The sequence below is a fragment of the Hippocampus bargibanti genome, linkage group LG05, assembly GCF_051943395.1.
Source record: "Hippocampus bargibanti isolate YZ-2025 linkage group LG05, ASM5194339v1, whole genome shotgun sequence".
NCBI classification, from domain to species: Eukaryota; Metazoa; Chordata; class Actinopteri; order Syngnathiformes; family Syngnathidae; genus Hippocampus; species Hippocampus bargibanti.
The window spans coordinates 29,429,639-29,501,093 of record NC_142738.1 but is presented as its reverse complement, the minus strand read 5'-3'; the positions used below and the strand labels follow the sequence as shown (position 1 = coordinate 29,501,093).

Genomic DNA, 71,455 nt, shown 5'->3' with positions numbered 1-71,455 from the left:
GCACGCACACAAACATATTATTACACACACACACAATCTCTCTCTCTCACACACACAGACACACAAACACATTCTTACACACACACACAATCACACACAATGACACACAAACACATTCTTACACATACACACAATCATATTCTTACACATACACACGCAGACAATCACACACACACACACACAAAACACATTCTTACTCATACACACACCATCACAAACACACAGACAAACACATTCTTACACATACACACACACACACACAGACACGCACACAATCACACACAGACACACACTCAATTACACATAGACAGACACACGCATTCTTACACATACACAATCTCTCTCTCACACACACGGGCACACACACACAAACACACACACAAACACATTCTTACACTTACACCACAAAATGACACACACAGACACACAAACACATTCTTCACACACCCACAATCTCTCACACACACACACGCACGCACACAAACACATTATTACACATACACACAATCTCTCTCTCTCACACACACAGACACACAAACACATTCTTACACACACACACACACACACACACCCACACACACACACAATCACACACAATGACACACAAACACATTCTTACACATACACACACAATCATATTCTTACACGTAAACACGCAAACAATCACAAACAGACGTGCACACACAAAGATGGTAGGAGGAGGGGAAGGAAGATGGCGGCGACGACGCAATGGGGGGAAGGCAGGGAAAGTGGGCGTTTATTGCTGCCCAGCGGCGAAGTCAGCAATTGACGCCGCGACTCTGGATGGTGGCGGGCAGGCAGGGTCGCAAACCCACCATGACCATGTTTGGAATCTTCCACTCAATCTTGATATGGACTCATACCTGTCATTTTACATGTTTTCCCTGTATTTCATACTTTTTTTTCATCATTTGGAATTGTGTATATCAACTTTTATACGATAAAAAAAAACCATTTTAATAAGACTGATCTGGGGTCTTACCAGTGTTTGCAATAGCGTCTGCCCGTTGGCCCAGGGGGTACAACTTCTACATCGGGCGTACAACTTTCAAAACATCTCGGCCCAACCGCCGACAACTTCTTCAAGAAAAAAAAAAAATCAAATTTTTCCAATCAAACGTTTGTTTTATTCAATAAAGCAAAGGCTACAACAACCACCGTGACTCCTCTTTCTAAGCACCTTTCAAAACTCTCAAGTACACTTTTCAGTCATGGTGTGGTCCGAAGTACGAAACAGGCTTCTGATTGGCTGCCGGTGTCGAGTATGCAAATTGCCAAATGAACGTTCGTTTGGCAATTTGCATACTCGGCACCGGCAGCCAATCAGAAGCCTGTTTCGTGCTTCGAACTACACCGTGACTGAAAAGTGTACTTGAGACTTTTGAAAGCCGCTTAGAAAGAGGTTTCCATGTAGCTTTGAGCAGACGATGCAACGCAAACATTTGCATTGCGCACCATGACGACAAACAAGCAAAATCTTCAGCAAGGGATATTTACCATTAATTAAGCAAGGGATCATTTGTGGTTGATACTTCCTTAATTTAAAACAATCCCTTATACAGTAAAGTCTCGTTATATCGATATTCAAGGGAGTCCGAAAAAATATCGATATAACCGGGACTATCGATATATCCGACCCTGTTTGCATGTAATTTTCTCCGTGCGTGCATAGAAATAGTATCGATATAACCGGGACTATCGATATATCCGATATCGATATAACGAGACTTTACTGTACTTCACAACAATGTTTCTTTTGTTGTCTGCCCGGATGTCCGCAAACTTTTTGTCATTAGTTTCAGACACTGGTCTTACCCATTTCGGCTTCCATCCGGATCGTCTCGGTCACTGGTAGCAAACGACAACGCATTCGTCAATTATTAATATTGTCACGGTGTCCGCGGTATACCAGCAAAACGTATTTTTTTGCGGTTATCGAGTCTTTGTCGATGAAGCATGATATGCGCATCACATTGTTTTTGTTTGATTTTGTATTTCCGTATTTGAAGTCCGGCATTTGTGTTGCAATCGAGGAATCAACTAGTTACAACGTAGAAGTAAGCATGGGAGAACCGCAAGTAAGAAGAGGAAAAACTCTCGGATCGGGTCGCCACTGTCACAGTTTGCAACGTGGTGATGGCGGGAGCAGCAGGTTGTGTTTGACAAATTGTATTAAAATAAAGTCAGCAGGAACAAAATCTAAAACATTAAAATCATCGAAACAGAAACAATACAAAGTATCAAAAGAAAACCAAGAGTAAAAGTCTGCCAAGGTGAACACATGCACACTACACACAATGCAATGACCCGACACCGAATGGTCGTGCCGGGAGTCCTTTTTTTTTGACTGCCACTGATTGCAACGACCAACACATGCGCGGCTGCAGGCAGGGCCGACAGCGCTACCCGTTAGTCCCCAATCAGAACGTGGCAGTCTGCCACTGATCGGGACAACCAGCACCTGTCCAGGCGCAGGCGGGGCCGACAGCGCCACCCGTTGGTCACCAACCAGATCATGACAGCCACCAAAAAGAATGGGAGAGTCTCCAAGGTGAATACGCTGGATGGATAAGATCGTCCACAAAAGGTCCTCAGTTTCCGTTCTGTTTTTATTCTATCTCTGTTTTTATTATTGCTATAGGTAAATAATTATGTGTCGGGTTGTGTTTGTAAAGTTTATTATCGCTTAATAAGGGGAATTGCAATCATTAATAAGGGGAGCAAAACTAATACTCGATCATATTTATATATTTTTTATCGCTGCGTCCGGTTGATTACGAAAGCATACTATGCGCATGCGCGGTAAACTGTCACGATCTGGTTGGCGACCAACGGGTGGCGCTGTCGGCCCCGCCGGCACCTGCACAGGTGTTGGTCGTTCCGATCCGTGGCAGACTGTCACGTTCTGGTTGCCGACCAAAGGATAGCGCTGATGGCCCCGCCCTCAGTTGCACAGGCGTTAGTCGTCCTCATCAGTGGCAGTTAAAAGGACTCCCAGCACGACCATTCGGGGTCGGGTCATTGCATTGTACTGCAGTGTATTGTATTGCACTGAATGTGTTTGCTTCACCCTGTCAGGTTTGTTTCATCTTAGCAGATTTTTACTCACGTTTTCTTTGATACTTTGTAATTTTCTGTTTGGATGACTTTGATGTTTTAGATTTTATTCCTGCTGACTTTATTTTAATACAATTTGTCAAATACAACCTGCTGCTCCTTCTTGCCTGCTTATTTGGGATCCACAACCATCACCACCATGCAAACCGTGACAAACTGCATTTCCTTTTGTGTTAGGTTTTTTTTTTTTTATCATTTCAAATAATGTACAACTTTTATGTGGGAATTGTAATCATTTCTAAGAGCAGCTATTAGCCAAGGTTGACAGGTATGCGTTTGTGTGTGCGTTGAGTTGAACATGTGTTTTTCGTTCCAGTTGCTGTCGCAGCAGAGGAAGAAGAAAACGGAACAAAAACGGTAAGTCCCAACCTAGGCGCTTGAAAAAAAATGTATTATTATTATTATTGTTGATTTTGTTTTGTTTTTTAAGTTAGATGGAAGTGGCCATTTTCATTGATATCGCTGCTCCCTAGACCATTTGTGTCATGATCTGGTTGGCGACCAGCGGGGGGCGCTGTCGGCCCCGCCTGCACCTGCGCAGGTGCTGGTCGTCCCGATCAGATTGACGACCAACGGGTAGCGACGTCAGCCCTGCCTGCAGCCTCGCAGGTGCTGGTCGTTTTAATCACCAACACTTGAAAGGACACCCGGCACGACCATCCGGTGTCGGTTCATTGTTTGCTGCATGCATTGTGTATGTGTTTGTGTAACCTTGGCGGACTTTTGGTCTTCTTTTGCTACTTTGTATTTTTTCCATTCAGATGATTTTGATGTTTTACATTTTGTTCCTGCTGACTTTATTTTAATACAATTTGTCAAACAACCTCCTGCTCACTCCTGCCTGCTTTTTGGGATCCACACCCGCCATCACCACCTTGCAAACCGTGACAATTTGACATACAAATGCGAATGAAAGCATTAGCATGAACTCCAAAGAGATCCGCACGGACCATTTTGGCTACTTTGCTAAATTGACCAAACATACCAGTCAACCTTGGCTAATAGCTGCCCTTATAAATGATTACAATTCCCGTATTATAGTTGTACATTATTTGAAATGATTAAAAAAAAACCCTAACACAAGCTGAAATGCAGTTTACCGCGCATGCGCACATTATTTCATAATCGATCGTATGAAGCGATAAAAAATATTTACATATGATCGCGTATTACTTTTGCTCCCCTGATTGATGATTGCAATTCCCCTTATTAAACGATAATACACCTTACAAACACAACCCGACACATAATTATTTACTTATAGCAAGAATAAAAACAGAGGTAGAATAAAAACAAAGGTAATTTGTTTCAATTATTTTATTTACTTAATACACAAATGGAAATACACGATCAAACGAAAACAATGTGATGCGCATGCGCATATCATGCTTCATCGACAAAGACTCGATAACTGCAGAAAATAAATGCCTGATCGAGGATAACTTTTGCTGGTATACCGCTGACACCGTGACAATATTAATAATAGACGAACGCGTTGTCGTTTGCTACCAGTGACCGAGACGATCCGGATTAGAGCCGAAATGGGTAAGACAAGATCGTTCTTATTAAAATCGTTTTTTTAATCGTATAAAAGTTGTTAAACAGCATACACAATTCGGAATGATGGTAAAAACGTATAAAATTGACAGGTATCCATGAGGCCTGATGAACGCCAGCATTCGCCATGGGCAATTTATATCATTTTACATTTTATTCTGTCGCCTAATGTTGATTTTATTTAAATGAATTACAATTGAAGTTGGAGACTCCAACGGAAGGAACGCTTGCTTGGCGTCACGATTAGACGCTGGAAGTGCTCTCCCGCCATCTTGTGGTCAAATACGACAATTGCAATTACACAAAAGCAGACGCGTCGTGATGACATCACATCGCCTTGACAATGGCGACGCACAAACATCATTGGTGATCGTCGCAATATTCGATACACTTCGTCAAAACTAAATCCAATACACGGAGGGAGGGGGATCATAATAACTTTTCATCAACAACATCAAACAACAACAACACAAATTGAAAAATATATATTTAAAATATTTTTAAAAATGGCTACATTTGTGTATTGACGGTGTACCTTATGAAATGGTTTTACGTTTCCCCTTCTTTTTCTTTGACTGTGATATAAAGAATAAAAATAAAAACATAACTCATACAAATGGAAAACAACGTATCCTACTGGCTTTTTGAGTTGCAAAATTGAGTTGAAGGTTATATGGGATGCACTTTTGACATGTTGCATAACAATCACATGCATCTCGGTAAAAAAAAAACCCCAAATATAATTTCCCCCCAAAAAATAAGTATATTTTTCTAAAAAAAAATCTAGTTTACATTCAATTAAAATAAAATCTGCTATAAATTCTTTAAAACATCAAGTATGAATTCTAAAAAAAAATCTGTTATAAATTCTAAAAATAAATCTTCTTAAGTCTTCTTTTATTTCTCTCTTTTCCTCCGGGCACCCCTCCTCCTCCCCTTCTTCTTTTGTAAAAATAATCAAGTCTAAATTAAAAAAAGAAATCAACCCAAAAATCTGCTGTAAATTCTAATAAAAAAATCTGCTATAAATTCTAATACAAAAATCAAGTATAAATTGCCCCAAAAAATCAGATACAAATTCTTAAATAATCAAGTCTAAATCTGTGTAAGCTCTCAGTCGTACAGGAAAAAAATCAAGTACAAAAATGAAGGTTCCCCCTCCTAAAAGGCTTCGTCTACGAAGCCTCTTGGATAATCCGAAACCTTCATTTTTGTAAGATGACAAAAACCTCTCATCAATCAAGCTAAAAAAAAAAAATCAAGTATGAATTCCCCCCCAAAACTGCTATAAAATCTAAACAAATCTGCTAAAAATACTAAAAAAAACAATCAAGTATAAATTCTAAAAAAATCTGCTATAAATTCTAAAATAAAAATCAAGTATAAATTGCCCCAAAAAATCAGCTATAAATTCTAAAATAATCAAGTCTTGTCTAATCAAGTCTAAATTATAAAAAATATACGTTTACATTGCCCCCAAAAAATCAGATAAAAATTCTCAAATAATTAGTTGAAATTTAAAAAAAAATCAAGTATGAATTCCCCACAAAAATCTGCTACAAATCTGAAATAAATCTGTTATAAATTATTTAAAAAATATAAGTATAAATTGCCCCCGAATATCTGATATAAATTCACAAATAATCAAGTCTAAATTCTAAAGAAAATCAAGTATGGTTTCCCCCCAAAAATCTGCTATCAATTCTAAACAAATCTACTAAAAATACTTAAAAAAAAACAATCTAGTATAAATTCTAAAAAAAAATATGTTATACATTCTAAAACAAATATGAAGTTTAATTGCCCCCAAAAATCAAAAAAATCAACTATGAATTACCTTTCAAAAATCTAATATAAATTTGAAACAAATGTGCTATAAATTAAAAAAAATCAATTCTAAATTCTAAATAAATCTGTTATAAATTATTTACAAAATCTAGTATAAATCACCACAAAAATCTGATATAAATTCTCCAATAATCAAATCCAAATTCTAAAAATAATCAAGTATGAATTTCCGCCAAAAATCTGCTAAAATTCTAAACAAATCTGCTAAAAATTCTAAAAAAAAAAGAAATCAAGTATAAATTCTAAAACAAATCTGTGATAAATTCTAAAACAAAAATCAAGTTTAAATTGCCCCAAAAAAATCTAATATAAATTCTAAAATAATCAAATCAAAGGTATAAAAAAAAAACAGTATGAATTCCCCCCAAAAATCTGCTGTAAATTCTAAATACATCTGCTATAAATTATTTTGAAAAAAATCAAGTAATCTGTTAATTCGAAATCAAGTATGAATTGCACCCAGAATCTATGAATTCCATAAATTCTAAAAATAAAGTCAAGTATAAATTCTAAAACAGTCTGCTATAAATTCTAAATAAAAATCAAGTACTGTATAAATTGCCCCCCAAAAATCTGATATAAATTCTAAAATAATCTGGTCTAAATTATTAAAAAAATCAAGTATAAATTGCCCTAAAAAAATCAGATAAAAATTCTAAAATAATTAGTCTAAATTTAAAAAAAACCAAGTTTGAATTCCCCACAAAAACTGTTACAAATCTTAAATAAATCTGCTCTAAATTGTTTAAAAAAAATCAAGTATAAATTCTAATTAAATCTGTTATAAATTATTTAAAAAATCAAGTATAAATTGCCCCCGAATATCTGATATAAATTATAATAATCATATATCAATAATCAATCAAATCAATAATCAATTATGAATTTCCCCCCCAAAAATCTGATACAAATTCGACAATAATCAAGTACAAATTCTAAAAAAGTAGTATGAATTCTAAAAAAACAAGTATGAATTCTAAAAACAAATCAAGTATTATTTTCCCTCCAAAAACTCTGCTATAAATTCTAAATAAATCCCCTATAAATTCTAAAAAAAACCAAGTACAGTATAAATTTGCTCACTTCACTTTGCTGCTGTGAAATGTTAATTTCTCCAGTGCAAGACTCATAAAGGCAAATCCAATTTAATCCAAATTTTAAAAAATCTTTTATAAATTCTAAAAAGAAAATTAAATCTAAATTTCCCCCAAAATCTGATAAAAAAAATCTAAAAAAAATCTAGTTCAAATTCTAAAAAAAAAAAACAAGTATAAATTGCCCCAAAAATCTGATAAAAATTAAAAAATTATTAGTTTATTAGTTATAATTATTAGTCTAAATTCTAAAAAAAAAAAACAAGTATGAATTCTAAGAAAATCTGATTGTAATTCTAAAATAATCATGTATAAATTAAAAAAATTACATCTAAATTTTTAAGAAAAGAAGTCGAAATTCTGAAAGCAAATTGTCTAAATTCTAAAAACAAATCTGATGTGTTCTAAAAAAATCAAGAATAAATTCTAAAAAAACTGTTATAAATTCTAAAAAATAAAATCAAGTATATATTGCCCCAAATTTGATAAAAACTCTAAAATAATCAAGTCTAAATTCTAAAAAAATCAAGTATGAATTCTGAGAAAATCTGATATAAATTCACAAATAATCAAGTCTAAATTATAAAAAAAATGTGTAATCTAAATTCTCAAAAAAACAAGTATAAATTCTTTAAAAAAATCAAATGTAAATTCTAAAAAAAGTATACATTCGAAAAACAAATCTGATATAAATTTTAAAAAAAACAAGTATAAATTCTACAAAAAATCTATTATAAATTCTAAAAAAGAATCAAGTACAAATTGCCCCAAAAATCTGATAACAATTAGAAAACAAGTATAAATAAAAAAATCTAGTATAAAGAGCCCCAAAAATAAGATAAAAATTCTAAAATAATCAAGCCTAATTCTAAAAAAAAATCAAATATGAATTCTAAGAAAATCTGATTTAAATTCTAAAATAATCATTTATAAATTGAAAAAAAAATCGTCAAAATTCTTAAAAAAAGAAGTCTAAATTCTAAAAAAAAATTGTCTAAATTCGAAAAGTTCTAAAAAATAAAGAATAAATGATAAAAAACTGTTATAAATTCTAAAAAACAAAATCAAGTATAAATTGCCCCAAATCTGATAAAAACTCGAAAATAATCAAGTCTAAATTAAAACAAATAAGTATGAATTTTAAGAAAATCTTATGTGAATTCTAAAATAATCAAGTATAAATTATAAAAGCGTGTAGTCTAAATTCCCCCTCCAAAAAAAAGCAAGTATAAATTCTTTAAAAAAATAATCAAGTCTAAATTCTAAAAAAAAAACAAATATAAATTCTAAAAAAATCTGATTTAAATTCTAAAATAATCATGTATAAATTAAAAAAAATGTCATCTCAATTCTTAAAAAAACTATAAATTCTAAAAACAAATTGTCTAAATTTGAAGAACAAATCTGATATAAATTAAAAAAAAAATCTAGAATAAATTATGAAAAAAAACTGTTATAAATTCTAAAAAAAAACAAATAGAAATTGCCCCAAAAATCTGATACAAATTGTAACATAATCAAGCCTAATTTCTAAAAAAAATCAAATATCAATTCTAAGAAAATCTGATTTAAATTCTAAAATAATCATGTGTAAATTCTTAGAACAGAATTGTCTACATTCTAAAAAAATTGTCTAAATTCGAAAAGTTCTAAAAAAATAAAGAATTCTATAAAAAAACTGTTATAAATTCTAAAAAACAAAATCAAGTATAAATTGCCCCAAATCTGATAAAAATTCTAAAATAATCAAGTCTAAATTAAAAATAAAATAAGTATGAATTTTAAGAAAATCTGATATAAATTCTAAGATAATCAAGTATAAATTATAAAGGCGTGTAGTCTAAATTCCCCCTCCAAAAAAACAAGTATAAATTCTTCAAAAAAAAATCAAATTTAAATTCTAAAAAAATCAAGTATGAATTCTGAGAAAATCTGATGTAAATTCTAAAATAATCAAGTATAAATTATAAAAACGTGTAGTCTAAATACTCCAAAAAACAAGTATGAATTCTTTAAAAAAAATCAAATGTAAATTCTAAAAAAAGTATAAATTCGAAAAACAAATCTGATATAAATTCTAAAAAAACAAGTATAAATTCTACAAAAAAATTGATTATAAATTCTAAAAAAGAATCAGGTACAAATTGCCCCAAAAATCTGATAACAATTACAAAATAATCAAGTATAAATTTAAAAAAAAAAACAATATAAATCGCCCCAAATATCTGATAAAAATTCTAAACTAATCAAGCCTAATTTCTAAAAAAAATCAAATATGAATACTCAGAAAATCTGATTTAAATTCTAAAATAATCATGTATAAATTCCAAAAAATGTCGTCTAAATTCTTAAAAAAAACTATACATTCTTAAAACAAATTGTCTAAATTTGAAAAACAAATCTGATATAAGTTCTAAAAAAATCAAGAATACATTATAAAAAAACTGTTATAAATTCTAAAAAAAACAAACATAAATTGCCCCAAAAATCTGATACAAATTGTAAAATAATCAAGCCTAATTTCTAAAAAAAAATCAAATATGAATTCTAAGTAAATCTGATTTAAATTCTAAAATAATCATGTGTAAATTAAAAAAAAATAAATTCTTTAAAAAAGAGGTCTAAATTCTTAGAAAAAAATTGTCTAAATTCGAAAAGTTCTAAAAAAAAAAGAATAAATTATAAAAAAAACTTAGAAGTTCTTAAAAACAAAATCAAGTATAAATTGCCCCAAATCTGATAAAAATTCTAAAATAATCAAGTCTAAATTAAAAATAAAATAAGTATGAATTTTAAGAAAATCTGATATAAATTCTAAGATAATCAAGTATAAATTATAAAGGCGTGTAGTCTAAATTCCCCCTCCAAAAAAACAAGTATAAATTCTTCAAAAAAAAAATCCAATTTAAATTCTAAAAAAATCAAGTATGAATTCTGAGAAAATCTGATGTAAATTCTAAAATAATCAAGTATAAATTATAAAAACGTGTAGTCTAAATACTCCAAAAAAATACTCCAAGTATGAATTCTTTAAAAAAAAATCAAATGTAAATTCTAAAAAAAGTATAAATTCGAAAAACAAATCTGATATAAATTCTAAAAAAACAAGTATAAATTCTACAAAAAAAATGATTATAAATTCTAAAAAAGAATCAGGTACAAATTTCCCCAAAAATCTGATAACAATTACAAAATAATCAAGTATAAATAAAAAAAACACATATAAATTGCCCCAAATATCTGATAAAAATTCTAAAATAATCAAGCCTAATTTCTAAAAAAAATCAAATATGAATCCTAAGAAAATCTGATTTAAATTCTAAAATAATCATGTATAAATTCAAAAAAAAGTTGTCTAAATTCTTAAAAAAAGAAGTCTAAATTCTAAAAAAAAATGTCTAAATTCGAAAAGTTCTAAAAAAAATCAAGAATAAATTATAAAAAAAACTTAGAAATTCTTAAAAACAAAATCAAGTAAAAATTTCCCCAAATCTGATAAAAATTCTAAAATAATCAAGTCTAAATTAAAAATAAAATAAGTATGAATTTTAAGAAAATCTGATATAAATTCTAAGATAATCAAGTATAAATTATAACATGTAGTCTAAATTCTCAAAAAACAAGTATAAATTCTAAAAAAATCATATAAATTCTAAAAACAAATTCGTATAAATTCGAAAAACAAATCTGATATAAGTTCTTAAAAAAATCAAGAATAAATTAAATAAATTAAATTATAAAAATAATTTATAAAACAACTGTTATAAATTCTAATATATATACAGTAAAGTCTCGTTATATCGATATTCAAAGGAGTCCGAAAAAATATCGATATAACCGGGACTATCGATATATCCGACCCTGTTTGCATGTAATTTTCTCCGTGCGTGCATCGAAGTAGTATTGATATAACCGGGACTATCGATACATCCGATATCGATATAACGAGACTTTACTGTATATATACATATATAAATTGCCCCAAAAATCTGATAAAAATTGTAAAATAATCAAGCCTAATTTCTAATAAAAATCAAATATGAATTCTAAGAAAATCTGATTTAAATTCTAAAATACTCATGTATAAATTCAAAAAAAAGGTTGTCTAAGTTCTAAAAAAAATTGTCTAAATTCGAAAAGTTCTAAAAAAATAAAGAATAAATTATAAAAAAAACTGTTATGAATTCTAAAAAACAAAATCAAGTATAAATTGCCCCAAATCTGATAAAAATTCTAAAATAATCAAGTCTAAATTAAAAATAAAATAAGTATGAATTTTAAGAAAATCTGATATAAATAATCAAGTATAAATTATAACAACGTGTAGTCTAAATTCTCAAAAAACAAGTATAAATTCTAAAAAAAAATCAAATATAAATTCTAAAAAAAATCGTATAAATTCGAAAAACAAATCTGATATAAGTTCTAAAAAAATCAAGAATAAATTATAAAAAAATATATAAATTCTATATATATAAATTCTAAAAAATATAGATCTATATAAATTGCCCCAAAAATCTGATAAATATTGTAAAATAATCAAGCCTAATTTCTAATAAAAATCAAATATGAATTCTAAGAATCTAAGAATCTGATTTTAATTCTAAAAAAAAGGTTGTCTAAATTCTTAAAAAAAGAAGTCTAAATTCTAAAAAAATTGTCTAAATTCGAAAAGTTCTAAAAAAATAAAGAATAAATTATAAAAAAAACTTTTAAATTCTTAAAAACAAAATCAAGTATAAATTGCCCCAAATCTGATAAAAATTCTAAAATAATCAAGTCTAAATTAAAAATAAAATAAGTATGAATTTTAAGAAAATCTGATATAAATAATCAAGTATAAATTATAACAACGTGTAGTCTAAATTCTCAAAAAACAAGTATAAATTCTAAAAAAAATCAAATATAAATTCTAAAAAAAAATTCGTATAAATTCGAAAAACAAATCTGATATAAGTTCTAAAAAAAAATCAAGAATAAATTATAAAAAAATATATAAATTCTATATATATAAATTCTAAAAAATATATATATCTATATAAATTGCCCCATAAATCTGATAAATATTGTAAAATAATCAAGCCTAATTTCTAATAAAAATCAAATATGAATTCTAAGAAAATCTGATTTAAATTCTAAAATAATCATGTATAAATTCAAAAAAAAAGGTTGTCTAAATTCTTAAAAAAAGAAGTCTAAATTCTAAAAAAATTGTCTAAATTCGAAAAGTTCTAAAAAAAATAAAGAATGAATTATAAAAAAACTTGTAAATTCTAAAAAACAAAATCAAGTATAAATTGCCCCAAATCTGATAAAAATTTTAAAATAATCAAGTCTAAATTAAAAATAAAATAAGTATGAATTTTAAGAAAATCTGATATAAATTCTAAGATAATCAAGTATAAATTATAACGTGTAGTCTAAATTCTCAAAAAACAAGTATAAATTCTAAAAAAAATCAAATATAAATTCTAAAAAAAAATTCGTATAAATTCGAAAAACAAATCTAAGTTCTAAAAAAAAGTATAAATAAAAATAAAAAAAAACCAAGAGGTATGACCAGGATAAGAAACGCTTGTACAAAATCACACAGCAGCATGTACGAGTTTTTGACTGTGTCAAACATTTTAATGAAACAACAAACATTTCTTGATGACAGCGGATGCGAATGAAAAAAAATGCTACTTTTAGGACGACTCAAACATCTTCTTCCTGTCTGCTTTGTCCTCAATGTTCTTACGCCAGTCGCCCACTGCCTCCGCCGGCTGTGCGCACACACACACACACACACACACACACACACACACACACACATAAATGTCTGACCACCTTGATATTGTCGGTCAAAAAAAATCCATTCTATATTTGGATTGTAAAGTGTATTTCATCATTTTTCTGTTCAAAAAAAAGCAAGTTGAAAATGTTCACCTCCTCTTTGACCTCCTTTTTGACCTGCTTGAGGTTAGCCCTGAGCTCCATGTTGACGGTGTGCTTGGAGCCCAGCAGGGCCTTCAACATGGCGTCGGCCGACATGCGCACCTTCCTCAGCGTGGGCTTCTTCACGCCCGCCAGGTCGATCACTTTGATATTCAGGTCCTCGATCTACGCAAAGGGGAGCACACACGCGCACACGTTAGCTAAGCGTTGGTCGCCACGTGTTCACCACAAACAGACTTCCACCTCCGCGCAGATACTTCAAACCGTTATGCTAGTTGCTATTGCTAATCATCATCATTTTCTTTTGCGCTTGCATTATCATCGTGTTCACCTGTAATTATACGTTTCTAACCAATGGATGGTCGCGCTGCCTAGCATGCTAAAGTGGAAACCAAAAATTGGACTCTATTTGCTATCCATTTGCTATCTATTATCTATCTGGCTGGCTAGCTAGTTATGTAGCTGGCTATTTATTAGCTATATGGCTGTGTAGCTGGTTCGCTAGCTGTCTAGTTGGCTATCTGGCTGACTATCCATTTGCTACCTATTTGCTATCTATTAGCTGTCTGTTGGCTAGCTGGCTAGCTTTCTATCTATTTGAGTTACTTCCGGGTTAAGAGCGAACGCTGGAGCATGTGGCTGCCGCTGCTCACCCGCAGAAAAAAACTGATCCTGTGACTGTAAAGTGGCCTAGAGAGTTTTGAAAGGCCCTTAGAAATGAAATGTATTATTATTATTATTATTATTATTATTATTATTATTATTATTATTATTATTATTATTATTATTATTTAGAGCTGTTATGCTAGTTGCTATTGCTAATCCTCATAATTTTCTTTAGCGCTCGTGCTATTGTCGTATGTGGAATTATAAAGTTCTAACAACTGGATGAGCTGCGCCACCTCGCTTGCTGCTAAAGTGGAGTCCAAAAAGAGGACTTTTAGTTATGCTAGTTGCTATTGCTAATCCCCATCATTGTCTTTAGCGCTCGTCCTATCGTCACGTTTACCTGGAATTGTAAGGTTCTAACCAGCAGATCGCGCGCTGCCTAGCATGCTAAAGTGGAGTCCAAAAATTGGACTTTAGACCTGTTATGCTAGTTGCTATTGCTAATCCCCATCATTGTCTTTAGCGCTCGTCCTATCGTCACGTTTACCTGGAATTGTAAGGTTCTAACCAGCAGATCGCCGCGCTGCCTAGCATGCTAAAGTGGAGTCCAAAAATTGGACTTTAGACCTGTTATGCTAGTTGCTATTGCTAATCCCCATCATTGTCCTTAGCGCTCGTCCTATCGTCACGTTTACCTGGAATTGTAAGGTTCTAACCAGCAGATCGCCGCGCTGCCTAGCATGCTAAAGTGGAGTCCAAAAATTGGACTTTAGACCTGTTATGCTAGTTGCTATTGCTAATCACCATCATTTTCTTTACAGTTCGTGTTATTGTCGCGTTTACCTGAAATTATAAGGTTCGAACCACTGGTTGGCTGCGCCACCTAGCATGCTAAAGAGGACTTTAGATGGTGCACTCACCTCTTTGTCAGCTTTTGCAACTTTGACGGACAGGTCGTACCTCTCCTCATCCACTTTCTCGATGAGGGCGTTCAACTTTCTGCAAGTGTCCTGTATGCATCATCGGTAGAGCGCGCCGTCGCGTCGTCACGTGAAAAAAAACCAGCAAAAGGACATCCTGACATCAACATGCGAGCAATCGAGAAGGTGCTGTGTTGTATTACGGGCGTGGCGATTAGCGATTAGCGATTAGCAAACTGACCATGAGCGCCGACTGGCCTCCACTGAAGCTGGGCCTGGTGCAGACGTCGTCCAAGTAGTTCTGCTTGGCCGCCGCCAATTCTCTCTTCTCCTGCTGGATCCACGTGGCAGCGATGGACAGGATGACGCTCTGCAAGCGCGCAAGCGACAAAGTTCACGCCGGCCTTTTTGTCTGCGGTCCCCCCCCTCGTGCGCTACGTTAGCGCGCGATGCTAATTTTGCAGCGACATTAGCTGATTTATGCTACAAGTTACTTTCAGAGGCATCATGGGACAAGTGTTCTCAATAACTATGGTAATATTTAAAAATATACAGTGAGACCTCAACTTACAAACACCTCAACTTACAAACTTTTCGTCTTACAAACGTCAAATTTATGAAAATTAAACCTTATAATAAGCACTATTTTCATAATACACACCCACCACGGCTGGCGGAGTGATCTTCGGCGGAAGCACACGACCGAACAGCACCAGAGGTTAAGTTACCAACAGTCCTTATGGAAGGTGACTCTCCTTCCATAAGCCATCAACGACCATCAAAAAGGTCAATAAAACTTTATTTTACAGCACAGTTTATTTCGTTTACATTCAGTCGTCATGTAATGCGCCTCTCTTTCCAAACAGCAATTCCCTTTGACCTTCGACCTCCAACGCCATTCCATCAAACCATAAATGACCATCACAAATGTAAATAAAGTGACTTTATGATACAATGCAGTGTATTTCTTTCAATACAATACAACAGCACATTTATTAGACATAGAATAAGGTATGTTGTGTGTAGTTTTAAGGCTTATTTAGTTGAAAAGTATATTTTATGGAAACCCGGGAACGGATTATTCCCATTTTAATGGTTTCCTATGGGATTTTTTTTTTGAGATACACACTTTTCACCTTACACACTCTGTCTGGGAACCAATTAAGTTCGTAAATTGAGGTCTCACTGTACAGTCAAAGCTGGGTTTTCGACCATAATCCGTTCCAGAAACCTTATGATCAATGTAATTAATCAGAATCAGAATCATCTTTATTGCCAAGTATGTAGAACACACAAGGAATTTGTTTCCGGTAGAACACGCTGCACTAGTACCGTCGTCAATGTTTGCATTGTTATTGTTGTTGTTACTGTGAGACTAATAAAGGCATATCCAATCCAATCCAATCCAATTGTTATGAATTTGACACCTGTGATGTAAGGGATTAGCCAACTATCTGAATAGAAAGAGAGCTAACTAGCTAGCTGAATTGATGAGCATGGAATTTTCAATTTTCAAGTTTGATTTGCTTTGGCGAGCTGAATAAAATGATCTGACGGGCCAGATTTGGCCCCCGGGCCTTGACTTGGCCACGTGAGGTTTAACGGATTAGCCATCTAGCTGAATAGAAACCCAGCCAGCTAGCTAGCTAGAGAGATATTTAGCTCAATTGCTAGCTAATGCGCTAATTAGTTTAATTGCTAGCTAGCTAATTAGCTCAATCGCTAGCTATCTAGTGAGCTATTTAGCTCGATCACTAGCTAGAGAGCTAATTAGCTCGATCTCTAGCTAGCTAGCTAGCTTGATCCATGAGCATGGAATTTTTTGATTTGCTTTCATGGGCCGAATAAAATGAAGTGGCGGGCCAGATTTTGCCCCCGGGCCTTGATTTGGACACATGGATGAGCCATTTAGCTGAATAGAAATCCAGACAGCTAGTTAGCAGGCTAATTAGCTCGATCGCTAGGTAGCTAGCAAGCTAATTAGGTCGATTGCTAGCTAGCGAGGTAATTAGCTTGATTTCAAGCTAGCAAGATAATTAGCTCAATCGCTAGCTAGATGCAAGATAATTAGCTTGATCGATAGCTAGCTCACTGATTAGTTCGATCGATAGCTAGCTAAATAATTAGCTCGATAGCTACCTAGCTCAACCGATGAGCGTGGAATTTCACAAGTTTGATTTGCTGTCATGGGCCGAATAAGATGATGTGATGGGCCGGATTTGGCTTTCACTCTGACACATGTGATTTAACAGATTAGCCATCTAGCTGAATAGAAAGCCAGTTCAATCGCTAGCTAGCTAGCTCGATGGATGAACATGGAATTTGACAAGTTCGATTTGCTTTGGCGGATCGAATAAAATGAGGTGACGGGCCAGATTTAGCCCCCGGGCATTGAGTTGGACACCTGTGATTTGACGGATTTGCCATCTAGCTGAATAGAAATCCAGCTAGCTAGTGAGATAATTAGCTCGACTGCTAGCTAGCTAGCTCGATCAATAAGCAATGGAATTTGACAAGTTTGATTTGCTTTGGCGGGCCGAATAAAATGAGGTGACGGGCCAGATTTAGCCCCCGGGCATTGAGTTGGACACCTGTGATTTGACGGATTTGCCATCTAGCTGAATAGAAATCCAGCTAGCTAGTGAGATAATTAGCTCGACTGCTAGCTAGCTAGCTCGATCAATAAGCAATGGAATTTGACAAGTTTGATTTGCTTTGGCGAGCCGAATAAAATGAGGTGACGGGCCAGATTTAGCCCCCGGGCATTGAGTTGGACACCTGTGATTTGACGGATTTGCCATCTAACTGAATAGAAATCCAGCTAGCTAGTGAGATAATTAGCTCGACTGCTAGCTAGCTAGCTCGATCAATAAGCAATGGAATTTGACAAGTTCGATTTGCTTTGGCGGGCCGAATAAAATGAGGTGACGGGCCAGATTTAGCCCCCGGGCATTGAGTTGGACACCTGTGATTTGACGGATTTGCCATCTAACTGAATAGAAATCCAGCTAGCTAGTGAGATAATTAGCTCGACTGCTAGCTAGCTAGCTCGATCAATAAGCAATGGAATTTGACAAGTTCGATTTGCTTTGGCGGGCCGAATAAAATGATGTGACGGGTCAGATTTAGCCCCCGGGCATTGAGTTGGACATCTGTGATTTGACGGATTTGCCATCTAGCTGAATAGAAATCCAGCTAGCTAGTGAGATAATTAGCTCGACTGCTAGCTAGCTAGCTCGATCAATAAGCAATGGAATTTGACAAGTTTGATTTGCTTTGGCTGGCCGAATAAAATGAGGTGACGGGCCAGATTTAGCCCCCGGGCATTGAGTTGGACACCTGTGATTTGACGGATTTGCCATCTAGCTGAATAGAAATCCAGCTAGCTAGTGAGATAATTAGCTCGACTGCTAGCTAGCTAGCTCGATCAATAAGCAATGGAATTTGACAAGTTCGATTTGCTTTGGCGGGCCGAATACAATGATGTGACGGGTCAGATTTAGCCCCCGGGCATTGAGTTGGACACCTGTGATTTGACGGATTTGCCATCTAGCTGAATAGAAATCCAGCTAGCTAGTGAGATAATTAGCTCGACTGCTAGCTAGCTAGCTCGATCAATAAGCAATGGAATTTGACAAGTTTGATTTGCTTTGGCTGGCCGAATAAAATGAGGTGACGGGCCAGATTTAGCCCCCGGGCATTGAGTTGGACACCTGTGATTTGCCGGATTTGCCATCTAGCTGAATAGAAATCCAGCTAGCTAGTGAGATAATTAGCTCAACTGCTAGCTAGCTAGTTCGATCAATAAGCAATGGAATTTGACAAGTTTGATTTGCTTTGGCGGGCCGAATAAAATGATGTGACGGGCCAGATTTGGCCCCCGGGCATTGAGTTGGGCACCTGTGATTTGACGGATTTGCCATCTAGCTGAATAGAAATCCAGCTAGCTAGTGAGATAATTAGCTCGACTGCTAGCTAGCTAGCTCGATCAATAAGCAATGGAATTTGACAAGTTTGATTTGCTTTGGCGGGCCGAATAAAATGAGGTGACGGGCCAGATTTAGCCCCCGGGCATTGAGTTGGACACCTGTGATTTGACGGATTTGCCATCTAGCTGAATAGAAATCCAGCTAGCTAGTGAGATAATTAGCTCGACTGCTAGCTAGCTAGCTCGATCAATAAGCAATGGAATTTGACAAGTTCGATTTGCTTTGGCGGGCCGAATAAAATGATATGACAGGTCAGATTAGGCCCCTGGACCTCGACTTGGACACCGGTGCGCAAGGTCACTCCAGTGCTTAGTTGTACCTTCAAGTGATGCCGGCGGCTGGAAGACATCCTTTTCCTGAAAAATTGGAGATATTTTAAGATAAAAAAAGTCACTTGACAAAATGTTTGTGAGTGTTTACAAAATTTTGAAACTTACTCAGACATGTTTGCTGGCGTTCGGGGCGACGACAAGATTAAAAAAAAAAGGGGGAAAAAACAGAAAAAGGAGAAGAAGAGCAATTAGACTGGAATGCGCTTGCCTCCAAAGCGATCTATTTGCGAACTTTGGAGCAGCTGGGAGGTCAAATGTCGCCCGCGCTAATCTCCTTTAGCGCATGGCGGGAAATCGAATCTGTGGCTGCAATCCGCACCTTTCACGGAAAAGGAATTTGCCCAAGACGCTAACGCCGCATCGCACGCCCCAACGCCCAAAATACCGCCTAGCTTCATCGCCCGCCAAAAAAAACCACAGGAGACGTCTTCTTGATCATCGGCGCCGCGCTGGCAAATTTAGCGCAAGTTGCATCCGCTTTTTGAAAACAAAAATGGCGCAAATTCCAAACGTCAAGAAAATCAAATCGTAGAAATACAAAATATGCCACAAGTCAATCATATTCCTCGTAGATGCCAATCGCAAAGAAAAGTTTGACAACATCAAAATATCCCAATATAATTAAAATATGGAAATGGCAAAAAAAAAGAATGAAAAATATCAAATGCAATGAAAATGTATTCATGAAAAATTGATGATGCAAAAAAAAAAAAAATTAAAAATTGTATGATAATCGAAAGGATTTAATAAGTATTGGAAATGTAAATATATTCCTTAAAATTCCTTGAATTAAAAAAAGAAGAGACAATAAAAGAGAAAAAATATTGTTAAAAAAATTGATGATTCAAAGAATTTTTTAAAAAATTGTCTGACAATTGGAAGGCGTTAATAAATTATGCAAATGTAAATATATTCTTTCAAAATAAAAAATTGATGATTCAAAGAATTTTTTAAAAAATTGTCTGACAATTGGAAGGCGTTAATAAATTATGCAAATGTAAATATATTCTTTCAAAATAAAAAATTGATGATTCAAAGAATTTTTAAAAAAATTGTCTGACAATTGGAAGGCGTTAATAAATTATGCAAATGTAAATATATTCTTTCAAAATTAAAAAATTGATGATTCAAATAATTTTTTAAAAAATTGTCTGACAATTGGAAGGCGTTAATAAATTATGCAAATGTAAATATATTCTTTCAAAATAAAAAATTGATGATTCAAAGAATTTTTAAAAAAATTGTCTGACAATTGGAAGGCGTTAATAAATTATGCAAATGTAAATATATTCTTTCAAAATAAAAAATTGATGATTCAAAGAATTTTTTAAAAAATTGTCTGACAATTGTAAGGCGTTAATAAATTATGCAAATGTAAATATATTCTTTCAAAATAAAACAGGGAAGGATAAAATAAATGATCACTCATCTCGTCTTCCCGTTTTATTTTGAAGTAATAAAAATATTTTAAAAAATATATATTTATTGATTTATTATTTATAATATCTTCTTTTCCTTTGGGCATTTCTCTTCAAGGGGTCGCCACAGCGAATCAGTGTCCTCCATCTTCAGAGGTTTGATCCACATATTTATTTTGGCCAAGCTGTTACGTCGGATGCCCTTCCTGACACAGCCCTCTGTATTTATCCGGGCTTGGGACCGGCACAAGAAGACTTATGTCCCTTTATGGCTACAAAACAAGCAACTCGCTCAGTAAAAGGCTCCCAAACACAAAATGGTCATCGGCACAGCAACATTCAAACAAGCAAAAACTATACTCACCGTATTTATTATTTATAATATATTTAATATATTATGATATATTTACATTTGCAAATTACTTATTTAATCCTTCCGATTGTCAAAAATATTTGTATGATTTTGTTTACATCATCAATTTTTATATTTTGATATTTTGATATTTTTGTATTTTTATATTTTTATATTTTTATATTTTTATATTTTTATATTTTTTATATTTTTACATGTTTATATATTTTTATATTTTTATATATTTTTATATTTTTATATGTTTATATATTTTTATATTTTTATATTTTTATATTTTTATATTTTTATATTTTTATATTTTTATATTTTTATATTTTTATATTTTTATATTTATTTTTAAATTTATTTTTAGATTTTTTTTTATATTCATTTTATATATATTTATTTCATATTAATTGTAATTTCTTTTTAATTTAATATTTTAATATTTTTTTTTGTTTATATAAAAACGTCTTATTTTTTTTGTCTCATTTCTCATTTTTTTAATTGAATTTTAATTCAATATTTATTTTTCACATTTTCACTCATAGCCCCTATTTTATTTTTTTAAAATATATTTACATCTGCATTATTTATGAAATACTTCCGATTGTGTCATACAATTTTTTCAATGATTTCTTTGCATCATGAAAAAAACAAAAGGATAGAAAAGAGACAAAAAATATATTTTTTTAAATGATGATTATTTATGAAATAAAGAAATTTCATAAATAATGCAAATGTAAATATATTGTTAAAAAATAAAATAGGGGGGTATGAGTGAAAAAGTGAACAATAAACATTGAATAAAAAAAAATACATAAAAAAACATAAAAAATTAGAAGAGACAAAAAAATACACTTCAAAAAATGTGATGATGCAAAAAAAATTAAAACTATATGACAATAGGAAGGATTAAATAAGAAATTCAAATATAAATATATTATTTAAAAATAGGAACAGGGGAGGACGAGATGAGTGAAAATGTGAAAGATAAACATTGCATTAAAAAGAAAAGAATTTTTTTTAAATGATGACGCAAAAACATTATTAAAAATTGTATCACAATCAAAAGTATTTCATAAATAATATGAATGTAAATATATTTTTAAAAAATAAAATAGGGGGTAGCAGTGAAAATGTGAAAAATAAACATTAAATTAGAAAAAAATTCATGATGCAAAAAAAAAAATCATTTAAATTGTACCTGGCAATCGGAATGATTAAATAAGTAATTCAAATGTAAATATATTATTTAAAAATAAAACAGGGGAGGATTGAGTGAAAATGTGTAAAAAAACATTAAATAAAAAATAAATAAAATAAGAGACAATAAAAGAGAAAAATATTTTTTTAAATGATGATAACAAGAAATCATTTAAAATTTGTATTACAATCAGAAGGATTGAATAACGAATGCAAATGTAAATATACTTAAAAAAATAAATTGAGGGATGTGTGAGTGAAAAGGTGAAAAATAAACCCTGAATACAAAATAAACGGCAAAAAATATGTATCAAAATGAAAAACATACTGATTTTGAGCACGGCTATTAGATGGTCATGATAATCATGCATTGAAAGCTTGGTCAAGAAGGCCCGCCGAGGGTCAAGAGGTTGCGGCGCTCTGCCGACCAGGCGGTGGCTCACCTGTGCCGAGGAAACAAGAAGAAGAAGAAGAAGAAGGAGCAGCGGAGGCTAAGACTGCGCGGCGCTCCGACGTGCCAATTTATGTGCGAAAGGATTTACATAGCGGAAGCTAAAGCCAGCCGCTGCTCTTTATGGAAAAAGCCCACCCACTCATCCCTCGCCGATCGGATATCACATCCTCCTCGCAATCCAAGCGACTTCCTCACTCCACACCTCCTTGTCCCCAAATAGAAACGGAGCACAAGGAGCAAGAAGAGGAAGTCGAGGAGGAAGTAGCAAATGACATTTTTTTTACGCTAAAAACGCAATTATCCTTGGATTTACGTATTTCTATTCTAGGCTATGAGTGAAAATGTGAAAAATAAATATTGAATTAAAATTCAATTAAAAAATGAGAAATGAGATAAAAAAATAAGACATTTTTATATAAACAAATAAAATATAAAAATATTAAATTAAAAAGAAATTACAATTAATATATAAAAATGAATATAAAAAATAAATGTAAAAATAAATTTAAAACTAAATATAAAAATATAAAAATATAAAAATATAAAAACATATAAAAATATAAAAAATAGCATGGTGTATCTAGCGCGCAGGTGTCCAAGTCGAGGCCCAGGGGCCAAATTTGGCCCATCACATCATTTTATTCGGCCCGTGAAAGCAATTCAAATTGATAAAATTCCATGCTCATCTATTGAGCTAACTAGCTCGGTCGCTAGTGTAGGGGTTCAGAAATGACCTCCGTTACCAAGTCAGTAGAGGGCGCTATGCGCCTGTGAATGGAACAGAGGAAGACAATGTTGGCTCAGTTCACGCATGCGCAGTCAGTAATAAACCGCTGTCGCTGCGTAAAGCTGAGTAACACACGTTTGTCTCGTGTCGTCTCTTCCCCGTCGTTCACAGTGCTACCTGCCTGTGACGCTTTTGGACCGACCAAGGTATCCCCTAGGCCTGAGGCCGGTTACACTGGCTAGCGACGAAGCTAGCTCTCTTTCTATTCACCTCGTTGACTAATCCCTAACGTCACAGGTGTTCAAGTCGAGGCTAGGGGGCCAAATGTGGCCCGCCACATCATTTGATTCGGCCGGTGAAAGCAAATCAAACTCGTGAAATTCCATGTTTATCTATTGAGCTAACTAGTGACCGAACTAGCTAGCTAGTTCTCTTTCTATTCACCTCACTCACTAATCACTTACATCAGAGGTCCCCAATACCCGGGCCGCGGACCGGTACCGGTCCGTGGGTCATTTGGTACCGGACCGCGCAGAAAGAAATAATTTACATAAAATGAAAAATGAAATATTACCAGATTACATCCGTCTATGACTTACTCTTGACGCATGTCTAAACTCGTGTCTTGGTCACGTGATACATACCGCTAAAATTAGCCCACCGCAAACAAGCAAAATCAGTAAAAAACAAGTGTCTTATTATTTTGTATTTATCCGCCGGTCCGTGGCGCAAAAAAGGTTGGGGACCACTGCCTTACATAACAGGTGTCCAAGTTGAGGCCCGGGGGCCAAATCTGGCCCGCCACATCATTTGATTCGGCCCGCGAAAGCAAATCAAACACGTGAAATTCCATGATTATCTATCACGCTAACTAGTGATCAAGATAGCTAGTGACCAAGCTAGCTAGCAACCAAGCTATCTAGCAACCAAGCTACCTAGCGAACAAGCTAGCTAAAGACCAAGCTAGCTAGCGACTGAGCCAGATAGCAACCGAGCTAGCTAGCTAGCAACCGAGCCATCTCTCTTTCTGTTCACATTACTGACTAATCCCTTACATCACAGGTGTCCAAATGGAGGCCCGGGGGCCAAATCTGGCCCGCCACATCATTTGATTCGGCCCGCGAAAGCAAATCAAACACGTGAAATTCCATGATTATCTATCACGCTAACTAGTGATCAAGCTAGCTAGTGACCAAGCTAGCTAGCAACCAAGCTATCTAGCAACCAAGCTACCTAGCGAACAAGCTAGCTAGAGACCGAGCTAGTTAGCAACTGAGCTAGCTAGCAGCCGAGCTAGCTAGCTAGCAACCGAGCCAGCTCTCTTTCTGTTCACATTACTGACTAATCCCTTACATCACAGGTGTCCAAATGGAGGCCCGGGGGCCAAATCTGGACCTCTATATCATTTTATTCGGTCTGTGAAACAAATCAAGCATGTCAAATTTTATGGTGCTTGCTAAAGTCCCAACCAAAATTTCAAATTATCGTACGTAAACCACAATAACAGTCATTTTTGACTTCAGATTTGAAAACGAGTTACCGCATTTTCCGATGTACGCGGCGCACCCAAAAGCCTTGATTTTCTTCCAAAGATGACCCTGCGCTTTATACGCCCATGCCCCTTATAAATCAAAAAATGACTTTGACACCCTTGATCTAACACAATCAATTTAATGCCTATAAAAGAATTTATCTAGTCAAAAATGTGACCTTTAAATAGATATAACCTGATATTTTTTGCCCCAATGTGGGCGCAACATGGTTCTAAAATCACCAAAATATGTCAACGGTCATGTCCGTGCATTGTATTAAATGGGAACGTTGCCCACACCAAGATGGCCGCCAGGTAGACGCGTCGCTTAGCGTACTAGCATATCATGTAGTGTCTTATCATATCTGTGCGTGAGATAACAAGTCTATCTATCTATCTATCTATCTATCTATCTATCTATCTATCTATCTATCTATCTATCTATCTATCTATCTATCTATCTATCTAGCTAGCTAGCTAGCTAGCTATCTATTTGCTGTCTAGCTGGCTCTCTATCTAGCTAGCTAGTTATCTATTGGCTATATAGCTAGCTATCTAGCTAGCTTGCTCTCTCGCTAGCTAGCTATTTGCTATCTAGCTAGCTCTCTTTCTAGCTAGCTATCTATCTATTAGCTTTCTATTAGCTAGCTGGCTGTTTATCTATTTGAGTTTTTTTAGATTGAGTGAACGCTGGTGCGTGTGGCTGCCGCTGCTCACCCACAGAAAAACTTATCCTGTGACTGTAAAGTGTCCTTGAGAGTTTTGAAAGGCGCTGAAAAAATTACATGTATTATTATTATTATTATTATTATTATTATTATTATTATTATTATTATTATTATAAAAAGTCCTCTGTGTTGCTTTCGCTAGTGAGAGACGAAAATAAACCTCCTTTGTGTACCTTCAACAACATGCTAGCGTTAGCGTGTTACCTTGAACGCATCTTGGTGGTGACCACAAGAGTGGAGAAGTACTAGCAAACCTCCAAGGAAAGAGAGGCAGAAATTATGAGTGACAATCACTTCTGCTAAATGAGTCTGACCTACGGCGCGCTAGCGTCAATATAGCCTTCCACCATCTTGCTGCTAACAGCCCGCTAGGGTGTTTAAAGACGCGCCAAGTGGAAGAAAACATTAACAAGCTCCGGCTAGCGAATGCTTTAGATTCAGCACTTGTTTCTCCCACTTTGCCACCAAAGACAACTGGCAACCCGTGAAGGTGCAAAAGGTCGGCGGCTCACAACTAGCGGACATTGGCACTCACTATGAATATTTTGGTTAGCAAGATGATTAGCGCAGCATAGCGAGCCTGAAGAAGAACAAAATGGGATGAGGTGAAAAAAAATGAAAAGGAAGAAGGCCGAGAAGAATGTTGCTGCCATAAAAAGTCGTAGGCAGCAGATTTGCGTTGGATTATGTTTCTTCATGAGTTGCTAGGGGGGGGGGGGGGCGGGGTCCGCTTGCATGGAACCTAGCCGATATTTTTAGCATTCGCATTGTCGGCATTGTCGCGCAGCACAAACACGTTGCTTGCGGCCTGATTCCTGAGGAGATGTATTTCATAACTTTTTCAGCTCAGGAGCACACCCAGTGGCCGCCTGAGGAAGTGCACCTCTAGTGGCCATTGAAGGAAGTGCATATTAATAATAATAATAATACAGTAAAGTCTCGTTATATCGATATCGGTTGTATTGATACTACTGCTTATTACGATACTATTTTCATTTCCCGGCAAATTTCTAGTCTTTTATGTACAATTAGTTCCGGTTAGTACGATACCTGGTTATTACGATAATCTGGTTACTACGATGCCCTTTTCATCTCCCGCCAGCCAATTTGCTCTGCTTATATCGATACAAAAGCAGCATAAGCTGAATTGATATTTGTTTAAGGATTTCAATACAGTACCACCATTAGCGAAATCAGTATCGGTAACACCCTTGGTCACGTGACCAGCTTTCATGTCTTGCACTGTGTAGCAGAGCTGCAATAGCATCTGAAACATACTGTAGTCTTCTTATACAGTATAGCGTTGTTCAACACCAATTTCAAGCATGGGGAAACGTAAGAATTGTGACATCGGAACAAAGTACAAGGCAATAGTGGCTGTGGAGGAGAATCCTACAAGAAACAAATCCTCCATCCCGCCGCAGAATACTTGATCAACGTAAGTAATGTAAACGTTGCAGTTTTTGTTTTCCATACATGTATTTAATTGTGTTGTATTCAGATATCTTTATCGCTTGCAATAATCAGTTTTTCATCCAGTATGTACATGCTGCCATTCGTGTGTATAGAACAATGTTGAGTACTACTCAGAGTCACCATTGCATGAGTGCGTTATGAAAATAATAAATTACATTTTTATTTAATGCATACGTTTATTTTTCACTTCACTACAGTACAAAAGCATGCTAGATACGTAATCCATGAACTCAAGGAGAAAATTACATGCCATATCAAAGATCCGCCATTTATTGGCCACTTTTAATGCAGTTCGGCGCAGGATCGGCTATATCGATAGTCCTGTTATATCGATATTTTTTCCGACTACCGACAATATCGATATAACGAGAATTTACTGTAATAATAATAATAATAATAATAATAATACATTTAATTTTTAAGCGCCTTTCAAAACTCTCAAGGACACTTTACAGTCACAGGATATTTTTTTCTGTGGGTGAGCAGCGGCAGCCACATGCGGCAGCATTCACTCAACCCGGAAGTAACATAAAGTAAAAACAAGAAAACAAATAAACTAAATAACAAACATTATGACAACACAAAGACAAAAGAGTCATTAATTTTTCAGCACTTGCTGTACTCTTTGTGACATGAAGCAGTTCTCGATGAAAGAAGAGAGGATCAAAGCGTCCTTTTCAGCAGTGGATAAGGGACGTCATGGTGGAATGTGCATGTCTACTACAAGCTAAAAGCAAACACGCAGCTGTAGCAAAATGTGTCTACTGCAGTGCCAGGGTTTTTGTCATTTCCACTCAAATTGCACGACCCATAGAATATTGAGTTTTAGGACTACATAAACATTCCATTCAGCGTAATAAACCTTAGACTCTCTTCTTTCATCAGGAAAAAAGAGTTAATTCCTAAATTATATGGACCTGGAGTTATATGAGCTTGAAATGAGGGTGGCTGTCCAAAATACAATACATACTGTAACAAAGTGCTAACATGGAGAAAAGATAAATAAATGGAAGGGAAAAACATTGCCAGAGGTCTGACCAGCGCTTTATCGGCAGTCCCAGCAAGAAAAATCCAAATAATAATCATACATTTCATTTCGAAGAGCCTTTCAAAACTCTCAAGGTCACTTTTCAGTCACAGGAGAAGTTTTTTCTTTGAGTGAGCAGCGTCAGCCACACGCGCCAGCGTTCACTCAACCCAGAAGTCACTCAAATAGATAGAAAGCTGATAGCCTATAAATAGCCGGTTACACAGCTAGCACAGCTAGCTATATAACTAACAGATAGCTATTCAGATAGCTAGATAGCCAGCTAGATAGCTAGCAGATAGCAAATAGATAGCCAATTTTCCTGCAACATTCAAAGTTGGGTTTTCTAAGGTCTCGGTTCTCGACCAATTTGGTTTTCCACTAAAGTTTTTATGCTTTGGTTTACACCCGAAAATTGATTTTTGACCAAAAATTTTAGGATTGTTATGCTTTGGTAGAGTTCATTTAGCTGGCTATCTATTAGCTGTCTATTTGCTATCTATTAGCGAACTGGACGGCTAGCTAGCTATCTGGCTGGCTATCTATTAGTTGTATAGCTAGTAGTCTGGCTGTCTAGCTGGCTATCTATTGGCTTTCTATTAGCTCGCTAGCTTTCTATGTACTGTATTTGAGTTACCTCTGGGTTGAGTGTGGCGCGTGTGACTGCCGCTGCTCACCCACAGAAAAACTTATCATGTGACTGAAAAGTGACCTTGTGAGTTTTGAAAGGCGCTTATAAATCAAATGTATTATTATTATTATAAACTGAGCGCACCTGAACGCACCACTCGACTCCCCTCCGCTTCTTTAGACGTCACTTCCTGGTATTGCATCTCATATTAGTGTAGTTGAATCAAGATTTCTTTGATTAAAAAGCACAGGTGTTTGGCTGAGATCTTCGTAAATCGGATGTTGTTCTCATATAACGTTCCAGTGATGTGTTTGCATTGTGTTCAATCACTATTTTTTTCAAAAAAATACATTGATTATAATGGGAAGTGTTGTTTTGGATTTCGAACAGGTTTCTGGAACAGATTATGGTCAAAAACCGAGTTTTGACTGTATTTTCATTTATTGTTCAGGTGATCCAAAAAGATTATTAGCATTATGCTTTCATAGTTGAAATTAGCTCAAAATACGAGCCCCCTTCTTGCAGGTCATGTGACCACTCGGGCTGCAATCATTGGACAACTCACCGATCGGCCTTCTTGATTTCCGGCACAACACATGATGTAGTTCGTTAGCATCGTGGTCATCTGCAAAGACCGGATATGGAAAAAAATAGGGAAAAAAAGTCTTGGATCTGAAACAGTGACTAATAACGTCAACACCTTACCTTAGTTTGTACCTCCTGATCGAGAAGAACTATGAGAAATAATGAAAGGGATGCTAAGCTAACTGCTAGTTTAGCCATGTGAGCCTACTGTCGAAATATTGACATTGGGACTTTGAAATGTCGTTGTTAAATGTGTTTGACAAACAGTTAGCAAATCAGTTGGCGGCATTACATTGATACCTCGGCTTACGAGCGCTTCAGCTAATGAACTTTTCGCCTTACGAACATTACATTCGCGAGAATATACTCTTGACATACAAACTAGTTTTCGGTAAACACACAGAGCGCCACAATGGCTTGCGGACTAGTTTTCGGTGGAATAACATCAAACCACACGGCCGAACAGCGCCACCGTGGCAGCCGGACTACTTTTCCACAACCCTATTCTTTGAGTGCACTCTGTGCAGATGTGGTTTGCTATCGAGTGGAGTACTTTTGCTATTATGGGAGCGAAAAAGACGCCACCACAGGCGAGTGTTAAGCCTAAAAGGACACAAAAGAAAATGACGGTCGAGCAGAAGGAGATCATCAAGTGTGTGTGTATGTATGTATGTATGTATGTATGTATGTATGTATGTATGTATGTATGTATGTATGTATGTATGTATGTATTTATAATTTCGAAGAAAAACCCCTTTAGCATGATGCTAACGTCGCCAACCACCACCTTTCCAATCAAGTTCTTTCAGTCAATAATCATGCTATTTTTTTGAGTCGGCTGCATTGAGAAGTCGGAAAATATATATATATATATTAATAAATAAAATACGTGATATTTGAACGCACCATAAAAACGAAGTAAATGTGAAAGAAAGCCGCTAAATCGATTGATCATTGCTAAACACAAGAAAGACAAAGAAGTGTAAGAGGAAGTAAAGTCGCTCAAGCGCAAGAGTTTTATTCCAAACACGTCGAAACAGGGTAGCTTGTCAGCATTCTAGCATGCTGCTAGCATGCTAGCTAACAAACACTGAAAACAAAGCACCGTCTCTTCCTTGAACTTTTTTGTCTTCCATATCAACATGACAAATTACCAATAGAGAACCTTCCTTGGATTTCATCATTTTTGGATAAAACTCTTGAACGAGAAGAACAGAAGCCCAAATGTGTCGTCGTTGCTTAGCTGTCAAACATCTTCTTCCTGTCCGACTTGTCCTCAATGTTTTTGCGCCAGTCGCCAACGTCGCGGAGTTGCTTGTCCTGAAAATATACAAAATGTCCGTCGGTAAGCGCCTGGCGCTAATTGTCCAAAACAACATGTCGGCATCGGTGGCAAACGTCTCCGAAAACCCTCCAGCCGTCTTGGAGTCTTCTTCTCCCGAAAAGATGTTCCTCACCTCTTCCTTGACCTCCTTCTTGACCTGCTTGAGGTTGGCCCTGAGATCCATGTTGACGGTGTGTTTGGAACCCAGCAGAGCCTTCAACATGGCGTCGGCCGACATGCGCACCTTCTTCAGACGGGGTCTCTTGAACTTGCCCCTCAAGTCCACGATCTTAATGTTGAGATCTCGCACCTGCGGGATACAGCAGGACCAGGGACTTGAAACCTGCTAGCGTACCGACTCTTAGTATGTTAGCATTTTCTTGAGGTTCCCTAAACATCACGTTCCGGCCTCGACAATTAATAAATACAGGTGACATCCGACCTACGATCGCGTTCCGTTCCGACCAAACGGTCGTAAGTCAAAATGGTCGTAAGTCGAAATCCATTCAAAATGTTGAAAAGAGACTCGGAGGCTAAATGACTGGCAAACTTCCCCCTCCGGTGCCATCACACGGTCGATTGCTGTGCGAGAGTGAGATGCTGGCTAGCTAACCAGAATTGTCATACACGTTGCCGGCCTGCTAGCGCGTTGCGGTGCCAGGCGTATAATAAAATTTGTAAAAATAGGATCTGGAGGTCGGGGTCGTAAGTCGAGCCGGTCGTAAGTCGGATGTTACCTGAAACTAGTTTTAAAATTTGAAGTCAAAAATAATGACTGTTATTGTGGTTTGCATACGAAAATTTTTCATTTTTGGTTGGAACTTTCGCAAGCACGATCAAATTTCAGTTTGATGAAATTTGATTTCCGGCCGAATAAAATCATGTAGCGTGCCAGATTTGGCCCCCCGTGCCTTGACTATCACACCTGTGATGTAAGGGATTACTCAAATATCTGAATAGAAAGATAGCTAACTCGGTCACTAGCTCGCTAGCTAGCTCTGGCGCCTAGCTCTGTCGCTAGCTAGCCCAGGCTCTATCATGATGCTAACGTCGCCAACCACCACCACAATCAGGTTGTTTCAGTTGATAATTGTGCTTGCTCGCTAGCGAGCTAGCTGACTCAGGCGCTTGCTAGCTCGGTTGCTAGTTAGCTCGGGCTATAGATAGCTTGGTTGCTAGCTAGTGCTCGGTCTAGCTCGATAGATGAACCTGGAATTTCACGTTGGATTTGCTTTCGCTGGACGATAAAACGATGTGGCGGGTCAGATTTGGCCCCCGGACCTTGACTTGAACACCTGTGATGTACGGTATTTTTCAGCGATCTGAAATGAAAGTGAGCTAGCTAGCAAGCTCGGTCTCTAGATAGCAAGATAAGTCTCTAGCTAGCAAACTTGGTTGGTAGCTAGCTAGCAAACTTGGTTGGTAGCTAGCTAGAAGGCTTGGTCGCTAGGTAGCTAGAAGGCTCGGTCGCTAGCTAGCTAGAAAGCTCAGTCGCTAGCGAGCAAGCTCGGTCTCTAGCTCGCAAGATAAGTCTCTAGCTAGCAAACTTGGTTGGTAGCTAGCTAGAAGGCTTGGTCGCTAGGTAGCTAGAAGGCTCGGTCGCTAGGTAGCTAGAGAGCTCAGTCGCTAGGTAGCTAGAGAGCTCAGTCACTAGCTAGCAAGCTCGGTCTCTAGCTAGCAAGCTCGTTGTCTAGCTAGCAAGCTCTGTCTCTAGATAGCAAGCTCGGTCGCTAGCTAGCTAGAAAGCTCAGTCGATAGCTAGAACGCTAGCTTGATAGATGAGCATGGTTCACGAACAGATGCTAACAGAGCATGATTAATGATTTTTCATGGCGTAGGTGCTTTTGGAAAAACATCGACGTTTGTTTGGTGTGGAAAAGGGCTAATGAAGGAACATCGGCTAGAAACTGAAAGACAAAGGACGGATGGACGTCTTCTTTCAAGGAGTCCGCGTCTTCCCTCAAAAGCCACGCAGTTTTTTTTCCCTTCTCGGAAAACAAACGAGTCCATCTTCTGACCTCATTCAGGACCATGTTGAGCTTGAACTCGATGCAGTAACGTTCCTCCTCGCTGACGTCGATTTGCTGGCGGAGATCCTTGCAAAGCTCCTGAGGAGGCCACGGCGGCAAACGTCAGCTCGCGACCAGCCCGGCGGGAAAAAATGTCCACTCACCCGCAACTCGTCGCCCGAGTAGGGAAGGTCCATGTTGGGACATTTGTCCGCCAGGAACCTCTCGCGCTCTCCGGCTTTCTCCAAAGCTTCCGCCTCCAGGAGGTTGTTGGCCACCACCAGCATACAACTCTGAAGGTACACACGTGCTCGCTTAGTGATTGCAATAGATAGACACACACAGACGCACACACACACGTACCTTGAGAGTATGCTTGCGTCTGGCAGAGAGTCGTTTCCTGCGCAGATCACATGACGCAGATCACATGACGGATTAGCTGCTAACATGCTAACGCTAGACATTTTATCATCCGTTTTTTGGTCTTTTTTTTTCAATGTGGTAGTCTGAAGTGCTATCACTTTATGCAGTTCATTAACGTACGAATTGTTAGCGTGTTAGCATTGAGCCTTCTGATCACGTTACGAAGAGCTGATTGGCTGCTAACATGCTAACGCTAGACATTTTATCATCCATTCTTTTGGTCTTCTTTTTTCAATGGGTTAGTTTGAAGTGATTTCACTTCATATAGTACATTCCATGTATGAATTATTAGGATGTTAGCATTCAGCGTATCGCAGATCACATTACGGACAGCTGATTGACTGCTAACATGCTAACGCTAGACATTTTATCATCCGTTTTTTTGGTCTTCTTTTTTCAATGGGTTAGTTTGAAGTGATTTCACTTCATACAGTACATTCCATGTATGAATTATTAGGATGTTAGCATTTAGCGTATCGCAGATCACATTACGGACAGCTGATTGACTGCTAACATGCTAACGCTAGACATTTTATCATCTGTTTTTTTGGTCTTCTTTTTTCAATGGGTTAGTTTGAAGTGATTTCACTTCATACAGTACATTCCATGTATGAATTATTAGGATGTTAGCATTTAGCGTATCGCAGATCACATTACGGACAGCTGATTGACTGCTAACATGCTAACGCTAGACATTTTATCATCCGTTCTTTTGGTCTTCTTTTTTCAATGGGTTAGTTTGAAGTGATTTCACTTCATACAGTACATTCCATGTATGAATTATTAGGATGTTAGCATTTAGCGTATCGCAGATCACATTACGGACAGCTGATTGACTGCTAACATGCTAACGCTAGACATTTTATCATCCGTTTTTTTTTCAATGGGTTAGTCCGAAGTGCTTTCACTTCATACAGTACATTCCACGTACGAATTGTTAGCATGTTAGTTTATCACAGTTAGCATCTGTCCATGGGAGCAAAACTAACTGTACAGGTGTATGTAGCTGGTTAGCATGCTACGTGTTTGACTTCTTTGCAAGGACTGAGAATGTGATGTCACTCACTCGGTGGCCATGTTGGCTTTTCGTCGTAGACCTTATCTGCAAAGTACAAAAATTGAAAAATCATTATTTGTGTCGTGAAAAAATAAATACCATTTTAATCAATTATATTTTGTGTTGTGTTTGTCCAAATGAACCAAATATGAAATTAAAAACAGTGGTTGTTGTTCGTTTTTTTTTTGGATTGGTCTCTTAGAAGTTTATTTTGGGATGCCAAGATGTCTCCAGTAATCCATGCAGATTCAATGTCCACATTTAATTTTAGAAGACGTCTCTCGTTGAAAAGCATCTGGGCTATCAGTCAAATGTTTTGGCAGCTAGCGCGCTAGCACAACCCCACGCCACGTGTCTTGAGTGATAGCTGCTAGTCATCGATGACTAAATGACATGGTGACTAAATGACATGGTGACTAAATGTTTGTTCACCACTTTTGTTGGTGACAAGCCTGTGGGAGGAGTCGATAATCAGACAATAAATAAAATATGTTTTGTATGACGTCAATTACTAGCGAATGATACGGCTAATCTCATCTGATCTATAACGGGATGCTATTCCACAGGGTGTGTGCAAATTTGCAAAGAGGCACTACTTAGCAGAGCGTTAATGGCGACGGGGGAAGAAGCCGTTTAAACGTCTGCTGGATTTGGTGTGCATGGCGCCTGCCTGAGGGGAGTCAGTGGAAAAGGAAAAGGTGGTGGGCAGGGTGCAGAGGGTCCAGTAGGATTTTCCGCGCTCTTGTCCTGATTCTTGCAGTGTCCTTGAGAGTGGTTCGGGCGGTGAATTGATTTGAATTCAGGATGCCAGCGAGCTAGGCTAGCTAACACCTGTATTGCGTGAAGCTGTTGTGGAAACTTATAATAATAATAATAATAATAATACAGTGATAACTCAGTTTATGAACGCTTTATCTCACAAATCTTTTGCCTCACGAACGTTAAATACGTAAGCATATAGTCTGCCCAACTAGTTTTCGGCGGACGAACCAAACCACACGCCGCCACGGTGGCTTGCGGACAAGTTTTCGTCACCCCCTTTCTTGGAGTGCAGACGTGATTTGTTATCGAGTGGAGTACTTTTGCTGTTATGGGACCGAAAAAGACCCCACCACAGGCTCATGTTAAGCCGAAGAGGACACAAAAAAAAAAAAATGACGATCGAGCAGAAGGAGATCATCGAAAAACACGAACGAGGTGTGTGTTTGTGTGACTTAACATCCCAGTACCAGTACGCTAAGTCGACCATTGCTATCATCCATTGACAACTACCACCACAAAGGTCAATAAAACGACTTTATTATATAGTACAGTTTATTTCTTCAATTACAATCCAATAGCACATTTATTATACATAAAATAAGGTATATTTGGTGCAGTTTTAAGGCTTATTTAGTAGAAAATTATGTTTTATGGGGACCTGGGAACTAATTATTCTCATTTTAATGGTTTCTTATGGGAAATAAATATTTGGAAGACTAACTTTTTGCCTTATACACACTTTCTGGGAACCAATTAAATTCGGAAGCTGAGGTATCACCGTAATAAATTTCATTTATAAGCGCCTTTCAAAACACTCAAGGACATTTTCTGTAGACTAGTGGGAACAAAAACAGATCCGTGAGACAACATTTTTGATGAGTTCTGTGTAGCTTCATCTCTTGTTTCTATTTATAATTGTATATTATTTATTATTGTATCTATGCTTGCCTGTGACTGAGAGCTTTGAACGGCGCTTTGAACGGCGCAGAAATAAAGTGTATTATTATTACTTGTAAAATGAAATGTGGATGATATTAGCATGGAGACTAGCATATATAACGCGTTGCTATCTGACTTGGCATTACAAATAAGAGCACTTTTAGTATCTTATAACGCTTTTATTTTTGCTTTGTTTTGACCAGATAAACGCAAAGTTAGCGTTAGACATGAGGGAGGTGGTGTGTTTCATGTCTATTTGCGGACTCAGCTGTCCACGGAGGAGCAAAAAAGGACGAGGCGCTCGTCTTGAAAGAAAAAAACGAGCGCATCGGTGCCGCGAGAGCAAGCAGCTGTCATAGACATAAGAGTTCTGGGGGTGGTCTCGGGTCCCAAAATGTATTTTGGGAGGCCCGAGGACATGATGCTGAGGGGGCATTTGGGGGGGGGGGGGGTAATCCAACACGTAGCCGCAAAAAGTTTTCAGATGAGCAAAGAGAAATAAATAGAAGGCAGCTGCTACACACCCGCCGGCCGCCATTTTGTCAAACCCTCCCCCCCACAATTGAAGATTTGCCCTTTTTTTGCCACCAAACATTCTTGACAAGCTTCCACTACTTAAGTATATTTAAAAGACAGACAGTTGTGTATTATTATTATTATTATTATTAAGATGCGAGTCAGCCGAGTAGCATGGTGTTGTTGCCGTTGCCATGGCGACAGAGAAAACAAAGACGCGGATGCCGCTGCCACTTAAGACGACGTCGACAAAACAGAACGGAACGGAAAGGAAAGAGCAGAGTGAGCGTTTCCTGTACGATATTTTCAAATTAAAACTAAAATTAACATTAAATTAAAATTACATTTAAATTAAATACCCTGACATCGTCTCAAATTGGGAGTTTTTTTCCCATAAAGTTAATTTTAGTATTTAATTAGTAAGTTTTTTTAAGTCAATGCGTTTATTTTAGGTTTTATGGAAACGGGACACCATTGCATCGTTACCGGCTGCGAACAACGTAAGGTCATGTGACATCATCTACGTTTTATTATCCATCCATCGCGGGGGATGCTGGAGCCTATCTCAGCTGTCTTCGGGCACAAGGCGGGGGACACCCTGAATTGGTTGCCAGCCAATCGCAACGTTTTATTATAATTTTTTAACATATTTTCTGGTTTGATTCACTTTTTCCATTGAAACAATTTATAGTTTTGTTTTTTTGGAGGGGGGGGGGGGGCAAATTAGCTAAATCTAAACGAACCAGCCACCGAGTAGCAACGTGTCGCTTTTGAGTATCCTCTTTGTCTCATTTATCGAGAGAGGAGCATCAAATGTTTTTTTTATTTCTCGGTTTAAAATTTAAAGATTGAAATTTGATACCACCGCAGATGACGAAAGAATGCGGTGCGCCCGTGCTCATACCAGAACGCTGTCACACAGATGAAATGACAATAGACAAAAATTAATTTTTCCAATATGTCAACACAATTTCCGGTGAAAAAAAACCCACATAAAATGGCCATTTTTTTTTTCAATGAACAGCCATTTTGTTTCATGAACGGCCATTTTGTTTCATGAAAACAATGACAAAAGTATCACGAGCATTTTGATGTTTGGAGCGGAAGGTGAAAAAAAAAAAAAAAGTGAAGATGCTTGCCTGTGTCGCTGATCTGGGTGGTGGTGGGGGGGGGGGAGCCGCCGGCGATGGTCTCGCTGGCTCTTGCGGGTCTTGCGCTCGGGATGAGCGATGAGCTTTAAATGCCGGTGCGCCGCAAATGCGCCGTCTCCTCTTTAGGGAAGCGGATTAGCCGGCAGGCCAATGGACACGCACGGTCGTGTCATACAACTGCACGCACATGGACGGACGGTTGGACGGACGGAAGCCCCCCCCCTTGTATAAATAACTGACTGACCTTTAAGATTTTTTCTTCTCCTTGCCGTGATAACGATGACAGGCGGAATGTCGAAGATGAGGAGGGATCAAGATGGCGGGGGGATTGAAGGGAACGGAGGATAAGGATCAAGATGAAGGTTCCAGGGGGGTGGTGAAGATGAGGAGGGCGAACTGGTTCAAGCGTTCCAACTCAATCGGCAACTTTGGACATGGACCCCCCATTCTGGGAAAAGGCAACATGTTTAATAATAATAATAATAATAATACATTTATAAGCGGCTTTCAAAACTCTCAAGGTCACTTTACAATCACAGGATATGTTTTCTGTGGGTGAGCAGCAGCAGCCACACACGCCGGCGTTCACTCAACCCGGAAGTAACTCGGATAGAAAGCTAGCTAGCTAATAGATAGCTACCAGATAGCTAGCTAGGCCTTCACTCAACCCGGAAGTAACTCGGATAGAAAGCTAGCTAGCTGATAGATAGCTAACTGATAGCTCGCTATGCCTTCACTCAACCCGGAAGTAACTCAGATAGAAAGCTAGCTAGCAAAGAGACAGCTAATAGCTAGCTAGCTAATAGATAGCTACCAGATAGCTAGCTAGGCCTTCACTCAACCCGGAAGTAACTCGGATAGAAAGCTAGCTAGCTGATAGATAGCTAACTGATAGCTCGCTATGCCTTCACTCAACCCGGAAGTAACTCAGATAGAAAGCTAGCTAACAAAGAGACAGCTAATAGCTAGCTAGCTAATAGATAGCTACCAGATAGCTAGCTAGGCCTTCATTCAACCCGGAAGTAACTCGATAGAAAGCTAGCTAGCTAATAGATAGCTAACTGATAGCTCGCTATGCCTTCACTCAACCCGGAAGTAACTCAGATAGAAAGCTAGCTAGCAAAGAGACAGCTAATAGCTAGCTAGCTAATAGATAGCTACCAGATAGCTAGCTAGGCATTCACTCAACCCGGAAGTAACTCGGATAGAAAGCTAGCTAGCTAATAGATAGCTACCAGATAGCTAGCTAGGCCTTCACTCAACCCGGAAGTAACTCGGATAGAAAGCTAGCTAGCTAATAGATAGCTACCAGATAGCTAGCTAGGCCTTCACTCAACCCGGAAGTAACTCGATAGAAAGCTAGCTAGCAAAGAGACAGCTAATAGATAGCTAAGTAACTCTGATAGAAAGCTAGCTAGCTAATAGAAAGCTAGATAGCTAATAGATAGCTAACAGATGGCTAGCTAGATAGATAATTCATAATGGCCCCCGTGTGTCATGATTTGCGAGGTGGTGATGGTTGTGGATCCCCAATAAGCAGGCAGGAGGAAGCAGCATGTTGTATTTGACAAATTGTATTAAAATACAGTCAGCAGGAACAAAATGTAAAACGTCAAAGTCATCTGAACAGAAAAGTAAAAAGTATCAAAGAAAACCATGAGTAAAAATCTGCCAAGATGAAACAAACCTGACAGGGTGCAGGAAACACATTCAATGACCCGACACGGAACGGTCGACTAACACCTGCGCAGCTGTCGGCGGAGCCCACAGCGCCATCCGTTGGTCGCTAAACAGAACGTGACAGTCTGCCATTGATTAGAACGACCAACACCTGTGCAGGTTCAGGCGGGGCTGACAGCGCCACCCGTTGATCGCTAACCAGATTGTGACACCGCGAGGAAACCGTAACTACAATGTGGCCCACCCATCTATATATCTGTATAAAAATCTGATTTATTAAAGGACAACCGACACCATTTTTTTTTTGTTTCTTAACTGACATGAGAAAAACGTTTTATAGCATCTAAAATACCCAAAACACGCAGGCTGATATTTTAGGTCAAATGAAAAACACCAATAAAAATGTCTTCAAGTGTCCAAAAACTACTTCAAAATGAAACCGGAAATGGCCAGTTTCAGAAGGTCCCGCCCCATTGTTTGTGACGTCACGCCACGACATCTTGCCTTGCTTGAGAATCAAAACAATGGCTACAGATTTGGAGAAGATGCTTTCTTGTTACTCATCCAGTTATGAATATGATTCAAATAGTTCTGAAGAGGAAAGCATACATGTTTGCAATCGATTAAAGAAGTTATTCCATGTCATTTTGAGGCATGTGGACTGAAATGTAGCATCCCAGAAAATGCACAAGATGGCGCCCAAGCTCCGTTGGATATGGGCTGATTTGTCTGCTTGGAATTTGTGTCAGCAAATATCAAATAGTAGTCTTGCTGCAACACACAACGATTCACCATTGCGTTATTTATGTGTTTTCCTTCTAATTTCGCCATCAACGCAAAGTTATCAGACCAAACACAGCACCGCAAAATGCGTGTCCTTTTCTCGGTCAGGGGCATTCCTTCCGTGACGTGACGTCAGGAATCGTCACCAACTCTAAAACGAGACTTTCTGAATATTCAGCGCGACTCTTAAAACGTAAAATATAACTCTATGCGGTGGAATCTTTGTACAATACGCTCAGTCGAAGTCATTTGAAGCGATTTTACAAATTATGGACACAACTTGTCCGGAGGCGTCGGTTGTCCTTTGAATGAAATGGGACAATTTTTAAAGGGAAGTATTTTGGTGGGGGGAACAAAAATATCTAAAAAATATGTATAACCCATTCCTCACATGAAAAAAATATCAAATATTTATTTATTAATATATTAATTACTTTAAGGTTTCCGTTCACCTGGATGTTCACCTCAATCCATCCATCAATTCAGTCATTTGTCCATCCATGCTTGCAGTTGTCCGTCCGTCCAACCATCCAAAAAAAAATCAATTGATCCATCCAAAAAAAAAATCAATCGATCGATCCCAATCCTTCAAATTGATCAATCCATCACTCCATTCATCCATCCAAAAAATTAATTGATCCATCCATTCATAAAATTGATCGATCCATCCATCCATCCATCCATCCATCCATCCATCCATCCATCCATTCATCCTCAAAAAATTGATTGATTCATCAATCGATCGATCCATCTAATCATTCATCCACCAGTCCCTCCATCCATGCTTCCAGTTGTCCATCCGTCCAACCATCCAAAAAAATCGATTGATCCATCCATCCAAAAGAAAAATCAATCAATCAATCCATCCATCATCCTTAAAATTGATCGGTCCATCCCTCCATTCATCCATTCAAAAAAAATCAATCGATCCATCCATCCAAAATTTGATTTTTTCATCTCTCCACCCCCAAAAAAATCGATCAATTCATCCATCCATAGTAATAATAATAATAATAATAATAATAATAATAATAATAATAATAATAATAATAGTAAAATAAACAACATCATAATTGAGTGCATGCTGACATTATTAAATTTCTTTTTTTTTCAAATTTGCTGAAATTATTACATTTCAATTTTTAAAAACGTCTAAACTGGGGACACCTAGAGCACCCCAGCTATCCAACCTGACCACTATGATACAGATCTGATGTTTTATTTTGGCATAGAATGTCTCTGAAAAGTGAAAACATATTGGTATTGTTCGTCAATTTTTAAAAAGTCATACATCAGAAATATTCGATATCCCTGGACCAAATCAACACTGGGGAAATCTAGAGCACCCGTGCTACACCACTTTGATACAGACCTGATGTTTTATTTTGAAATAGAAGGCCTCTGACCACTCTCCTGACTCCAATGCATGTGAACATATTGAAATGGTCAGATTTTCAAAACTTCTGAATGGGAAAATATTCGATATCCCTGGACCAAATCAACACTCGGTATAACTAGAGCACCCCAGCTATCTAACCAAAGACCCCTCTGATACAAGATGAAGATGTTGAGGTTTTCTTTGGGAGTGACCAGGTTGGATAGGATCAGGAATGAGTACATTAGAGGGACAACTCATATTAGAGGCTTTGGAGAGAAAGTCAGAGAGGCCAGACTGAGATGGTTTGGACATGTCCAGAGGAGAGAGACCGACTACATCGGGAGAAGGATCCTGAGCCTTGAACTGAACATTTTGGTTTATTTACATCCAAACCACGGCCGGGCATGAATTCGTTGAGTCGCTTTTATTTTGAAGGTGGCCCACGTCTCTCGCTCGCTGCAGGCTACCGTAATGCACAGTGTTGTCATTCGAAGTGGTGGCTCACTTGACTTCGATTTTGCGAGTGGAGGCTGGCTGGCCTCTGGGTTTATGGGTGCGGATTTCCTTCGCCGTCTAATCGAACGACGGCATTTTAAAGTCAGCCTCTCCGAAAATAACGTCCATATACCAAGTGTAAATGGGCACAATTTCGGAAAGGTCAATTCAGGAAGTGTCAACGGAAGAGTCCGGATTGGAAAACTCGCGAATACCAGGAGAGATTGGAAAATAATCACGCGAAGGTTCGAGTGGGGGAGTCTGGCAACCCCGCCTATCGAGGCGAACAAGCCTCGTCGCCATTTGTTCGGTTCGGGTTGCAAACACAAAGTAAATAACGATTCTGTTTCAGCGTCGTCGTGGGAATGGCGACGGGCATCACGCAAATGTTGTATAACCCGTGGGGGGCGGGGGGTCGTGACAGACAAAATGCAGCATCTGCGCAGTAAAACGCCTACCGGAAACGACCTCCGTCAATCACGATGAAATTGTTCCCGCTCACTGACGACAACCGGAAGTAAAGTGAAGCGAAAAAAAAACAACAACAAAAAGCAAGGACAAGATGACAAATCATTCGTAGCAATAGCTAACTTTTTTTTTTTGAGAAAGCGCAACTTGAAAGCAAAACGTGAATATATGCGCAAAAAAAAAAAAAAAAAACAAGTACAGTAAAGTCTCGTTATATCGATATTCTCGGGAGTCTGAAAAAATATCGATATAACCGGACTATCGATATATCCGATTCTGCGGCATGTAAATTTTCTCCTTGCGTTCATAGAAATAGTATAATAAGCAGTACTATCGATATAACCGATATCGATATAACGAGACTTTACTGTACAGTGCTTTACTGTACAGTGAGACCTCAACTTACAAACACCTTATCTTACAAACTTTTCATCTCACAAACGTCAAATTTATGAAAATTAAACCTTATAATCAGCACTATTTTCATAATACACACCCTCCACGGCTGGCGGAGTGATCTTCAGCGGAAGCACACGACCGAACAGCACCAGAGGTTAAGTTACCAACAGTCCTTATGGAAGGTGACTGTCCCTCCATAAGCCATCAACGACCATCAAAAAGGTAAATAAAACTTTATTTTACAGCACAGTTTATTTCTTTAATTACAGTCCTCATGTAATGCGCCTCCCTTTCCAAACAGCAATTCCCTTTGACCTTCGACCTCCAACGTCATTCCATCAAGCCATAAACTTAATTAAAGTGACTTTATGATACAATGCAGTGTATTTCTTTCATTACAATACAATAGCACATTTATTATACATAGAATAGGGTATGTTGTGTGTAGTTCTAAGGCTTATTTAGTTGAAAAGTATATTTTATGGAAACCCGGGAACGGATTATCCCCATTTTAATGGTTTCCTATGGGATTTTTTTTTTTGAGATACACACTTTTCACCTTACACACTCTGTCTGGGAACCAATTAAGTTTGTAAGTTGAGGTCTCACTGTATATGATGCGCTTTTTTTAACCGACACTTGATCAGAAGAGTTATTCGACTGTTACACAAAAATGTTCAGTCACATGACACAAAACAAAAAGTTAAAATGATCTATGCTAAATAGTTTTTTTTTAATAAAATGCCTTCTTTGTAGCAGATGATTCGGAAAAGCCCGTTCTTCTTTCGCGAGGTTCCAGATGATTAGGCACCTGCATTTACAACATTTCATTCATCCCATACATTTATCATCGTTTCATTTTGACAGTTGTCAGCCTACATTCGACTTTTAAATCAAACGCAAACAGTTAAAAATAAATGTCTCCAAATGTAATTTGAAAAAGTTCACAGGTGCACACCGCGGCTTTGATGTCTTTGAAGTGCTGAGACATTTCCCACGCATGAAGACATACCTGTCAACATCCACGGCTCCATGCCCTTACAAACATGTTATATTGTACATGTGTTTCGTTATGTCATTCTGTACATATTCTTAATAAAGATGAAATTATAAGTGTTGCTTAATTACTACAGGGTTCTCTATTGAATGCTATTGTATGATCGATATGTTTTCCAGACTTATACGTTTTTGGCGTGGTTCTTTGTATCTAAATGCATCTTTCAATCATGGAAACCAGAGGCAGCTACTTTCACGTCTTTTTTTTGCAAGCAACTGTCGGAATTTTTTGTTGTCGTCCTGGAACATTTTTTAAAAGGTTATATAAATCAGAAGTTACCTACAGATTTAACTGCGTCGCTCAGAATCTACCAAGGAAGTATACCGCCGCCTTTTGGTTTGCTTCACCACCTTAGTGCAAGCATTTATTTTGAAGATCAAGCAGAACACCAACAGATCTGGAGAGACAGTTCGAACTACCTGATCTGAGAAGTCTTGTCACGTTTTGCGAGGTGGTGATGGAGGGTGCGGATCCCAAAAAGCAGGCAGGGGGGAGCAGGAGGTTGTTTGACAAATTGTATTAAAATAAAGGTCAGCAGGAACAAAATGTAAAACATCAAAATGATCTGAACAGAAAAGAAGGATCAGAAGAAAACCAAGTGTAAAAGTCCGCCAAGGTTAAACAAATACATGCACAGCATACAATGCATGCAACAAACAATGCACCGACACCGGATGGTCGTGCCGGGAGTCCTTTTAAGTGTCACTGATTAAAACGACCAGCACCTGCGAGGCTGCAGGCAGGGCCGACCGACGTCGCCACCCGTTGGTCGCCAACCAGATCATGACAAGTCTGTGCAACAGCCCTTCTCCAGAGAGGTCCAATACTTCTCTGTCTCTCTCGTTTTTATAGTGAACTTGTTGACAACAGTTAAGACTATGTGTGGTGATGACAGGTGAGGCACTGCCTCACCTGTCATCATGGAAATATCAAATGAAAAAATAAATTAAACAGTGATATTTATTTAGGGATTTGTACTTTAAAGTTCTTTTCCATTTTTGGATTTTTTTTTCAAAATCGCTGACTTTTCACATTTACCGTTCAAATACTTAGTAGAGACGAGCGGTGAGGCAGCAGCCGGCTGAGCCTCACCATGGTTTGTGCAATGACTATGCTAACTGTGCTGGCTTGCTCTGCAGTGATACCGCATTGTTGTCCCTCTGCATATCGCTATTAAAGTGTTCAAAAGCTTTCAGTATATGAACTAAATTTCTAGTTTAGCTGGTGTATATAATGTACAGTCACTGTACATTATTAACACTGTACAACAGTGTTTATTTTATTTTAAGCAAAACTGTGTGCATAGGTTAAGCACATAGTTCTCCTGCCTCATGACAAGGGGCGCTTGTGATTCCAGAAATTCTTCTTGCGCTTCCACGTCTGCAGAATAATAGAATTAGAGACAGCAAGCTACAGTAAACAGTTAGCAAGTTAAGTGCAACCATCCAGTCATTTTTTTCGTGTTGCTTGGCCTTATTTTCAGGATTACATATCTAAATTGAAAGAATTTTCTAAACTCAACTTTCAATCGAAGCAGGGAAAAGGAAGACCAACAGCGGACTGTATAGCTCACAAGGGGGGATGAATGTAATGCAAATCTCCTGGACAGCTTCTCAACTTTTTTGGCCAAGAAGGATCTCATTGAAACTATTCCTGAAGCGACAAAGTTGCTCCAGCACTGTTCCAACTACTACAGCATCAGTGGAGCGCTCATTCTCAGCACAAAAGACTGAAAACATACAGTCTGAACAGGACTGATCAAGGACGACTTTCTTCACTGGCAGTGATCTCTATTGAGACAGAGAGACTTTTAAAACTGAAGAAAGATAAGGAAGTCTTCTACAAAGAAGTTATCGATGCCTTTCTTCAGAAGAAGCTGCACATGGACTTCATTTATAAGTAAAGGTAACATGATAACGTTTTTTTATGTATTCTTTTTTCTATGCTAGTTTGTATACAGAATATAAAGAATGCTGACAGTACATTTTAAACAAAACACGTTAACTGTTGCCAATCAAATGGTGGAGTTCATATTTGTAAATCTACACTGTGATGACGTCAGTGCCTCGCCAGGCATGAACCTCACCGCACGTCACTGTAATAAACGTACTTTGTATGGCAAAAACGTACAGGTTGACAGGTATGTGGAGATGGGTATAAAAGTAGCCGTCGCGGACAGGGAATCAGAATCATTCGGACTCAGACACACACGCAGGCTCGCAGAGACCCGCACAGCGTCGGACGGAGTTTCACGTCACGATGGGATACATCTGCGTGTCACTTGCCTGCGAGATTTGACAACTACCAATTTTCAAATAAATAGAAACATCAAACTCTCTATGCTCATGAAAATATGGTGGTGCAGGGTTTTTTTTTTTTATCACCACAAGGATCATATGATGAAAAGGTTTCTTCAGCCGTCGTCTGTACTTTTTTTTTTTGGAGGTGTCGGATGTCTCGCTTCTTATCCAAGATGCTTCTTCAGCGAACTAGTTTCCTAAACTAACTAAAGTAAAGGATCATATGAGCATACAGCATCAATTTTATGTTTTGACACCAATGAATTTATTTTGAAACAACCAAAACGTGATCATATAAGTCATCTTTTATTGAACGAACAGTACAAACGTGGTCGTACCACCGAAGAATCACCTGAGAACATCGAGGAGAACCAAATTCAAGTTCACCTTCGCCACAGACGCAAAAAAACAAAAAGCGCCGATATACAAAAGCCAACCAAGCGTTCACAAACGTTCACATTTGCACGTAAAAAGAACCAAAAATTGGAGGGAAATTGAAGAGAGCACATCGAGAAAAGCTGCAAATGTGACATCACAATCCAACCAAAGACGACTTCCGCGTTAGCGTAGCCGCTGCTAGCCACTTTTGCCATGCAAGCATCGCATTACCGTGGTTGGGCGAATCGTTTATTCGGGAAATATTTGCATATTTTTAAAAAAACGTTTGTCATCAAGTGGCAGGGAGTCAAATTTGATTTTGTGTCGAATAACAAAGGAAAATAAAAAAACGTGGTGAGGGATGCCCAAAAAGAAAGTTGTAGATACATTTGGAACAAAAATCGTAAAACCAGACGATTCAAGAAGGAAACAAGTTAAAATATCAGCAGACAATTCAAGTGAATCAAGTTTAAATATGACCAGAAAAATGTTGCATGTTATAGAAAATAAAGTGGTGACATGAGCCCCAAAATAGTCAAGATGTGTTTGAGGTCGTGGGAATTTTTGACATCGGCTTATTCAAATAAAGACGTTATTTTCATGACCACTTGTATTCCCCCCCCCCCCCTCGTTCTTGCTTTTTTTTGTTTCTATGTCCTTCAAACCAAATCCAATCCAATCCAAACGTCCATTTTGCATTTTCACCTTGAATAATTTTTGCTATGTCGTTGAACTATAGCAAAATTCTTGTCGCGGTTAAGTACAACATTTCACAATTCATCATTTGACTGTTATCACTGGACAGCTCGGGTGTACAGATAACATCCGACTTATGACCAGGTTGACTTACGACCACCTGTCCTTACGACCACGGCCTCCATTTTTAAAATTTCAATTCCACGCCTGGCACTGCAACTGCAGGCCGGCAACAATTTTGTCCAGCCAGCCAGCATCTCACTCTCGTACAGCAATCGACCATGTGATGGCGGGAGTTTGCCAGTCATACAGCCACGAGTCTCTATTCAACATTTTGAATGGATTTCGACTTATGACCATTTTGACTTACAACCGTTTGGTCGGAACGGAACTCTGTCGTAAGTCGGATGTTACCGGTATGTGGATCGGTCACGGCTTGGAATTGAAGCGTAGTGACGTGGGAAAGAAGACATTCGACAATTTCTTTTGGTCAATGGATGCTAACAGCTTCTTGTTTGCTTTCAACATTTAGTTTGTAGCGGACGTGCAGATTCAACTGTGACTCCTCTGATCCACTGGTGAAAAGGATGCTTTGATCCTCTCCTCTTTCATCTAGAACTGCTTCATGCACCAAAAAAGGTGCAGAAAGTGCTGAAGATTGAATAACTGTCTTTGTGTTGTCATATTATTTTGTTATTTTTGTTGAAAACCAAAACAACATTTTCCATGATAATCAATGTAAAAAGTGTTAATCCGTTCCATATTTTTGTATTCATGTTTTTTTCTTTTGACTTCAAGATGGCTGTCGTGAGAGTAGCTGCCTTGACAACAGCTCCTGTATTTAATTTTTCCACTTCTTCCTTTCCTTTCCTCATCATTTAATCACTTGGTTGCTGTGGAATGTAAATGTCTCCACTGCGAGACGAATAAAGACTAATCCAATCCAAACAACAAATTTCAAGCCATCGGAACATTTACACAAAACATCTGACCGAGAACCAGGAAGTTCAACACCAATCGAGTTTCTTTAGGAGAAGAAAAGTGCAACAGCTACCAGAACCACATCGCACGATCCACAATCCCGCTCGCCGGAGAACTTGCGATGGAGATGGAAATCCAAACATCTTGGGGGAGAAAACACCGAAGATGGATCTCGTTGCGCAACCAAAACCATCTTTTGAGTCGGATTGAGTCTGTCACAAAGATCAAGTGGAGGTCTACAGAAGGACCTCTCTGGACCTGGAACCAAGTCTCACATCTCCTGAAATGTGCTTTCAAAAAAATCAGTGAGGGAAGACTCGCAAAAGGGATCGAGTAGACCACATATGGTACCTCGGGAATTGGAACCAGGTCCTCTTCGGACCTCTGAGATGATAAAAAGAACATTTAAAAGAATCAAAGAGATGGATGGGAGATCAACTGGAAGTCCATGAGACCCGGTCCGGTACCAGAATCGGGATTACCGCATCTCAGAAGCACATTTTGAGCAGTTGTCGGGGGAGGTTTCAGGTCCAGGCCAGTTTCCGGGAGATGGCCTGCTCGAAAGTCTCCGGGTCGGCGTCGCCGGGCCGCAGGGTCCGCTCCAGGCTGACCAGCAGGTTACGGTGACACCGGCGGATGTTGACGGGGTAGCTGGCGCGCAGCAGCTCGTAGGCAGCCAGCAGGCGCATGTCGCGCTTGAGCATTAGGTACTGGATGACGCAGGTGGGCGCCAGCGACAAGCCGTCGCCGCAGTGGACCAAGACCCGTTTGCGCTTGCCCGCCGAGGCGTGCAGGCACTCGTTGATGTCCTCGAAGCAGCGCTGCTTCACGTCGCCCATGTCCACCTTCAGGCGGGACCAGCTGTGGCGAGCGCCGCGCGAGCACGTACAGGGGATCAGGCTGAGGGCGCCGCCGCCGCCGCCGCTCATGTCGATGATGCTGTCAATGTTGTTGCGGCACAACGTCCGCCCGTTGTAGGCCGCGTTCAGGTTGCCCACGTAGATGTAGTCCGTCACCTTGGAGATGACCGGCTCAAAGTGGCGGCGCGGAGGGCCGACGCCACCCTCGCCGGGGGTGACCTCCGGCGAATGCGGCGGTTCCCCGCCGCGGGGGCCAGCTGGGCCCGTGGCCGCCCGCCGGCCGTAGTGGCGCAGCTTCTTGGAGCCCTGCCGCGATGGCGGGTTGGAGTCCGACTCGGAGCTGACGTTCCGCGCCGGCGGGAAGAGCGGGAAGCGAGCCGCGGCTTTGGGTGGCGGAGCCCCACCCGGGGCGCAGAACAGGGACGCCCGCTCCAGGGAGCCCGTGCTGCTGGCGGCGCCCGCGCCGTGGGCCTGCTCCATCTGAAAGGGCCGGACGTCACACGCGCACTAGCTAGAGATCTAGATGTTTGGCCATTTTTCCATCAAGGGTGGCAAAGTTATTTTTGCCGCGGGTGGGCCACATTGTCGAAACGGTTTCCTCTCGATTCGCTCGCTAGCTAGCATCATAGAATTTCACTAATTTGATCTGCTTTGGCGCTCTGAATAAAATGATGTGGCGGGCCAGATTTGGCCCATGGGCCTTGACTTTTACACCTGTGATGTAAGGGATCAGCCAGCTAGCTGAATAGAAAGAGAGCTAGCTCTATCGCCAGCTAGCTTGATCGCTAGCAAGTTCGTTTCCTAGCTAGCTCAGTCGCTAACTGGCTCGGTGGCTAACGAGCTCGGTCGCTAGCTAGCTCGACAGATCTTCTTCTTCTTTTCCTTTCGGCTTTTCCCTTCAGGGGTCGTCACAGCGAATCAATGTCCTCCATCTAACCCGGTTTTGTGCATCCTCTTCTCTCACACCAGCTACCTTCATGTCCTCTTTGACCACATCCATAAATCTCCTCTGCGGTCTTCCTCTCGGTCTCCTGCCTGGCAGTTCAAGACTCAGCATCCTTCTCCCGATGTAGTCACTCTCTCTCTTCTGGACATGTCCAAACCATCTCAGTCTGGCCTCTCTGACTTTCTCTCCAAAGTCTCTAATATGAGGTGTCCCTCTAATGTACTCATTCCTGATCCTATCCAACCTGGTCACTCCCAAAGAAAACCTCAACATCTTCAGCTCTGCCACCTCCAGCTCTGCTTCCTGTCTTTTCTTCAGTGGCACTGTCTCCAGTCCAAACATCATGGCTGGTCTCACCACCGTTTTATACACTTTTCCTTTCATCCTAGCTGAAACCCTTCTATCACACATCACACCTGACATTTTTCTCCAGCCGCTCCAGCCTGCCTGGACACGCTTCTTCACCTCTTGTCCACACTCTCCATTGCTCTGAACAGTTGACCCCAAGTACTTAAAATCCTCCACCTTCTTTATCTCTTCTCCCTGTAGCATCACTCTTGCACTTGGATCCCTCTCATTCACACACATATATTCCGTCTTGCTGCGACTGATCTTCATTCCTCTCCTTTCCAGGGCATATCTCCACATCTCTAGTTTCTCCGCCACCTGTTCCCTGTTCTCGCTACAGATTACAATGTCATCTGCAAACATCATGGTCCAAGGAGATTCTTGTCTAATATCGTCTGTCAGCCTGTCCATCACCATAGCAAACAAGAAGGGGCTCAGAGCTGACCCCTGGTGGAGTCCCACCTCCACCTTGAATTCCTCAGTCATACCAACAGCACACCTCACAACTGTCTTACAGTGATGATACATGTCTTGTACCGCTCTCACATACTTTTCCGTCACTCCAGACTTCCTCATGCAATGCCACAGCTCTTCTCTGGGCACCCTGTCGTACACTTTCTCCAGATCTACAAAGACACAATGCAATTCCTTCTGACCTTCTCTGTATTTCTCTATCAGCATTCTTAAAGCAAACACTGCATCTGTCGTAATCTGTCACTGCATCTGTCGTGAATAACCCAGTCAGGAACACCACCGCCACCTCTCCAAGGCACTTCCATACCTCAATTGGTAAATCATCAGGCCCGAGTGCCTTTCCCCCCTTCATCCTCTTCAGCGCCCTCCTCACTTCATCCTTGCTAATGTTTGCTACGTCTTGGTCCACACCCGTCACGTCTTCTACGCTTTGTTCCTTCTCATTTTCCTCATTCATCAATTCTTCAAAGTACTCTTTCCATCTTGCCATCACACCACTGGCACCTGTTAATACATAGCCATCTCTATCCTTAATCACCCGAACCTGCTGCAGGTCCTTACCATCTTTGTCTCTCTGCCTCACCAGCCTGTAAAGATCAGTCTCACCTTCCTTGCTTTCCAGCCGAGCATACAAGTCATCATAGGCCTCTTGTTTGGCCTTTGCCAGCTTTACTTTAACCGTGCACTGCATCTCCTTGTACTGCTGTCTACTCTCATCCGTCCTCCCCTTCTTTGCTAACCTCTTTCTCTGTATACACTCCTGCACCTCCCCATTCCACCACCAAGTCTCCTTATCTACCTTTCTCCCACTCGATATACCAAGTACTTTCCGACCTGTGTCTCTTGATTATCTTCGCTGTAGTTTGCCAGTCATCTGGAAGGACCTCTTGCCCACCCAGTGCTTGTCTTACCTCCTTCCTAAATGTCATGCAACACTTCCCTTTTCAACTTCCACCATTTTGTCCTCACTTCAGCCTTTGGTTTCTTCATCTTCCTCACTGCCAGCGTCATCTTACACACCACCAACCTATGCTGTCTGGCTACACTCTCACCAACCACTACTTTGCAGTCACTGATTTCCTTTAGATGGCGTCGTTGACACAAAATGTAGTCTACCTGTGTACTTCTTCCTCCACTCTTGTAGGTCACCCAATGTTCCAGTCTCTTCTGAAAGAAAGTATTCACAATAGCCATTTCCATTCTCTTAGCAAAGTCAACCACCATCTGTCCTTCGGCGTTCCTCATCTGGAGTCCAAACCTGCCCATCACCTCCTCATCATCTTTGTTTCCTGCGCCAACATGTCCATTGAAGTCTCCACCAATTACAACCCTCTCACTTCTCGGGATGTTCTGTATGACTTCATCAAAGTCCAACCAAAATTTCTCCTTCTCCGCCAGCTCACATCCTACTTGTGGGGCATACCCACAAACAACACTGAACATCACGCCTTCAATTTCTAGCTTCAGACTCATCTTTTATCTGATACTCTTTTTACTTCTAAGGCATTCCTAATAAACTCCTCTTTTAAGATAACCACAACACCATTTCTCTTTCTTTCTTCACCATGATAGAACAACTTAAACCATGACCCTAAGCTTCTAGCCTTGCTCCCTTTCCACCTGGTCTCCTGGACACACAGTATGTCTACCTTCCTTCTCTGCATCATGTCAACCAGCTCTCTACCTTTACCTGTATACTCTTGGCGCTCCATTTCTCTCTTTTCCTCTGGGCACACATCCCTCCTCTCCTTCTTCGACCAACAGTAGTCCATTTTCCACTGGCACCCTGAAGGTCAACAGTACCAATGGCGGCCGTTGTTAACCCGGGCCTCGACCGATCCGGTATGGGATTCAGAGGTTTGATTCGCATAATTGTTTTGGCATTTTTTTTTACGTCGGATGCCCTTCCTGACACAACCCTCTGTATTTATCCGGGCTTGGGACCGGCACAATAAGACACTGGCTTGTGCCCCCTAAAGGCTACATTAGCTAGCTCGACAGATGAGCATGTAATTTCACAGGTTTGACTTGCTTTCGCGGGCCGAATAAAATGATGTGGCGGGCCAGAGTTGGCCCCTGGGCCTTGACTTTCACACTTGTGATGTAAGGGATCAGCCAGCTAGCTGAATAGAAAGAGAGCTAGCTCTGTAATTAGCTAGCACAGTTGCTAGCTAGCTTGATCGCTAGCTAGCTCTGTAACCCGCTTGATTTGCTTTTGCAGGCTGAATAAAATGGTGTGCGTTGGATCGTCACAACGTCACGGTTGAAATCCGCTCGCCTCGCCTTGTAACGTGGGAATACGAGCGTGCACCTGAGCTTTGAGGCTGTTCCTCCACTCCTGCGTGTCAAGTGCTTTGAAGCGTCCGCTGCTGTCGGAAGACACAGACACGCAGAGGGGCCGATGGCGGTGAGCCCGGGGGGGCAACTGGGGAGTCAAGGTGGCAGCAGCCACGTCCGCCGCGTCTCTTCTACTCATCGTCAAATCGGGACAAGAACCTGAAAAAAAACAAGGGGACAAACGGGAATGTTAGCCATGTTAGCGCTTTGTTACACCTTCCGCTGTTGTTAAAGCACTATAGAAACCAATATGTATGTATTGCATTGTTTTTTTTGTACAGCTGCCCCCATTTCAAGCTCAGATTACTCCAGACCCATATAACTTAGGAATTAACCATTTTTTTCTGATGAAAGCAGAGAGACTAAGGTTTTTTACACTGCATTGAATGTTGATGTCGTCCTAAAAGTCAATATTCTGTGGGTCCTGGAATTGGAGTGACAATGACAAAAACCCTGGCACTGGAGTGGACACATTTTTTGCACATCACCTGGCAGTCAATGAGTTAAACGTTTTATTTGAGTTACTTAGGGGTGCTGGCGCGTGTGGCTGCCGCTGCTCACCCACAGAAAAACGTATCCTGTGACTGTAAAGAGAGTTTTGAAAGGCGCTTATAAATTAAATGGAATGTATTATTATTATTATTATTAATATTAATATTAATATTAATACAGTAAAGTCTCGTTATATCGATATTCTCGGGAGTCGGAAAAAATATCAATATAACCGGACTATCGATATATCCGATCCTACGGCATGTAAATTTTCTCCTTGCGTTCATAGAAATAGTATCGTAATAAGGAGTACTATCGATATAACCGATATCGATATAAGGAGACTTTACTGTACTATTATAAACGTTGCAAAAATCTGCAACATGATTTTACATCAAAATCAATACAAAGTTATCAATATGAACAAAAAAAAATCTGACTCTTAGATATTTTCCAAAAATAAAAACCAGGTACTGGACATGCATTTTGTTCCCCCACTTTGGTTTTGATAAGATGTTTTGATAAGTGTAAAAATTCCTCTCACCAAGCTTCAAATTAAAATATAATAATAATAATATTGGGTGGGGGGGGATGTGCTTCCATATGATAGCATGCATGAAGTTCATTTGAATAATCCGTTTCATTTCTAAGCGCCTTTCAAAACTCTCAAGGTCACTTTACAGTGCAGCGGCAGCCACACGCGCCAGCCATCACTCAAGCCGGTAGTAACTCAAATAGATAGAAAGCTAGTTAGCTAGCTAATAGATAGCTATTAGATAGCTACCCAGATAGCTAATAGATAGCTAGTAGATAGCTGGTAGATAGCTATTAGATAGCCACTAGATAGCTATTAGATAGCTAGCCAAATAGCTAGCTAGCTAGATAGCCAGCCAGCCAGCTAGACAGCTAGTTATACTTTTAAATTCACCGTATAGAGACTAAAGATAGGTTTAGGGTGCGGAGGAACGTTCGGGTGAAGATATACAGTCATACCGCAGCTTACGAATGCTTTAGCTCACAAACGTTTCGCCTTACGAACATTAAATTCGCGAGAAGATAATCTTGGCTAACAAACTGATTTTCGGCAAATGAATCAAACCACACAGCGCCACGGTGGCTGCCGGACTCGTTTTCATCATCACTCCTTTCTTCGAGTTCATACGTGGTTTGTTATCGAGTGGAGTACTTTTGCAATTATGGGAGCGAAAAAGACCCCACCACAGGCTTGTGTCAAGCCGAAGAGGACAGAAAAGAAAATGACGGTCGAGCAGAAAAAGGAGATCATCGAAAAACACCAAGGTGTGCGTTTGTGCGACTTAGCGTCCCAGTACCATTACGCTAAGTTGCTAGGTGTGGCTAAGGGTGTTTCTGTGTTGTTTAAGCAACGGTCTCAGGCAATAGAAGCGGTTGAAAAACTTTAACGAAAAGCAGCTAGCAGGGGACAGTGCGAGTGAGGGTATTATCGCCGAGAGAGCACGGCAACTTCACTCGGATTTCATCAAGAGGCAACTACATCAACGACCATCACAAAGGTCAATAAAACCACTTGATTATACAGTACAGTTTATTTATTTTATTACAATACAATACATTTATTATCCATAAAATATGGTTTATTTTGTGGAGTTTTGAGGCTTATTCAGTAGAAAATTGTGTTTTATGGGGACCTGGGAACGGATGATTCTCATTTTAACAGTTTCTTATGGGAAATAATTGTTTAGAAGACGAACTTTTCGCTTTACACTCACTTTCTGGGAATCAATAAAGTTCGTAAGCTGAGGTAACACTGTATTGCATTTGCTTGGTTATTTTTTGCTGTCAAACGCAAAAACGTACCAGCACATTCCAGGTGACCGACGGACTGGATGTGGAGGGTGTTGGGGTCGATGAAGATCTTGTGAAAAGCGCTCACGAGTCCTGCTGGAGACAGGAAAGGCGAGAAGAAGGTTACCGATGTTTGTTGTTTTTTTTTTCACAGCGAGCGACCATGCAGATTTACTCCCACCGCGACGTCCGTCGGGCTTCCGACTCGGCCCCTTTTCAGGAGCCGCGATGTCGCACTCGGGGCGGGCGTCCATGCCGGGCTTCCTGCATACAAGGGCACAAGCTGCCGTCGGCTCATCTTGTCGGCTGAGCGGGGCAACGCGCCACCTCCATCGGACGGAGACGCGCGCACGACCCGCTAAGTGTTGGAGCGACCAAATGAACGCTGGGCGATCAAGTCATGTCGTCACACCTTAGCAACTGTCGCCATGCTAACGGAACTCGTTGGCGGCCGGTGCCAGTCGCTCAGACGCCGCCGCCGCTTAGTATAGCTAAGCGACGACGTGTCACTCCTTCACGGCTTTCCGAGATTATTCCGCATTTGACCCCCAATCAAGACAAACGCGATTTGACGTTGGCGCGAGACCCGTTGAACGGGTGTTTATCTGAAACTAGCGCAAGACAGGCAGCTAGCTAACTAGCTAGCCAACACGGAAACGCGTCGTTTTTTTTCTTCTTCTTGTGACTCTATTAGGAAATGACTGCTCCACCAGGCTGGCGAGGAGACCGCCGGTATTGCGGCTCGATTCCAGGCCACAACATACCCAAAACATGCTTAGTCGGGTAATCAAACACCCTCGATTAGTGGTTCTTAACTGTTAAAAGTACATAACTCAACCAGTTCATAAGCACATTCAACAGAACTTTTTTTCCCGTATATCGAGCAAAAATTACACAATTTGTATGGATTGTAATTCTGTGTTGCGGATATGGGAATTTCCGTTGTAGGGAATGGATCTTTGCTATCATTTCGTGGTAAAAAAAAAAAAAAGTTAAAACAAATGATTTTTTTCTGTTTGACAGAATTCCTTATGAGAGAAGATTTATGACAGTCTACCTAGCTATCAAGCTAGCTACCTAGCTATGTATTGGATTGGATTGGATATGCCTTTCTTAGTCTCACAGTGGAGAAATTTACATTTTCATTTGCTATCTATTAGCTGTCTGGCTGGCTAGCTATCTAGCTAGCTATCACTTAGCTATAATAATAATAATCCATTTCATTTCTAAGCGCCTTTCAAAACTCTCAAGGTCACTTTACAGTCACAGGATCAGTTTTTCTGCAGATGAGCAGCGGCAGCCACATGCGCCAGCGTGCACTCAACCCGGAATAACTCAAATAGATAGAGAGTTAGTAATAATAATAATAATAATAATAATAATAATAATAATAATAATAATGATGATGTTAATAATAATAATAATAATAGTTTTAAAACTCTCAAGGTCACTTTAGTCACAGGATCAGTTTTTCTGTGGGTGAGCAGTTCGTGACACTCAACCCCAAAGTAACTCAAATATATAGAAAGCTAGCTCGCTAGTTAATAGATACAGTCACTAAGAGATAGCTACCTAGGCAGCTAAATAGCTAAGTGATAGCTAGCTATATAGCTAGCCAGCCAGACAGCTAATAGCAAATACATAGCTAGGTAGCTAGCTTGATAGCTCGCTAGACTGTCATATTCGAGACCCAGAATTATGTATTAGATCAAATTGTTAGGAATAAATCATCTGTGAGCAACTTGCCGGCTTTTTTGGTCATCCCTCTCGCAACGAACACGCCAATTCATAGGTTAAAACGCTGTGCAATCGGGGAAATATTTAATTCCGTTAAAAATTGTTAAAAGATTAACGGTAACTGTTAACGCTAATATTAGCTTGCAATATTCTTCGCCTATGGACCCGGCAGGTTAACTTTCATTCCGATCGTTTGGCTGGATTTTTACCAATCAGGAGGAACGGAAAACCATTCAAGTTAACGGTGAGCAGTATCACAAAGTCAGTTTAAGTAATACATTCTGACATTTTGTTGAAAAGTGGCCGCGCTTGCGTGCGTGTTTGCGTGCATGTTTGCCTGTGTGTGTGCGCGCGCGAGCTCGCGCGTGGGTGTGTGTGGCTCTCACTGAAAACATTTCTAAATATTTTACTTTTATGGCCCTCATAGTTAAAAAGGTTCCCGACCCCTGTTCTAACCTCACAAAGTCAAGCAAAATAATTAAATAAAAACGCAGATTTCGAGATGATCAAGGAAACACAAACGCATTGAAATAAGATTAAAATACATGTACAACTCACTGCGCGTCTTTTGCAGCGCGTCCGAGGATCTACGGACTGACTGACAGCAACACTCACGGTTTTGTTTTGATTTTTTTGTTCTTCGAGATGCTGCGCTCGGTGTCATTGGACCGCCGGTAACTTGGTAACCTGATGTCAACGCTCATCCTCCTCTCGAGCTTCTGTCAAGTAGAAAATCAGCACAACCGAACCCACAGTTGATTTTGTTCCCCGATTTGCTGTTGATGTGAGGAGTTTGACAACCTCACTCTGATATTACAAACCTCTCTTAAACTTGAGATCGTGACAATGTTATTTTTCATGTTCAAAACAATGAATTTGGGCAGTTTCACTCACTTCCGGAATTTTCGTGAGTGATTTGAAACGGAAGAAAAGTGGATCAGTTTGGCATGATTCGTCCATCCAATTGTTTTTGGCGCCCCCGGTAGGTCGGCGGTGTCACTGCACGTCGCTGATTAACGCCAGGCGTTCTCAGGAGATTTGAAGCAGCACAAAGTCGAAAAGATGATTCAGCAGCTCAGCTTGATTGCTTCCGGGGCTCACCGGGCACCAACCCAACAACAACAAACCACCTTACATCAAGATACATGTAACATCAGAGTTACGACCGGCGCAAATTACAACCACGAAAGCCAGACTTTTTTTTTTAATTCTACGCCTGCCACCGCAACGCGCAAGCAGCCTGATACGCGTACTACAATTTTGGCCAGCCAGGATGTCACACAGTGCACAGTGACTACATTAAATGTAGTAGTCATACAGTGCAGATACCGTCTCGGCAACATCTCCTGTAGTACTGTCTGTACACTGCTTTTTTCCTGATAAAAACGACACGAAAAGGTAAGTGTAACATTTATAAACGAACCGTACAGTAAGCAGTTTTGTATACATAACAGGTACAGTTATACAGTCATAAAAATCGATAATACGAAATATAAAATGATAAAAATGACACTAAAATTATCAAATTTATCAACGAACTGTAAACAGTTTGGTATATAACAGTATTCAATAGAAAACGTTGGTTAAAAACAACAGTTTGACATCGTATACTAACTATCCTGTCGTGTAAACGTCACGTCAGCCATTTTGAATGGATTTCGACTCACGACCGTTTGACTTACGACCGTTTTGTGGAAACGGAAGCCGGTCATAACTCAGATGTTACCTGTATTTACCTCCTAATATACAAATACAAAGAAAAAAACAGGTGGGGGCGAATTTTCGCTCACGAGTCCAATTTTGATTTTCAAAAGGGACAGATGGAGAGGTTTATTTATCATTTAGCAATTAAAAGAAATGTAAATTGCGTGTATTACTTTTTAATAATAAAATCATAAATGCATATTAAAAACATTAGTATTATTATTGTTGTATTGTTATTCTTATTATAATATTAGTACTGTTCAGAAATCTTTATGAAAACCGATTTGAAAAACGGAAACATTTTCATTACACTGTAATCAGATTTTTTATCGATAGTGAACAATACAAACACAATAGAACGAAGCTAGTTTGATCACTAGCTAGCTCAATAGATAGCTCAATAGTGAATCGTGAACGTGAAGCATTTGGGGGCAGCTTGTCGCTGACCGAGTGCAAGTTGGCCATTTTGTTTGTACCTCTAACAGAGTCATTCAAAGATTCCCAAGTGCCCCCCCCTCGTTTTCCCCCCCGACGGCCGATCAGAAGGGCAAATTGTTGGCCAGGGGAATCTTCTTCTTGAGGACGAGGGCGGCGTTGACCTGTTGCGCTGAGAGCAGCGCGTGCCACTGCGCCACGGGGCGGCGGGGGTTGGCCAGCATGTCGGCCCAGTGCCTCAACTGGTTGCCGGCAGCGTCGCAGCCCAGGAAGATCTTGCCCGTCGAGTCGTTAGGAGTCATGGGGTCGTGGTCCCACACGGAGATCACCACGTTGACACGCTGGACACATGCGGGCGTTCGTCACGTTGGACCTCGGTGGACCTTGGTTGACCTCGGTGGACCTTGGTTGACTGCGAGTGGGCGTTCTGCCCCCTTACCTGAATTTGCTCCATGGTGACTTTGAAGGAAAAGCTCTCATTGTAGTAGGGGTTGAGCGTGTTCTTCTTGATGGATGTCTTCTTCTTCTTCCACTTGCGCTTGTCCAGAGCCAGTTGGACCTTCACGTAGGGATCTGGACCGCCACAAGAACCATCCACAGATGGTACCGCCCATCAAATGGTTCTGATGTCACCCTTGATCTCATCTTCTGAATTTTGATGACAGGAGTCGCGATTGGCCGGTTTACTAACCCGAGCTTCCATCCTGGTCGGTGCTCTTGAGGTCTTTGGCCTCCAGGATGACCACGGTGAGTTTGCTGGAGGTCGGAACGTAACGCAGAGAGAAGCAGATATCACCCAGGTTCTCCTCCTGGACTCAGAAGAAACGATTGGGTGAAGTTCAGATGGTGTTCGACCGGTTTGCACGTCGCCCTCGCATGGCAGATGTACAGGTTTGCCCCAAGACAGCTCCTGCACAAACTGAGACCCTCAGGGGGAGGATAAGCGGTTCAGACCAGGTTCAGGTTAGAGTCATCTCATTTTCATGACCAAAAGATGATCCCAATGTGGGTTTTGGGTTTCGGTCTGACCTCCATGTCGGCAGGCCAGTCGAGATCCCTCCACTCCTCGATGACGTGGTTCCAGTCCACGTGCCCGAGTCTTAGGCGCAGTTCTCCGATGATGTCGTGTTTGGAGAAGCGGTCAAAGTCGAAAACCTGAAGAACGGCCGTCGACTTCATCAAATCGGCTTTGGAAATCTGAGCAGATGCAAAACCACAGAGATTCAACATGGGACCACCTCGGAATCAGGGTCGAGCTGCTGGACTTTCATCCCACACCGCTTCGTGGTCGTACCTGGAAGTTGAAGGTCTCGTTGAAGGTGGCGTTGAGTGTGTTCTTCAGGACTTTGGTCTCGCAGGTCTTTGTCCTATCGGGAAGGAGGTAGACCTTGACGTAGGGGTCAGAAGATCCGCCCACATCCATGGCCTTCAGGTCGCTGACTTCCTTCACGCCCACCTTCAGCTGCGGGCACACAGATACCCGCCATTCAGTTGGCTTCACTTGGGGGGTGGGGGTTGTTCAAGTACAGTGATACCTTGGTTTACGAACTTAATTTGTTCCCAGAAAGTGTGTAAGGCAAAAAGTGTGTATTCCAATCATTAATTTCCCATAGGAAACCATTAAAATGGGAATAATCTGTTCTCAGGTCCCCATAAAAGATAATTTTCAACTAAATTAGCCTTAAAACTGCACACAATATACCATATTTTATGGATAATAAATGCACTATGGTATTGTAATTAAAGAAATAAACTGTACTGTATAATAAAGTCATTTTATTGACCTTTGTGACGGTCGTTGATGGCTTGATGAAATGGATAGCTTTTTGCATAAAGTGTCTCAAGGAGCTCTGGGTTGTACATCTTAGAAATTGTGATATTGAAACAGCAACAGATGTAGGCCAACACACTAGAAACTTCACTAATAGCTGGTTCCCTTGCTTGTATGATCTCTTCAAATTGTACAGATGGCTTGTGCGGGTTATTTGTGGAGCCTGATTGATGGGATATTTTAACCTTGCAGTCTACACTCTGACTTTGAACTATCAATAACATTGAAACGAGACTAAATTTCACTGTTTTCTATCCATTTTCTCACTATTTCACCTTTATTACTTTTGTTTTTTTGTTTCATGCTCTGTCATCTCCCTTTCGTGTGTGTGTGTGTGTGTTTATCTTTCTGTAACCCCTCCCCCCGCTCACTGCTGCGTGTGTCCCCTCCCTCATCTACCACGGATCTTGACCAGTCACGTGTGGCTTTAACCGAAGACTGGGGGAAGGGAACAGAGGACAAAAAAAGTCGGCTGCCATTTCCTTGTTAGGAGAACGGACACATCACTCATTGTGGCGCTCCGTGTCTCATCTCATCTCTCATCCTCATTTTCCGTACCGCTTATTCCTCATTAGGGTCGCGGGGGTTGCTGGAGCCTATCTCAGCTGTATTCGGGCACGAGGCGGGGGACACCCTGAATTGGTCGCCAGCCAATCGCAGGGCACACAAAGACGTACAACAGTCACTCTCACACTCACATCTAGGGACAATTTGGAGTGCTCAATCTGCCTGCCATGCATGTTTTTGGGTGTTGGGCGCTCCGTGTGTTTCCCGAAAAATAGTTCGTATGCCAAGATTATATTCTCGCGAATTTAACGTTCGTAAAAACGAAAAGTTCGTTATCTAAAGCGTTCGTAAGCAGAGGTATCACTGTATTTCAGTCACCTCGGAGAGAGCGGCGTTGAACTCCAGCGAGTAGAGCAGTTTGCCTCGAGGCTGCTCATGGGCTCCAGAGTTGACGCCCCCCAGGCCGGGTTGAACCTGTTGGCAAGTGACCAAGGTTCAAAGGGGGAGTGGGGGGGGAGGGGCTGGGCTGCAGTCCAGTTGACGGTGCCGGGCGTTCCTCTCACCAGCTTGCCGGCGAGCTGCCCGCCGGGCGTCTGCTGATTGGCCAGCGGCTGCGGCGGCTTCTGCCGTCGTTTCTTGCGACGGGATCGCAGACAGCAGGCGCACACGCAACACACAATCAGCAAGAAGGCCACGACGCCCGCCGCCGCCAGCACATACACGGCCCAGCGAGGCACTGCAAAGCAAAACGGGTGGCGCCATTACACGTCGTCGGTAGCGACGATGGCCGCCAGTCAGGTGATTTGTCCCTTTTCGATTTCTAATCAACTGCGGTGTTTGACGCTTGCCGCTCCGGAACATAAAGACAAGGGAGAGGCTAACTCGGTTTGTGTTTTGGCCTAATTGTTGCTGTTATTAAAAAAAACGAACTAATTAACTAATGACTTTATTTATTTATTTATTTATTTGTGTGCTAATTAATTAAATAATTAATGCATGTATTTTTTTTTTTATCCATTCATGTATTTATTTATATACCCATTAATTTCTTTTATTTATATTTGTATTTCAATCATCTATTTAGTGATCTATTTATTTATTTACCTATTTGTGTATTTATTCATTTGTTTTCTATTTAGTTATGTACAGTAAAGTCTCGTTATATCGATATCGGATATATCGATAGTCCCGGTTATATCGATACTATTTCTATGCTTAACCTCTGGTGCTGTTCGGTCGTGTGCTTCCGCCGAAGATCACTCCGCCAGCCGTGGTTGGTGTGTATTATGAAAATAGTGCGTATTATAAGGTTTAATTTTCATAAATTTGACGTTTGTAAGACGAAAAGTTTGTAAGATAAGGTGTTTGTAAGTTGAGGTCTCACTGTAGTTACATAGATGATAAAGATATATAGATGAAATAGATATAGATTGGCTAGATCAGGGGTGGGCACTCCTGGTCCTGGAGAGCTACCCTCCTGCATATTTTCCAAGTCTCCCTGTTACAATACACCTGATTCAAATAATCAGATAATCATCAAGCTCCGCGGAAGCCTTACATTGAACCTGCTCATTTGAATCAGGTGTGTTGCAACAAGGAGACTTGGAAAACATGCAGGAGGGTGGCTCTCCAGGACCAGGAGTGCCCACCCCTGGTCTAGATGATATAGATACAGTAAAGTCTCGTTATATCGATATCGGATGTATCGATAGTCCCGGTTATATCGATACTATTTCTATGCACGCACGGAGAAAATTACATGCAAACAGGGTCGGATATATCGATAGTCCTGGTTATATCGATATTTTTTCGGACTCCCTTGAATATCGATATAACGAGACTTTACTGTATTTATTTATTCATTCATGTATTTATTTATGCATGTATTTATTCATCTATTTAGTTATGTATTTATTTAATCCTTCATGTATTTATTTATTCATGTGTGTATTGATTTTTTATTTTTCTATTTAGTTATCAGAATCAGAATCAGAATCATCTTTATTGCCAAGTATGTAGGACACACAAGGAATTTGTTTCCGGTAGAACACGCTGCACTAGTATCGTTGTCAAAAAAACTGCTAAGTGGCACTATACAGTTCCATTTTGGCTACTGTTGAAAGAGTTCAAAGAGTTAATGGCTTGGGGGAAGAAGCTGTTTAAATGTCTGCTGGATTTGGTGCGCATGGATCGGTAGCGCCTGTCTGAGGGGAATAGCTGGAAAAGGTGGTGGGCAGGGTGCGGAGGGTCCAGTAGGATTTTCTGCGCCCTAGTTTGGATTCTTGCAGTGTGCAAGTCCTCGAGAGTGGGTAGGGCGGTGCCAATGATTTTTTCCGCCGTCCTAACTGTCCGTTGAAGTCGGATTTTGTCCATTTTTGTGGCGGCCCCGAACCAAACGGTGATGGAAGAACACAGGATGGATTCGATGACAGCCGTGTAGAAATGTTGCAGCACCTCCTTTGGCAGGCCATGCTTCTTTAGCAGCCTCAGGAAGTACATTCTCTGTTGGGCCTTTTTCAGGATAGAGTTGGTGTTGACCTCCCACTTCATTTCCTGGGAGACTGTGACTCCCAGGAACTTGAAGGTCTCAACGGTTGACACCAGGCAGTTGGATAGTGTGAGTGGTAGCTGTGGTGATGGATGTTTCCTGAAGTCCACGATCATCTCAACTGTCTTGAGCGTGTTCAGCTCCAGGTTGTGACGGCTGCACCAGAGCTCCAGCTGCTCCACTTGTTGTCGGTACGCAGACTCGTCGCCGTCTTTGATGAGACCGATGACCGTGGTGTCGTCTGCGAACTTTATGAATTTGACAGCTGGGTGCATTGAGGTGCAGTCGTTCGTGTAGAGAGAGAAGAGCAATGGAGAGAGGACGCATCCCTGCGGGGCTCCAGTGCTCGTGGTTCGTGTTGTGGATGATATATTTCCCAGTCTGACCTGTTGTGTCCGTCCTGTCAGGAAGCTGAGGGTCCACTGGCAGATCGTGGGGGACACACCAAGCTGGAGAAGTTTGGGGGTGAGGAGTTCTGGGATGATGGTATTGAACGCAGAGCTGTAGTCCACAAACAGGATCCTTGCGTAGGTTCCTGTGTTGTCAAGGTGGTCGAGGATGTGGTGCAGTCCGATGTTGACTGCATCCTCCACAGACCTGTTTGCCCGGTAGGCAAACTGAAGAGGATCTAGCAGAGGTCCGGTGATGTTCTTTAGGTGGTTCAGCACGAGGCGTTCAAAGGACTTCATGACCACAGACGTCAGAGCGACAGGTCTATAGTCGTTCAATCCCGAGTTATGTATTTATTCATTCATGTATCTATTTCGTTATGTATTTATTTATTAATTCATGTATTTATTTGTTTATGATTTTTTAATCTATTAATTTATGTATTTATTTATTCATTTGTATATTTATTTGTGTGTATTGATTTATTTATCTCTTTAGTCATGTATTTATTCATCCATGTACAGTGAGACCTCAACTTACAAACTTTTCGTCTTACAAACGTCAAATTTATGAAAATTAAACCTTATAATAAGCACTATTTTCATAATACACACCCACCACGGCTGGCGGAGTGATCTTCGGCGGAAGCACACGATCGAACAGCACCAGAGGTTAAGTTACCAACAGTCCTTATGGAAGGTGACTCTCCTTCCATAAGCCATCAACGACCATCAAAAAGGTAAATAAAACTTTATTTTACAGCACAGTTTATTTCTTTAATTACAGTCGTCATGTAATGTGCCTTTCTTTCCAAACAGCAATTCCCTTTGACCTTTGACCTCCAACGCCATTCCATCAAGCCATATTGACCATCACAAATACACAATGTAAATAAAGTGACTTTATGATATAATGCAGTGTATTTCTTTCATTACAATACAATAGCACATTTATTATACATAGAATAAGGTATGTTGTGTGTAGTTTTAAGGCTTATTCAGTTGAAAAGTATATTTTATGGAAACCCGGGAACGGATTATTCCCATTTTAATGGTTTCCTATGGGAATTTGTTTTTTGAGATACACACTTTTCGCCTTACACACTGTCTGGGAACCAATTAAGTTCGGAAGTTGAGGTCTCACTGTATTTATGTATGTATTTATTGATTTAATTATCTATTTAATTATGTCTTCATTCATTCAATAAGTAATTCATGTATTTATTTATGTGTGTACTGATTTTTTAAAATATATTTAGTTATGTATTTAGTTATTCATTCATGTATTTATTCATATATTTATGTATTTATTTATTAATTCAGATATTTATTTATTGATGTGTCTATGTATTGATTTTTTCCTATTTGCTTATGTATTTATTTATTCGTGTATTCCATCCATCCATTTTCCGTACCGCTTATTCCTCATTAGGGTCGCGGGGGGTGCTGGAGCTTATCCCAGCTGTCTTAGGGCACAAGCGGGGGACACCCTGAATTGGTTGCCAGCCAAACGCAGGGCACACAAAGAGAAGCAACAGTCACTCTTACTCATTCCTAGGGACAATTCGGAGTGTTCAATCTGCCTGCCATGCAAATTTTTGGAATGTGGGAGGAAACCGGAGGACCCGGAGAAAACCCACGCGAGCCCGGAGAGACTATGCAAACTCAACACAGTATATCTGTATGTATGTGTTTATTTATCTATCTATATATTTTTATCTGGTTGTTTATTTATTTATTTGTTCATTTGCTTATTTATTTATTCTTTTATTTTCGGCTTTTCCCTTCAATGGGTCACCACAGCAAATCAGTGTCCTCCATCTTTAGAGGTTTGATCCATATGTTTGTTTTGGCCAAGCATTTACGTCGGATGCCCTTCATGACACAACCCTCTGTATTTATCCGGGCTTGGGACCGGCACAAGAAGACATATGTCCCTTTGTGGCTACAGAACAAGCAACTCTCTCAGTAAAAGGCTCCCAAACACAAAATGGTTATCGGCACAGCAACATTCAAAAAAGCAAAAATATACTCACCTCATTTGTGATTTATTTATTTGCCAAGGTTGTCATATCAAGCATGCGATTGGGATTGTTGGTGTGTGTGTGTGTGTGTGTGTGTGTGTGTGTGTGTGTGTGTGTGTGTGTGTGTGTGTATGCGCGCTACCAACATGGAATTCTCTCGACGATTCCGTTAACGATTTCACTGGGTGACGTGTCCAACATGTCCAAGATGGAGGATGACGCTGAAGACCACGACATGATGATAAAGATGATGAAAATTCTGTAAATGACGATAGAAGAGGCATGACCACTGCTTGGGTTTCGATTCAGATTTTCTCATCCGGCGACTCACCCCTAATTTGAGTTGGTGGTCGGCCTCAAATCTACAACTGGCTACGCTAAAACCTGAATCCCTGGATACAGTGATACCTCAGCTCACGAACATAATTGGTTCCCAGAAAGTGTGTGTGAGGCCAAAAGTTCGTCTTCCGAACATTTATTTCCCATAAGAAACCATGAAAATGAGAATAGTCTATTCCCAGGTCCCTATAAAACGTAACTTTCTACTAAATAAGCCTTAAAACTACAAAAAATACTTATTTTACGTCTAATAAATGTCCTATTGGATTGTAATTAAAGTAAAGTATTGTATAATAAAGTGATTTTATTTACCTTTGTGATGGTAGTTGATGGCTTGATGGAATGGAGTGGGAGGAGGAGGGAGGGAGTTACTGTTTGGAAGGTGCTTTCTCAGCGTTAATACCCTCACTCACACTGTGCCCTGCTAACTGCTTTTCGGTAATCCAAATTAACAGTTTTTTCACCTCTTCTATTGCCTGAGACCGTTGCTTAGACAACACGGAAACACCCTTAGCCACACTCGCACCCTTAATAGCTTCCTTGTTCTTAAGGATGGTAGCAAAGGTCGACTTAGCGTACTGGTACTGGGACGCAAAGTCACACAAACGTACACCGGGTTGGTGTTTTTCGATGATCTCGGTCATTTTCTTTTGTGTCCTCTTCGGCTTAAAACTAGCCTGTGGTGGGGTCTTTTTTGCTCCCATAGTAGCAAAAGTACTCCACTCGATATGGTCCAAAATGTCGATCAAACCACAATAACAAAGGGGCTGACGAACTGGGACGTCGTGGTTTGGTTTCGTCCGTCAGCCACCGTGGCGCTGTTCAACCGTGTGGTTTGGTTCGTCCGCTGAAAACTAGTCCGTCAGCAAAGACTATGTTCGCGAATTTAATGTTCTTGAGGGCAAAAGTTCGTGAGCTGAAGCATCTTTCAGCGGAGGTATCACTGTATTCTTAAAGGACAACCGACACCTTCGGACAAGCTGCGTCCATAATTTGTAAAATCACTTCAAATGACTTCTACTGACCGCATTTTACAAAGATTCCACCGTATATAGCTATATTTGACGTTTAAAACTCACGCTGAATATTCATGAAGTCTTGTTTTCCAGTTGATGACGGAGTGACGTCACTGAGGGAACGCCCCTGACCGAGAAAGTGACACACAGTGCATTTTGGGTACTTTGTTTCGTCTGAAAACACCGTGTTGATTGCAAAATTAGAAGGAAAACTACATCAATAACGTGATGGTGAATTGTTGTGTGGCAGCCAATTGCTGTAACACAAATTCCCAGTGGAGAAACCAGTCATTTCCAACATAGCAGAGCAGTGTAGCGCCAGCCAAGGAGCTCCACTGAGTGCGCGAATCCCCGCTTGGATAACCGCTGTCATCCTCTCAGCCTGACAATGGGTAGAAAGTTGCTTCCAATGGTGAAAGAGAGCAATCGTCATAATAGTGGAGCAAACCTATTCAGCTGCTGGAATGAGGAGCTAACCGGAGTTAGCGATGGATAACCGCTGTCATTCATATGTAAATTCGTAACTCTTCATCTTGAAAGTTTAAACGTTTTGCATGCACAATTATTAAACAATCTGCATTGATGTTGACATCTTGTAGCTTATTATTTGTTATTCATGTCCATATATGCCACATATCACCCAAGTTGATGCTATACAGGTAACATCCGATTTACGATCGGCGCGAGTTACGACAACCCGTACTTACGACCGCCAGACGTTTTTATTTTTTATTCTCCTGCGGCTACCGCTACAGCCAGCAACGCAAAGCGCTGGTCCCAAAAAGAGGACCAGGGGAATACTAAAAAATAAAGAATACTAAAAACGACGAGTGGGAAACCCGACAATGGCAAGAAGCAACTCACACACGGTGGTGCAGAAACGGAACAATAATATACATTTTTCTACTTTCATTCCTTTCATTACTTTGCTGCTGTGAAATGTAAATTTCTCCACTGCGAGACTAATAAAGGCATATCCAATCCAATCCAATTCAATCCATTTCATTTATAAGCGCCTATGAAAACTGGGGAGGGGGCTCGGATGAGGATATAGAACATCCAGGGTAATACAAAAACGTGTATTTACAAGTTTTCCGTGCGTATTTGGGTAAGCAGGAAGCGTGTGCGCCGACACAATAATAAAGATCGATAATACGAAATATAAAATGATTAAAATGACACTAAAAGTTACAAGATTTATAAATGAACTGTCAACATTTAGGTATATAATAGTATTCAATAGAAAACGTTGCTTAAAACCAATAGATTGACATTGTATACTATGCTGTCGTATAGGAGATGCCAGCGTGCCGTCATTTGTCATGATCCTCGCGTTTCAATTTACGACCGCTTGACTTACGACCGGAACGGAAACCGGTCGTAACTTGGATGTTGCCTGTATTGCTTATTCACGGAGCTTCATATATGCTTCATATGTCGTGTCCTTCGAAACATATTCATAACTGGATGAGTGAGTAACAAGGATCTTTTTCCGAATCTGAACTCTCTGAAGCCATTGTTTTGATTCTGGAGCAAGGCAGTTTGTGAAGGAGCATCCTGAAGAGACGTCACAAACTGGGGGTGGGACCTTCTGAATCTCTCCAGTTTTGAGCTCATTAGTGGCAGTTTTAGGCAACTTGAAGTCATTTTTATTGGTGTTTTGCCTTTGACTAAAAATATCAGCCTGCATGTTTTGGGTATTTTAGGTGTATTTTCTGATGTCAGGAAACAAAAAAAAGGTGTCGGTTGTCCTTTAAGGCTGCAGTGACAAATTCTTATCTAATGGAGATGGAAAACCATAAATCGACTGTTGACTGTGAAATAAAAATGTTTCTCCTCTGTCCAAAAATGGCCGTCCGCTAGCCCCGTCAACAAACACACGTGCCAAGCCGGGAAGTTTGTGCGTTTTGAACAAGACAAACGCGTTGCTCGGCTCGCTCTGAGGCGCATTTGCCAAATTCAACAACAACAGAGTCAACATAACATTTACTCACCGATGTCACGGGACGATCCGGCGGGAGCGCCGGGAAGGTTCTTTCACTTGGTCGTAGCGCTAAAACGAAAGCGTCCTGGTCGTCTGGCTGGATTTCAGTGTTAGGTTCCAGTCTTACCTCACTCCGGTTGTTTAAATTCTAGTCTATCAAGATGCGGTTTAGGCAAAGTAGCATAATGTTCAGGTTTGACTCGGTGGAGGCCGGACCCGAACTCGATGCTCACTACGCCGAGGATATTTCAAGAGTGAGACCAACCCGTCCAAGTCCATCTGGTTGTCTCAGTATTTCTAGACTCCAACCTAAAAATGTGGAGTCCCACCTGGTATGGATCTTATCCTCCTCAGTTTTATGTTATACAATCTTTGTCTACTTTCTAGCCCACCTTGAATCCCGATTTTAGTTGATTTAAGGAGGTCCAGTCTGGCACCGTTCCGCGCACTGTCCCCCGTTGCCTTTATCGCTGCTTCGGCTTCAACCGGTAGCACAGGCGGCGCCACGCCCATTTGGCACACAGACGCTAGTCAAACAGAGGAGCGGTTTAATCTTATGGAAAAAAAACCCAAAAAAAACCATGAGCCCGCTGGCAAACGATTACGATGATTTCAATCGGCGGCCATGTTCTCAAGATGGACTCCCCTCCCCCCGTCAAGGTTTAGCTGGCTCGCTATTAGCTGCCTAGTTGTTAGCTATCTGGCTCTCTATTCGCTATTTATTTGCTATCCATTAGCTAGCTAGCTATCTCGCTGGCTTTCTATCTATTTGAGTTACTTCGGGGTTGAGTGAACGCTGGCGCATGTGGCTCACCCACAGAAAAACTGTGACTGTCAAGTGACCTTTTATTTAGAAAATGCATCCATGAAGACTTTTTCTATTTTACTGCCAACATGTCACGTTTACGATGTCTTATTAACTCATTCACTGCCATTCACGAATTTATTTGACAATAAAATATGACGTAGAGCGCCATTCCCGAAATAGTTTTTTCATGCTTGGGTGCTGATAAAGCCCTGGCTATAGCCACTGGCAATTGTTTTTTTTTTTTTTTTTTTCCACAAGGGGGCAGCATTTCCCTTTTTTCCATGATAGCGCTTTGTTCCAGCTTCAGCTATTGTTAAAGCGCTAAATCAATCACTATTGCATTGTATTTCGTGCATCTGCCCCCATTTCAAGCTCATAACTCCAGACCGATATCACTTAGGAATTAACTTTTTTTTCTGGCAAAAGAAGAGAGTCTATGGTTTCTAACGCTGTATTGAATGTTTTTATAATAATAATAATAATAATAATAATAATAA

At 39.8% G+C, this 71,455-nt stretch overlaps 4 protein-coding genes across 13 annotated transcripts; all 4 read right to left on the bottom strand.

Moving 5' to 3' along the window:
- Positions 1–13,240: 13,240 nt before the first annotated feature.
- Positions 13,241–22,940, bottom strand: LOC148898437 (troponin I, fast skeletal muscle-like). Of its 2 annotated transcripts, none has more exons than XM_088995593.1 (7): positions 22,844–22,940; positions 19,530–19,542; positions 19,412–19,448; positions 15,345–15,473; positions 15,104–15,193; positions 13,566–13,739; positions 13,241–13,402 (listed from the first exon to the last, which is right to left on the bottom strand). In XM_088995593.1, the coding sequence occupies exons 2-7, from the start codon at positions 19,535–19,537 to the stop codon at positions 13,325–13,327; spliced, it is 516 nt and encodes a 171-aa protein (XP_088851719.1). In that variant the 5' UTR covers positions 19,538–19,542; positions 22,844–22,940; the 3' UTR covers positions 13,241–13,324. The 2 variants fall into 2 exon arrangements, with proteins under 2 accessions (XP_088851719.1, XP_088851718.1); XM_088995592.1 differs by having other exon boundaries at positions 19,530–19,556; positions 22,845–22,863.
- Positions 22,941–30,552: 7,612 nt separating this feature from the next.
- LOC148898436 (troponin I, fast skeletal muscle-like) lies at positions 30,553–37,834 on the bottom strand. The gene is made up of 7 exons (XM_088997667.1): positions 37,729–37,834; positions 34,382–34,417; positions 33,256–33,292; positions 33,057–33,185; positions 32,902–32,991; positions 31,017–31,193; positions 30,553–30,879 (listed from the first exon to the last, which is right to left on the bottom strand). The coding sequence occupies exons 2-7, from the start codon at positions 34,390–34,392 to the stop codon at positions 30,799–30,801; spliced, it is 525 nt and encodes a 174-aa protein (XP_088853793.1). The 5' UTR covers positions 34,393–34,417; positions 37,729–37,834; the 3' UTR covers positions 30,553–30,798.
- An 8,756-nt stretch (positions 37,835–46,590) lies between these two features.
- On the bottom strand, positions 46,591–56,326 carry LOC148898435 (uncharacterized). Of its 5 annotated transcripts, none has more exons than XM_088997666.1 (5): positions 56,049–56,325; positions 55,818–55,900; positions 55,649–55,729; positions 53,295–53,479; positions 46,591–49,695 (listed from the first exon to the last, which is right to left on the bottom strand). In XM_088997666.1, exons 2-5 carry the CDS (start codon positions 55,888–55,890, stop codon positions 48,880–48,882), a joined length of 1,155 nt encoding a protein of 384 aa, XP_088853792.1. In that variant the 5' UTR covers positions 55,891–55,900; positions 56,049–56,325; the 3' UTR covers positions 46,591–48,879. The 5 variants fall into 5 exon arrangements, with proteins under 5 accessions (XP_088853792.1, XP_088853790.1, XP_088853788.1 ...); XM_088997664.1 differs by having other exon boundaries at positions 55,649–55,732; positions 56,049–56,324; XM_088997662.1 differs by having other exon boundaries at positions 55,812–56,326.
- A 2,253-nt stretch (positions 56,327–58,579) lies between these two features.
- syt8 (synaptotagmin VIII) lies at positions 58,580–70,696 on the bottom strand. Of its 5 annotated transcripts, none has more exons than XM_088997657.1 (10): positions 70,543–70,696; positions 68,230–70,459; positions 66,958–67,070; positions 62,414–62,586; positions 62,229–62,324; positions 60,807–60,974; positions 60,542–60,709; positions 60,204–60,321; positions 59,952–60,085; positions 58,584–59,853 (listed from the first exon to the last, which is right to left on the bottom strand). In XM_088997657.1, exons 3-10 carry the CDS (start codon positions 67,046–67,048, stop codon positions 59,617–59,619), a joined length of 1,185 nt encoding a protein of 394 aa, XP_088853783.1. In that variant the 5' UTR covers positions 67,049–67,070; positions 68,230–70,459; positions 70,543–70,696; the 3' UTR covers positions 58,584–59,616. The 5 variants fall into 5 exon arrangements, with proteins under 5 accessions (XP_088853786.1, XP_088853787.1, XP_088853785.1 ...); XM_088997658.1 differs by having other exon boundaries at positions 58,585–59,853; positions 70,161–70,459; XM_088997660.1 differs by lacking the exons at positions 62,229–62,324; positions 62,414–62,586 and having other exon boundaries at positions 58,580–59,853; positions 68,230–68,293; positions 68,383–70,459.
- Positions 70,697–71,455: the final 759 nt, after the last annotated feature.

Bases quoted from the DNA above. Each gene is read 5' to 3' on its own strand.
- LOC148898435 (XM_088997662.1), bottom strand. From the start codon at position 55,890: ATGGACGCCCGCCCCGAGTGCGACATCGCGGCTCCTGAAAAGGGGCCG. The intron at 55,730-55,811 runs GTAAATCTGCAT...TGTCTCCAGCAG, and splicing joins CGACGGACGTCGCGGTGGGA to GACTCGTGAGCGCTTTTCAC. The intron at 53,480-55,648 runs GTACGTTTTTGC...GTTTTTTTTCAG, and splicing joins CGGTCACCTGGAATGTGCTG to GTTCTTGTCCCGATTTGACG.
- syt8 (XM_088997657.1), bottom strand. From the start codon at position 67,048: ATGTCGTGGTCTTCAGCGTCATCCTCCATCTTGGACATGTTGGACACG. The intron at 62,587-66,957 runs GTTGGTAGCGCG...TTTGCTTTGCAG, and splicing joins AATCGTCGAGAGAATTCCAT to TGCCTCGCTGGGCCGTGTAT. The intron at 60,322-60,541 runs GTCAGACCGAAA...TTCTGAGTCCAG, and splicing joins ACTGGCCTGCCGACATGGAG to GAGGAGAACCTGGGTGATAT.
- LOC148898436 (XM_088997667.1), bottom strand. The intron at 32,992-33,056 runs GTGAGTGGACAT...TGGCCTCCTCAG, and splicing joins ACTCGGGCGACGAGTTGCGG to GAGCTTTGCAAGGATCTCCG. The intron at 31,194-32,901 runs GTCAGAAGATGG...TGTATCCCGCAG, and splicing joins TCAACATGGTCCTGAATGAG to GTGCGAGATCTCAACATTAA.
- LOC148898437 (XM_088995593.1), bottom strand. The intron at 15,474-19,411 runs GTACAACTAAGC...GCGCGCTTGCAG, and splicing joins GCCGCCGGCATCACTTGAAG to AGCGTCATCCTGTCCATCGC. The intron at 13,740-15,103 runs GTGAGTGCACCA...CCCTTTGCGTAG, and splicing joins TTGCAAAAGCTGACAAAGAG to ATCGAGGACCTGAATATCAA.